The sequence below is a fragment of the Symphalangus syndactylus genome, chromosome 11 (genome assembly GCF_028878055.3).
Source record: "Symphalangus syndactylus isolate Jambi chromosome 11, NHGRI_mSymSyn1-v2.1_pri, whole genome shotgun sequence".
NCBI classification, from domain to species: Eukaryota; Metazoa; Chordata; class Mammalia; order Primates; family Hylobatidae; genus Symphalangus; species Symphalangus syndactylus.
In genome coordinates, this window is record NC_072433.2 from 123,018,140 (window position 1) to 123,081,393 (window position 63,254).

Below are 63,254 nucleotides of genomic sequence, written 5' to 3' on the forward strand. Positions count from 1 at the left end.
AGGTCCCTGGGGTCCTCTCCTGCTCTCCAACATGCCTCACGCTACTCCCCCACTGCTAGTGAGTTCTAGCACCTTCCCACCTGGGCGTTCCCTCTGCCTGCAGCCTTCTTCCCCAGCTCTTTTCAAGACTTACTGTTCAGCTCCTGGCTTAAATATGATATCCTCAGAGTCCTTTTCTGGCCATTCTATAGGAAACAAGCACCTCTTCTTTTCCTCATCACCACATTCTGCTTATTTTCTTTATCATTTTCATAAGTATCTATGTGGGGTCATTTTAAGGAGTTTGCTTCCTTTAAAAAAAAAATATGGACAATTCGGTCAAGATTCTGTGTTCTTTGCTCTCTGCTCTATTCCCGGAATCTAATTCAGTATCTGGAACACAGTAAGGACATAATGTGCGTTTGAAGAGAGGGGGGAGGAGAGAGAGAACATACTCACAATTTCCAAGAATCATTGCTTTCTGTCACGTACATCCATTCAGTTTATTAGAGCAGAAATGTGTTTTGGAAGTTGAGAATTAACAGAAAATAATGTAAGATCAGTTGGAATGGAGGAGGAAGACAAGGTATAGGGAAGCCTTTTTTTATTTCCATGGGGCACTGGTATGAAAGTTGTTGAACTACACAGATGAAATAATTTTGCTGGCAAACATGGTTGTGTTTCTAAATTGTTTTATCCAAGTGTCCGTTACACACTCCCCTACCTCATCACTGCCTTACCTATGAGGAAGGAATGAAGAGGGTTAAATGGTATCTGTCTACACAGTGCACTGGCCCCTTCACAGCGCACCATTCAATGGTGTACGTGTCTTCACTAACCATATCATGCTGTTTTTAAATGACCACCGGTCTGAGAGGAAGAAAGAATTCTTTACCAAAATGTCATAAATACATTCTGAGTACCATTAAAGAGCACTATAAAACTATCCCTCCTAGACAGATCCTAAACTCTAATACATCTAATAAAGGCATGTTAAATCACTTTGTCTCGATAAAGTAATACTTATTTGGTTCCTCCCTGGCCCAAGTCGGGGGTAAAGTCGGTTAGGAGCCCTTCCGGAGCTCAAACTGCCCTTCCCGGAGTCAGAAACTGCTGCACGGCCTCCTTGACTCCTCCTTCCTTCTCCCCTGTGACCCATTCTCTCCTCTTTCCTCCAGCTGCTTATTCCTATGCTATCCCATTTGCTGACTCCTCCTCTTCTTTTTAGGGGGTGGGTGGGCGGGGAATGGAGTCTCACTCTGTTGCTCAGGCTGGAGTGCAGTGGCGCAATCTTGGCTCACTGCAACCTCCACTTCCCCAGTTCAAGCTATTCTCCTGCTTCATTCTCCCAAGTGGCTGGGACTACAGGCATGCGCCACCATGCCTGGCTAATTTTTGTATTTTTAGTAGAGATGGGTTTTCGCCATTTTGGCCAGGTTGGTCTTGAACTACTGATCTCAAGTGATCCACCCACCTCAGCCTCCCAAAGTGCTGGGATTACAGGTGTGAAGCACTGCGTCCAGCCCTCCTTTTGTTTGCTGTTGTTGTTGTTGGTGGTGGTGTTGTTCTTGTTTTTAGACAGAGTCTTGCTCTGTTGCCCAGGCTGGAGTGCAGTGGCGCAATCTCGGCTCACTACAAGCTCCGCCTCCCGGGTTCACACCATTCTCCTGCTTCAGCCTCCCGAGTAGCTGGGACTACAGGCACCTGCCACCACGCCCAGCTAATTTTTTGTATTTTCAGTAGAGACGGGGTTTCATTGTGTTAGCCAGGATGGTCTCCATCTCCTGACCTTGTGATCCTCCCGCCTCGGCCTCCCAAAGTGCTGGGATTACAGGTGTGAGCCACCGCACCCGGCCCCTCCTTTTCTATTTAATCTTAAATGTTAGCGTTTTCCAGGGTTCACTCCCACATCCCCCCACTTCTTGAAATAAGTAACATGGGGAATATAACACCTGCAAATAATACGATCCAGATACTCTAAGCCATTTTCTCAAGCTTTCTCATTTATCTCGCCGAAACGAATGAAGAGCCAGCCCCTACTATTGCCTCTTTCCAAGAGGAGGAAACCGAGACACAGACAAGCTCAATAATGTACCCACCATGGGTCTTGCAGCTAGACAGGGACAGAGCCAGCCTCAGAACCTAGGTAACAGAGGACCACAGAGCTCACCTCAGAACCAATACTCTATGCCAGTGATTCTTAGCTGGGGGCAATTTTGCTTTCCAAGGGACAGTTGGAAATAGCTGGAAGCATGTTGGTTGTCATGAAACTGGGGTGTACTACTGGCATGTAGTGTGTAGAGGTCAGGGATGCTGCTGACATCATGCAATGCACAGGACAAAGGGATTTCCCAGCCCAGAACGGCAATCCCTGATCTCTTCCATGTTGATAACCTCTTGCTAGGTGAGCTTATCCATGCCCACAGCTTTAAGTTCTATCTATACACTGAAAACACCAGAATTATATTGCTAGCCCTGACTTCTTTTGCCTCTATAACTTTCCTGCAAATGGATCTACAACTTAGCCTCTCCGTTAGATAGCACAGTTAATATATCCAAAACTGAACTGAAACTTTCCCCCACCACTCAGTCTTCTCAAGGTGCCTGGTCTTAGCAAATGATACCACCATCCAGCCTACTGCAAAACTTGGAAACCTGGGAGACTTCTCGGCAACTCCTCTCCATTTCTATCCAACACGAGTGCTATAGATTCTGCTTCCTAAGTATCTCTGGAGTCCATCCATCTCTCTCCACCTTAACCAATATCACCCTCCTAGTCCGAATTTTTCTTCAGCGATTTCCAGCTCGGGCGATGGCTTTCACCTCCTTGGCTCTCTATCATCTCCTCATACCAACCATGGTAGCCCACACGTATTTTGATTCCTCAGAAGACACTACTTAAAATTGGCCATGATAACTTAGTTTTCTAAAAAACTCACAAAGTTCAAAAGATTGTGTATGTATTTTACCCAGCTGTAACATCCTTCTTTAGGGGGATTTCCCGGTTTGACCATTGGCAGAGCACTGACCCACTCCAAGAAAGGATTCTAGCCTAGTTTATCTGTTAGTGTCCCAACAGCAAACAGATGGCACATTCGAGTCAGGATGGTTAGAGAAACTATGTGACAAAGGTGTGGGTGGGTGTGGGGCAGAAGGTAGTGAAAAAACCTGCAGCTCATAGCAGCAAAGCTCCAAGCCAGAAGGAACAGGGCAAAGGGAATCATTTCCAGAACCGAGGGGGAAAACAGCCCTGTAGAATTGGCCACTTTGAAAAAAATGGTGACTGTAGTTAAAGGTCAATGACAGTCTAGGGTGACCTTGCAGCAAGGGAGACAGGAAATAGATAACCTGATGTTTAAAGGAGGGTGATGACTGCCAAGGGGGTGTGGGAGGGGTTGTGGGGTGCTGTTAATTTCTATTTATTGATTTGGAAAGCCAGCTGCACATGTGTTCACTATAAAAATTCATTCACTAGTACATGTACGCTATACATCAATTTTAAAAATTAAAAATAAGTAGCCTCACTGCTCTCCCTTCACTCCTTCCCCTTTCCCTACCATCCCCTATGAGGGCTTCCTATTGTCCGAACCAGTTGGTGGTGGCCAGAGTCCTACCTATGTATTTCCTTATGACAACATCATCCTACGTGGGGGTAGAGAGCTACATGGCACAGGGTGGAGAGTGGACCCAGAGTATATAAAGCCCACCTATAATATAAAGGGTATGAGACAAATGCCCCAGCTACCATCAGGCTGCTTGGAGAAAGTGGCAGAGAACTTAGCTTTCTGTCTCCACCCTGCAGAGTCAGCAATCAGAAAGTTTCCCCAGTATTTCTCACTCACTTAGTACATCCTCCTGTAAATCCATACTTTCCAGATCAAGAAACCAGGAATTTATCAAGAGCATCAGGAAACTCCCAAAGAGAAGGAGCCAGATCCTGAATTCCAGAGCTGGAACTTGACAATGCATTCAACATCCCCATCATCCCTAAAAGCTGGGGAGGAGTTTGTGTCTAGGCCACTCCTTCTCCTTCCTTCTTCATCCTTTGGGTAAGTGTTGAGCCACCACAGGAACAGAAGACATGTTTACCAAGCATCAGCCACACTGCTAAGAACTTTGCAAATGTTATCTCACTTAATGTCACAACCCCCGTATACAATGTCTCACTTTTTAGACAAAGAGTTTGAGGGCTGGGGCATTTAAGTAACCTCCTGAAGACACATAGTGAATTGACACATACTCTATGCAAGATCTGGGCTATTCTTAGCTCCAGGGCCAGGAAGCTAAGCTCTTACAAACAAATGCATTAGCAGGGCATATGAGGTCCTCGACAACCTGGTGCCACCTTTCCTTTACCAAGCAGTGGAGGTCAGCTTTGGGGCATTTCATTGTCTCTGGATAAGCTCACATCTGCAAAGCTACTAGATATGAGAAACTCACACCTGGGTTCTATGGAGGTGTTGATCTTGAGACATTCATTTGTGCATTCTCACATAACTTCAACACAGGAAAGTCTAGGTTAGTGATAGCAGCATGGACTTAAAAATGAGGCTGACCTCTCAGTCCTGCTACCTACTTGCTGTGTGACCTTAGTGATCCTTCCTAACCTCACCAGCCTTCTTTTTCTTGACTTTAAAATAAAGATGGTAATTATATCTACCTTGCATAATTCTTGTGAATGTGTGTGTGTGCACTTTTTCTTAGTCTTAAGAATGTGCTTAACACACAGTAATCCCATAGTAAGTTAAAATTAAAAAAGACCTGGGATATATATTGAGCACTTGCTACGTACCAGGTCCTATGCCAAGGTTGGGATTGCATGAGTGAAAAAACTAGATATTATCCTGGATCTGGAGACCTTACAGTTAAGGCCTTTCCTGATTGTGAGCCAAACATCTTCACAATTAAACTATTCCAATAGGGAAGATTTTCCCACTTGAGTCCCACCAGCGTTACACCATTTATTTCCTGAGAACAGTAGCACTAGGTCCACTTCTTTACCTTAATTCTTGCATGAATTCCTCTTGCCCATTCTTCTTGATAATCTTCATTTTTGTGTTTATCCCTCTAGGACTGAATGCCTGGCCAGAGATGACATGCAGGATATGAAAAAATAAAAAAAAAAAAATCAATCGTTCAATACATTGTTGCTTTGAGTGTCCTCAAAGGGAGTTACTCTATCTCCATCAATTCATTGGACCACATTAAAGCCCTAAATCAAAATACTAATGAATACTTGCCATTGTCACAGATTTTATCACGCTAAAGAGCTATTTTATAAGTTGTCTACTATACTAAAATTCTGCAGGCTGCAAGAGCGCCTGGTTTCAGATGACTGAAATTATTTCACTTAGATAAATCTAGTATAGGATGCTCCAAAGAGTAACTGATTTATGGCTTAATGGCTTTTCAAACACTGTAGGTTCTAAGACAAATTATCTGCAGGGAATGATATGGTGGGGTTGAGTACGGAGGAAAGTTACACTGAGGATTCTTAGGGCTTGTTCTTGTTGCCTGAAATTATATGATTGCTAAGTACTTAAATATCACCGAAGAGATCCTTGAATTTTTGACACTTGATTGAAGAATGTATCCAGTATTCATACTTCCCTGCATGTAACTTAAATGTAACGGCATTGCTTGCTTTCAGTGCAAAGTCAAAATGTCTTGAAATAATGAAATTAATGGAACAGCATGGCAGAGTAGGAGTAGATATAAATTGAAGTCAGGAGACCAGGCTTCAATCTCCCATCACTTCCACTTACTGTCCAAGTATACAGAAGTCACTTTGCTCCTTGGCAACCTGACCTGTAAAATGAGGTAGCCGGACTGGATTAGAAATCACCAATTGGCCTCCCCCTGGCAGAATCTGGCTTGCAGATGTGTTTTCTTTGGTCTATACAGTATTAAAAACAAAAAACCTGGCTGGGTGCGGTGGCTTACGCTTGTAATCCCAGCACTTTGGGACGCCGAGGCGGGCGGATCACAAGGTCAGGAGATCGAGACCATCCTGGTTAACACCGCAAAACCCCATGTCTACTAAAAATAAAAAAAAAAATTACCTGGGTGTGGTAGCGGGTGCCTGTAGTCCCAGATACTCGGGAGGCTGAGGCAGGAGAATGGCGTGAACCTGGGAGGCGGAGCTTGCAGTGAGCCGAGATGACGTCACTGCACTACAGCCTGGGCAACAGTGCGAGATTCCAACTCAAAAAATAAATAAATAAATAAAAATAAAAAGTAAAAACCCAACACGGCCAAGATTTTTAAATCAAGAGATTGCCAGTCAAATTCCAGATTTTTAGCTTTTCCTGAAAAAATTGGAAAGTTTAGCCACATACAGCTGCACCCCCTAAGGACACAACAGTTAGAGCTGTGTAGCCGCTATCCAGAAGGGCCCCTAACAACCTCATTTGCCACAATTTCTATACTCCTCAGATTGGTCCCTGATGTTGAGGCAGAAGTTATTTTTCATTTGTATTTACATTACTCTGTTATTCTCCTGTAGTAGAAAACCATTGAATTTTCCAACTAGTGATAGAACAAAGAACATATGTACAGGAGCAGAGAGACAAGGGGAATTCAATAAAAGTGGCAAACAGAACATGTTCTTGTGGAACTGAGGACAATTTCTAAGTCTGTCTTATGCAAACAGAGCACATCCTTGTCGACACAATGCAACCAGCTAGTCCTATTCATTGATGTTGCCACCTAGAATGTAGGTTTTAGAGTTTACATCTCCCAGATGAGACTATCTCAAGGGTCCCTTCCAGTTAAGTTGTAAAAACCTCATCTGCTAAAAATGTGTGTTCTGGCATTAGAAAAGCCATTCATTCATTTTTAGCACCAAGGGGGATTATGGCTTCTGGTGACTCGATATCTACCTAGGAAATCCAAAGGGCTGGGCCTTCCACTATAAAAGTCCTTTGAGTTTTAAGTCCGCCATCAGCTCATACACTTGGTGGGAATCAGCATGGTTCCAGCTCTTATTTGGCAGAATCCTAAGACAACATCAAATCGACAAGAGAGGCAGAGGGAAAAGAAATAATAGGAAACCTAAGATCTCATCCCAGTTCTTCCACTTTCTAGCTCGGACTTTCAGCAGGCCATTTATTCTCTCTGAGTCTTAGATTCTTAATCTGTTGGATGGACACAGTACCTACTAAGTATGGAAGCTGTCCATTTCAAAATGAAACAATGAATGTAGATGCTGTCTGAAGGTCATAAAACCATGCATTTGTACATGACAACTTTAAAAGGGTATAGCATTATTTTTCCTGAATCTCATCTGTTATTCCACAATTGCCTTTTCAAAAAAAAATTTTAATTGACAAATTAGACTCATATTAACTTGGTACAAAAGTAATAGCAGTTTTTGCCATTAAAAGTAACAGCAAAACTGTAATAACTTTTGCACCAATTAATATATATAACTTTATGGTATACAGGTTTTGATATATGTATACATTATGGGATGGATAAATCAAGCTATTTAATATATACATTTCCTCACATATTTTTATGGTGAGATCACTCCAAATCTACTCTCTCAGCAATTTTCAAGTATACAATACATTGTTACCAAATATAGTCATCATATTGCCTTCAACAAAAAGTAATGAGGAAAAGACTAAGGTTTCCAAACACAGAATTTGTTGTCTCTCTCTTTCCTTTTTTTCTCTCCCTTATTCTCTCTCTTTCCTTTTTAACAATAATTCACACACTAAGCAAATTGATGTCTTTGGCAAAGAGGACCTTACTACATTCAATGAAAAAGTATATGCAACCCTGCCTATGTTTGGAACACACACAAGTCCACTCATTCATACACTGTATCCTTGGCTAAAAACTACCTATGCTCTTTAGCAGGGGCAAAATAGAATTGCAGGGTGGTGGGTGGCATACTGATAAATTGGATATAGAAACACATCTCATATCTATATGCGTAGATCAACATCCGTCATCCACAGAAGGAATTCTTTTTTTTTTTGTTTTTTGAGACAGAGTCTTTGTCTGTTGTCCAGGCTGGAGAGCAGTGGTGTGATCTCGGCTCACTGCAGCCTATGCCTCCCAGGTTCTAGCGATTCTCCTTCTTCAGCCTCCCAAGTAGCTGTAGCTGGGATTACAGGCATGCATCACCACGCCCAGCTAATTTTTGTATTTTTAGTAGAGACAGGGTTTCACCATTTTGCCAGGCTGGTTTCAAACTCCTGACCTCAAATGATCATTTCACCTCGGCCTCCTAAATTGCTAGGATTACAGGCATAAGCCATCGTGCCTGGCTGAGAGAAGGAATCCTTAATCTGGAGTCCGTGGATCCAATAAATTCCTGCAGTGAAACAAGTTTGTGAGGATTTCTGAAATGCCTTGGAAAAAATGCACATTTTTGCATGTCAATGCGTGTGCATTTTTTTGAAATGATGATGGATAGCTTCAGTCAAATCCTCAAAAGGCCATGACACACCCACACACGGGTTAAGAGCTACTGAGATGCACAGTGTGTCAGTTAGGCAAACCAAATGTTTACGTGTTCTTGATGGGGCATAATTACAATCACTGTATTTTTGTAAAATCCAAACATTGAGATATAGGTTTGACCATACAGCTGGACACTACGACAGGATATTGAAATGAGGATTGTTCTAGAAGATCTAAGACATCCAGTCCTCTTAGAAATAGGTAATCAGGATGCAATGGGGAGCTGAAAAAATGTGGTTTGCCAAGGATTATTACAAACAAGTTAGAACAAAAAGGTACCCTGAAGACCATAGCATCACAGGCAAAATCAGGACTAGAATCACGATCTTTAAAAAATATATATTATTATTTAAAAATTTCTGTGGGTACCTAGTAGGTGTATATTTTTATGGGGTACATGAGGTATTTTGATTCAGGAACACAATATGAAATAAGCACATCATGGAGAATGGGGCATCCACCCCCTCAAGCATTATCCGTTGAGTTACAATCTAATGACATTCTTTAAGTTATTTTAAAATACACAATTATTACTGACCTCGTTGTGCTATCAGATAGTAGGTCTTACTCATTCTTTCAAATTTTTTTTGTACCCATTAACAACCCCCAGCCCCTGCCAAACCCCTACTACCTTCCCAAAATCAGGGTCTTTCAGTATGCTTTGCCAAGGTATTTCCATAACTCCACCCCCTGGGAACGGCCCCTCCCCTGACAAAACACCTCCCTCCACCTATGGCCTCCTGCCTCTCGCTCTTCTCCTAGGCCAGGATCATGTTTCCATAGTGATTATATATCCTGGGTTGGATTTTGTTTGTTTGTTTGAGACAGAGTCTCGCTCTGTCACCCAGACTGGAGTGCAGCGGCTCGATGTTGGCTTAATGCAACCTGCACCTCCCAGGTTCAAGTGATTATTCTGCCTCAGCCTCTCAAGTAGCTGGGATTACAGGCGTGCATCACCACATCTGGCAAATTTTTCTATTTTTAGTAGCAATGGGGTTTTGCCATGTTGGCCAGGCTGGGCTCGAACTCCTGGCCTCAAGTGAACTTCCCGCCTGGGCCTTCCAAAGTGCTGGGATTACAGCTGTGAGCCACCGTGCCTGGCCTTGGGTTGTTTTTTTGTTTTGAATTTTGTTCGTGGGTCTTTTTAATTTAAATTTATTTATTTATTGCATCATCTATGATTTTAAAGATTCTTTTGATGTTAGGCCTTGATTCAAGCCTCCCAACCCAAAGTTTGGTCCATCAGTATGTCTGTATCATGTATCAAAACAGAAATAAAACGTAAAAAAGGAAATGAAAACCTCTCCGACTATAAGTTCTTGTTTGTCAGTCAAAAGCTTATGAAAGCTTCTTCAGCCCATTATTAGTAAACAAAACTAAAACGTTGCTACTTGAAGCATGGATGCAGAACCAGTAGCATTGTCATCACCTGGAAACTGACCGGAAATGCAAAGTCACAGTGCTTTGCTCAGGCTCAGAGAATGAGAATCTGCTCTGAACAGGACACGAGGAGACTCCGATGCACTTTAGCATGAAAAGCTCTCTATTAAAGGCACGAACCTGCCTCATGGTTAGAGTGCCCCCACTGGCCAAGGTTGTCATTGCAGCCATCTTAACCCAATCATAGAAACCAGAAAAGAATTTTTAAAAATGTGCAAAGGGTGAGCTTGCCATATAGATCATAGGGATGTCCATTTTTACCATTTGTAAAGAGTCTAAAATTGTTCTTTTCCAGTATATCTTTTTTTGTTCGTTTGTTTGTTTCTTTTGAGACGGAGTCTCACTCTATTGCCTGGCTGGAGTGCAAGGGCATGTTTTCAACTCACTGCAACCTCCGCCTCCTGGGTTCAAGCGATTCTCCTGCCTCAGCCTCCTGAGCAACTGGGATTACATGCACCCACCACCATGCCCAGGTAATTTTTGTATTTTTAGTAGAGACAGAGTTTCACCATGTTGGCCAGGATGGTCTCGATCTCTTGACCTCATGATCTGCCCACCTCAGCCCCCCAAAGTGCTGGGATTACAGGCATGAGCCACCACACCCAGCCTCTCTGGTATATCTAATGAAGCTTTATGGAAGAACAAAAAGGCTACTGTTCTAAACATCCAAAACTTGGCTTTTCATTGCAGCCTGGCTGTTTACCTTCAGATCACTTTATTTCTCTAAGGCTCACTTGCCTCTGATACAAAACAGAATATTACTTGTCTTAGTTCTTTCAAGCTGCTATAATGAAATACCTTCGACTGGGTAATTAACAAATGACAGAAATTTATCACTCACAATTCTGGAGGCTGGGAAGTCCGAGAGCAAGACATGAGTGGATTCAGCATCAGGTGAGAGACTGTTCCTCATAGACATCACATTCTACATGTCTGCACATGGTAGAGGGTGAAACTTCCCAGCTCCCCTGGGCCTCTTTTATAAGGGCACTAATCCCATTCATGAGAGCTTCAGCCTCATGACCTAACCACCTCATGAAGGCCCAAGAGGTGTCTTCATTGGTATCGCATTGGGGATTAGGTTTCAGCATAGGAGTTTTGGGGAAATACCAACATTCAGACCATAATGTAACTTCGCTGCCCACGGGGCAGTGTTTCTGTGGCTATTAGACAGAAGGAAGCACAGTGTCATGGTAAAGAAAATGGCCTCTGGAATTAAGCAGACCCAATTACAAAGTCCACATCTAGCACGTCTTAGCTGAGTAACCTCAGGTAAGCAGCTTCCCACTCGGTAACAATAGTACCTCTCCCATAAGGTTGTTGTGAATATTAAATGTTATAACATTTTAAGAAGCAAATGGCACTCTGTAGGCACTTAATAAGCAATCAATAAGCACTATCACCTCTGTGAAAGGATGCTATAAGTTGAAGAAATCTACAGATTTGGGAGTTTATTCCCATTGGTGGATAAGCATGACAGGCTATTAGCCCCAGATGAGAATTAACGACGTCGCCCACAGCTCACTAAGGAATTTCCCAGACCTCTGTCCTAGTTGCCCTAAAACACACACAAAGGTACCTGGAACTTGTTTACTTTTAGGCTAATTCAAGGCATTGCCATTATGCTCATGTAGCAAAGCCAAGGAGTCGGAGCTGTTTGTAAAAACCCATGAACTGGTGTTTAATTGTGAATGTTTGCGTTCATTTTATGCTTATAAACATTAACTGCTAGTATTGCTGTCATTTTATGTATACTTTCACAGAGAACTATCTTATGATAGATTTTTTTTTTTTTTTTTTTTTTTTGAGATGGAGTCTAGCTCCGTTATCCAGCCTGGAGTGCAGTGGTGATATCTTGGCTCACTGAAACCTCCACCTCCCAGGTTCAAGCGATTCTCTTGCCTCAGCCTCCTGAGTAGCTGGGATTACAGGTCTGCACCACCACGCCCAAATAATTTTTGTACTTTTAGTAGAGACGAGGTTTCACCACGTTGGCCAGGCTGGTCTCGAAATCCTGACCTCAAGTGATCCGCCCGCCTTGGCCTCCCAAAGCACTGGGATTACAGGCTTGAGCCACCGCGCTTCTTACGACAGAGTCTAACAAACACAATAGGTAGAGGGGCAAAGTATTAACAGATAGAATTTCTTCATGATTTTACAAAACTCAATTTGTGCAAATTGAAAGTGGTGTACCGTTCTGCGAAACCTCTTTGTTTTCAATGCTTTAAGTGTAGAATCACATTTGCTCCACAGAGTAACCTCATGGATTAAATACCAGTAACATCCCCATCTTACACAAAGGAAAACTGAGGCCTGAGGAGATAAGGAGATTTTCCCACGGTCACACGACTGAGAGCAGGTGAAGTGAGAATTCTGGCAGGTAAGATTCCAAAGCTGTTGCTCTTTCTTCTCATGAGGCAGTCTCAGTCTATTGTTTGTTTTCAGCCAAGGTCCAGTTCACTGAATATCTGAGAGAAAAGAGTGTGAGAACCACCAGGGAGATGAGCCTGTTGCATAGCAACCCTGTGTGCTTGAGCCTGGTGCAGGGAGATAGGCTCCTTAAGTTTTTAAAGCACTGCCACTAAAAATAGCCCAAGAGATGACAGATAAACGTGAGGTCTCACCCAGGAAGAAAAAATCATCTTGCACAACTGACTATCTTTACTGTGTTGTCCTTGGGGAAAACAAAATTATGGGTTGCTGGATGTCTGCAACTTTTCTCAGTAGACACATTACTACTTCATCCTACTTATAGGTGAGGGTGGCACCATTCATATGGTCCTCATGAAATATCTACCTCTATATTTTTTCCACTCCATTGCTGGAATTGAATTCAGATCGAAGCAAACGCTCTCTACTTGATTGCAAAACATGGCCTTCAGCTTCCCTGTGTTTATCTCCCAGAAATTAATCACCTTGGTTAGAATCACCTTATGTGCAAACATTTATAATGGCTACATTTGTCACTCCAGGAGAGACCATGCCAATTACAGTGGCACCATCTATAAATCTCGTGCCTTCCAAAGAATATTAGATATTTAATTAGATCTGAAATCTCTCTTCACCTAGTACCTTAAGGGTCTCCAGGTTCTCTTCTGTGGCTGGTAATTAAAGGAAGAACTTATCCTTGAGTCCCCTGTACCTCTCTGAGAATCAGAAAGGGCCCAGAGTAATTACAAACCCTGAATATAGGCTTAGCTTGAGCAAGCACAAAAGGCAACAAAAAGAAATATAAATACGGCCATTTGTCCACAAAGAACTTCCAAACTACTCGGCCATTTATTTATTCAAATATTCTATAAATACTTATTAAGGTAGAATAATAGTCCCCCAAGATGTCTGTCTCCTAACCCCCAGAACTTGTGCAAGTTTAATTACATGGCAAAGAGGAATTCAGGTTGTAGATGGCATTAAGAACGCTAATCCACTGGTTTTAAACTAGGAAGATTATCCTGGATTATCTAGGTGGGCCCAGTGTAATCACAAGGCTCTCAAAAGTGGAGGTTGGAGGCAGAAGAGTCCAAGGGATATAGGACTCCGAAAGAAAGGCACAGAGAGAGGCAGACAGGAGGCCACCAGCCAAGGAGCAAGAGCAGCCTCCAAAATAGCAAAAGAGCAAGGGAACAGATTCCCCTTCCTAGAACGTTCAGAGCCTCCAGCCCTGCCAACACCTTGATTCCAGACCAGTGAAGCCTCTTTTGGGCTTCTGACCTCCTGAACTGTAAGATAAAAAATTGGCATTGTTTTAAGCCACAAAGTTTGTGGCCATTTGTTGCTGCAGCAATGAGAAACTAGTGTCAGCACCTGCTTAGTGCTTAACGAACAGCTTCAGGCTCAGTACTGGGAACACAACGGTGAAAAAGACAGTCACTCTCCCTGCACTCCTGCAGCTTACACTCTAGGGATACAGACAAGAGAAGGAAACCAATAATCAGAGGCTGTAACAAGGCAATGAATGTAAACAAAAGAGTGATCAACAGAGACTAACAGAATGTCATTTATTTAAGTGGGGAGGATGGCAGGTATCTCTACAAGGGTGACATCTCAGCCTAAAGGAAGAGAAGGGGTTTGGGGAAAAGAATTCTAGATGGAGGGGACTGCATATGCAAAGGCCCAGAGGTGGGAAAGAGCTTGGCAAATGCCAGGTACAGAGGGCAAACCAATGTGGTTGGAGCATGGCAGGCCACAAGTGGAAAAGCATGAGATGACGTTGATGAGCAAGGAAAGTGCTGGTCATGCTGAGCCGCAAAGGCCTAGAGACCAGTTGGATTATCCGCTAACAGTTCTGGGTGTGGAGGATTTGTAGTAAATATTGACACAATGCAATTCAAATTTAAGAAGATCTCTTATGCTGCTGTGTGAGGGGATGGACTGAAATAGAGGGAAGCAGAAACATCTATAAACAAGCTTTTGCATTACTGCATATGGAGATGACAATGCCTTAGACTTGGCTGGTAGCAACAGAGATGGTCAGGTTCAAGACATTTTCAAAACAGAACGTACAGCCTTGCTGACAGGCTGCATGTGAAAAGTAAAGGGTAAGCATAGCACCTCTTTGTGGTTTATGTTGGTCTTCATTGCGACTGTCTTGCTTTTCTTAAGCAAGAGGGGGTAAGAGACAGGATTCTATCTTTATATTGTACACCAGTCAACTCTTGCATATGTATTCATTCATTCAGCAAGTATGGTTGAGTAAAGACTAGAAACAGGCACTGTTTTAGCTACTGGGGATATAGTATAAGCCCTCCACCCACGGTGTTTGTATTCTAGTGGGTTAGACAATGAACAAATAAATATAACATGTATAATGAAATTTCAGGTAGTCATAGGCTATGAAGAAAAATAAAGCAGAGAATTGCTGCTTTACATAGGATAGAAATCCTAGCTAGTTTATGGAAACCATGGGTTCATTATCTAGCCTATTATCAATAAGAACTGCAAACAAGAGTTGTCATGAGCCTCAAAGTAGCTCCTTCCCTCTTTTTCTATCAAAAAGGGTTCCATGGAGAATCTTTAATTGGGCCATGGAGCTTTACTTTATGTTTAATAAGAGGTGAGGAGTAGAGAGAAGAGTAAGAATAAAGGGCTGGAGGTGAGAGAGAGGGAAGTGATGAGAAAGACATTGCCTGGCTTCAGTTAGCACCGACTTTTCCAACCTGCTTGTTGTGACTGGGTCATGGCACTGTTACTCAGTGACACCTCGGTGCTCATTTTCCTTTATTTCCACAAGAGAAAGGAAGAAGCTTGAAGCACATCCCATCAGGCTAACAAATTTACAATCACACCTGAACTGCATGATTTGTATATAATATTCAATTTCAGAATTCACTTACAAGTAAACTTTCCTTTTTATTCAGGTATTACTAAATTGGTAAAACCAGAAAAACAGTGTTCTCCAACCTGGAGACTTACCAGCCAAAAACCATAAAAATAATCAGGTAGGCAAAGTCTTTGACGTGTCTGTGTTAAAAATAGAAGACTAGCAAAATACTGAGCACATTCTAAACACAAAAATATAGTAAACTTTGGGCTTTTTGATGGGGCAGTGGCTGACAAGGCATTCAGTTCAGGCCTTGCACATCATAGGTGTACATAATGACGTGATAAAATAGGTTGCTATAATTGAGCAATAAATTTGTAAAATAAGTGTGTGACTGTGCAACTATCGTATACAAAATTGTTCTGTTTGTTACAGCAATGACTGGAGTATACTTCTTGGAGTAAAAAATGCTTATCTATTTGTAGAGCAGGAAAAAGATAAAATAATTAACAAATATTTATGAAGCAACTTTAATTAAGTGTAGAACACTACGCAACATGAGGAAAAGACAAGATATACATCCCAATAAAACTTTTGCTTCTTGAAGGGTTTTCATACTGAAGAGTGAGAGAAAAGCCAGAAGTAAAAAACGAAAATGATGATGATGATGATAAGGAGAAGAAAGAGGGGAAGGAGAATATCTAACATTTGTAAATATTCGCCATTCTTACTTTAGAATTCATCTAAATTGCTTGATATTTATTGTCACGTTTAATCCATACAACACCCCTATAAGATAATCACTGTTTTATTCACATTTTACAGATGAGGAAACTAAGGAACAGAGAGGTTAAGCAGCTTGCCCAAAGTCACACAGCCTACAAATGGCGGAGCTGGGATTCAAACCCCTGAAGCCCATGCTGGAAAATCCTGTTCCATGCTGCCTCCCTGCTAATCAAGGAACGAGGGAGCACTTGGTCCACAGAGAGAACATCAGTGAGAGTAAATTTCCTCCTTCTCCTTGTATTCATACTAAATCCATGAAAAATGAGCAAGTAGTCACATTACAAAGACTGCTACTCTGTGGCTGAAAGATAAAAAGGTAATTCTTTATAAGTTATATTTAATATCATTCACCATCATGTAAAGAGATAATAATTTTAATGACATATTTCCAGCCTCCACTGGTAAAACAAGAACCAACTCCAATTCATCAAAAATGCAAATTTTAACTACCAAATTTCAAATAATTTTTGAAAAAAAACAGTCTGGAGAAGAGTTTATGACATAACATGCTTAGTGATTAAAGCAGGACACAAAACTGTATTATAGAATACTCCAATTTTTCATAAGAAAAAAACCTTTTGAAGTGTACAAGCTGAAATATGTTTCTTAAAGTTACAGAAAAATATGAATACCATAGTCACTTCTGTGTGATGGTATTTAGGATTGTTTTAACTCTCTCTTCTAATTATCCTCAGTTTTCTAAGTCTTCTAGAAAGATTTACAGTACTTCTTTAATTTGAAAAGTTTAATCTCAAAATCTACACACCTATGTATATACATCTACACATATGCTATTGAAAATCAAATAGAAATTATATTAATGTTATTTATAGATTTCTAAATTTATAGAAATCCGTATGACATATTGACTAAGAAATAGCAACAATATTTATTTTTGATTAAGCCCAATCTATAACTTTATTAATGAGATCAAAGGCTATTTTCCTAGTTCCAGGAGAGTGTGAAATAGGCTTTTCTCCCTGAGATAAATGACCTTTACCTGGAATCAAAGACTCAAACAAAATGAGGAAAAGCATAAACATGCCTTAAAAATGTCTCATTTCTCTGGAAATCCAGTGAGGAAGCAAAGACAGAGATCCTTGCAAAAAGGGGAAATAAGAGCTATAATTTCTTACCCCTCTAGCTAGAGGTGGATACATGCTATGGGGAAGAGCGTTGAGTTTTGTAGCTATTGCTCCAACTTCCAAACACCTGCAAAAACAGATTGCTCTCTCCTCTGCTTGGAGGAGGGCAGGAACTTCTGTTTTTGACCCAGCAGGCTTAACAGCCACAACTTGGACAGGTGCATGTGCTGTTACTTCTACCATTCCTAGAAAGTCCACTTTGGGGACCTCTTTCTCATTAGGCTGGTTGTGTGCAGTTCAGACTCTTTCAGGAGTGGCTTAACAAGCAGAGAAAAGGAAATCCAATCACAGGGAAGATAAAGATGTTGAAGGTTTGGCTTCCCAAGCACATCAGAAATTGCCTAATATGCCATGACTGGAACATTGCAAGCAAAAATGACTTTTTATTCATTTTAAGAGTCATAGGTAGATGCTCTGTGACCATAGGCATTCTGTGATAGTGCCCAAATGTGCCACCTTGTATATACACCTGTGTAATCTTCTCCCATTTGTGAGAGAAACCAGTGAATACAATGGGTTACTATGATGAATATGATTTAGATAATGAGATCTTGGACCTCAAATTGGAGTTATAATGGCATGAGACCCTTGGAAGGGAGTTAATTGTTGGGGGCCAGAAGACAGACTGTGACACGTAAGGTTTTAAGACGTCTGCCCCCTCTCCACATGTCAGCGTATGTCCCCTCCCCTTGAGTGTGGGACATGGACATCTCGCTTATGATTAGCTTACCAACTGGTTAACTTTGAGTTCATCAAAAGGGCGATTATCCCAGGTATGTCTGACCTAATCAGACTTCACAAGAAGGTGAAGCATCAGAGATGTGATCTTGCTGGCCTGAAGAAAACAAACTGCTATGCGGTGAGAGGGAGGCTTCCAAGAGCTGAGAATAACCCTGTTGACAGCTCCTGGAAAAATGGGGGCCTTCGATCCTAAGAAACTAAATTCCTCCAGCACCTGGAATGAGCTTGGAAAAGCACCCTAAGCTCCAGATGAGAACGGCAATGTTGCCAACACCTTGACTAGAGCCTTGTAGGTCTCTGAGTAGTGTTCCAACTAAGCCATGCCCAAACTCCTGACCTTCAGAAACTACGAGATAGTAACAAGTGTCACGGCCAGGAGCAGTGGCTCTTGCCTGTAATCCCACCACCTCCAGAGGCTGAGGTGGGAGGATCACCTGAGGTTAGGAGTTCGAGACCAGTCTGGCCAACATGGCGAAACCCCATCTCTACTAAAAATGCAAACATTAGCCAGGCGTGGTGGTGCATGCCTATAGTCCCAGCTACTCAGGAGGCTGAGGCAGGAGAATCACTTAAACCCAGGAGGCGGAGGTTGCAGTGAGCCAATATTCCCCTACTATACTCTAGCCTGGGCAACAGAGTGAGACTCTGTCTCAAACAAAACAAAACAAAGCAAAACAAACAAAAAAAATTACAAATGTTATTTTAAGCCACTAAGCTTGTGGTCACTTTTTATGCAGCAAAAGAAAATGAACAGATACTTTTAACATTTCAAACACAACATTGATACCTGGGATTCCACTGCTGTGTAACCATCAAGTCACATCTTTCAGTTCTATATTGCTGGCTCCCTTGACATTAAGGATCTTTTAGTGACAATAAGTAAATAGGAAGTGTTTCTCCCAAGTGGGATTTCCTCTAGAAGTCCTACCTTTCCCAAGAAAACGATTATCCCAGAGACTCTTTGCAAAATGATAATGATCAATGTTGTCTATGGTTCCGAACAAAGACACTCCTAAATCTAACCTAACACATGAAATTTATTTTGTTGCCAGCTTATTGCTAAGAGGCACTCAAATGTATAGCCCAGATTGTAAATATAATACAAAGTAATTGTCTGGTTTTTCAAAAAATTTATTTTATTTATTTACTTACTTATTTATATGATACAGAGTCTTGCTCTATCTTGCTCTATCGCCCAGGCTAGAGTGCAGTGGTGTGATCTCACTGCAACCTCCATCTCCCAGATTCAAGCGATTCTCTTGCCTCAGCCTCCCTTGTAGCCGGGACCACAAGCTTGTGCCACCGTACCAAGCTAATTTTGATATTTTTAGTAGAGACGGGGTTTCACCATATTGGCCAGACTGATCTCGAACTCCTGACCTCAAGTGATCCACCCACCTCGGCCTACCAAAGTGTTGGGATTACAGGCATGAGCCACCGTGCCTGGGCCAAAAAATTTAAATTAGCCAGTTTTAACTCTTGGTAGAAGCAGAATATCTTGGGCAAACTTAAGAGGGCTTCAGCCACGTCTGACATTAAAAATTATTGAAAAAACCTGATGAGATTCAAAGCATAATTAACTATTCAGGCATTCTCACAGAGTCATAAAGGGGCTAGAATCACACATGACACAGGCAGAGGGAACAGTTGGACTCTGATTAGATGAGCTAACTGGATAACTCCCTTAGCCAGAGGGATCAGGCAGATCACCCCTGGCTGCATCCGAGTGGAGCAGAATGCATTACAGCCTCACGATTCATTGCCTGTCATACACTTAAAGAGAATTCTGTGTTTCAAGAAAAATGAGAGGGAGCATTTGTGGAAGTAAAGATGATTTATATTTTTCCACCAAGTAAGTTTGAGATGTTGGTAAATAAAAATATTTTACACTCATCTGTATCCATTCACTTGTGCTGATGTTTGTCATAGGGTCAATGGCAAGGGATGCTCTGCTTCAATGTCTAGAGGACAACAGGGAATAGTGCAGACTGCGGTGAACTAAAGGGGCAGCCCGCAGCCATCTCCAGCTTACTGGGGCCACATTCTAGTCTCAACACTTACTCTGCAAAAGAATTACCTGGGAATCCTAAAATTAAGGTTCTCAAATTTCAAAACCAAAGATGCTATTTACTTCTTCTGGAAACTGCATTTTACTAAATCCCTTACATCAGCACTATTCAGTAAAAATGTAAATGTAACATGCCATACAATTGCAGGCCATATATGTGACTTTAAATTTTCTCGTAGCCGCATGTAGAAGAAAAAAAAAAACAGAAGAAATCTTAATATATTTAGTTTCATCTCATGTATTATTTTAACAAGTAATTAATTATTAACAATTTCTGTCTTCAAAATTTGGTATGCATTTTATATTTAAAGCATGCCTGAATTCATACTAGCCATATTTCTAGCACACAGTTTTTATTATTGCATGAGATTTCTCTTTCTTGTTCAGTTTTGTGAAAGTTGTGTTTGCCTTGACTTCCATTGCTTAAGTTTAAACAGCTCAAAGCCCAGCAGTGTATTCTCATTTGCTCAAACTTTTCTCTCCAGGCTTGGAACAGGAGATCTAAGTCCCAATCCCAACTCTGTCTATTAAACTTTGCGAACTTGGACACGTTGCCATTTCATTGTCAATGTCCCCATTTCCCCATCGGAAGTTGAGTTACTTGTACTAGATGTCTGGAGATCATTCTTTACTCCCCTGATGCTAATAAATTGTCTGACTTTTTGTTTCAAGAAAAGAGTATTTTTTTTTCCTTTTATTGTCTTGTGATGCTTCTGAGAGAGGTGAACTTGAAGCATGGAGGACTTACTCAGCATTTCCCATTCCCTAGCCCTTTGCCCACCCAACTATCTTTGAAAATTCCTAGCCTCTGAATTTTCAGGGAGGTTGATTTGAGTAATAAACTCCCATCTTCCACATGGCTAACCCTGCATTAATTAAACTCTTTCTCTGCTGCAATACCTCTGTCTCAGTGGATTGGTTTTATCTGTGCAGTGGGCAAGAAGAACTTCTGGGCAATCACAAGAAGGCAGCCATTTCAAATAAAAGGGAAAAAAAGTTTTCATAGGTTAAGTGCTTTTCCCAAAGTCATGCAAGTTTTGTGGCTTCCAAAACCAAGATTGGAGCCCACATTTATCAGTACTCTTAGCAGAGACCATCATCATAACCTCTTGTAACAGACACTTGGTTCTCATGGGTGATGGAAAGCATGGTCTCAGCTCTGGAAGGATTTCTGAAATGGGAAGAGGAAGTGGTTTTTCTCAGCAATCCATTAGTGAGATACATTCTTCAAGGATGTAGGAAGTTGTTGGAATAACTTAAAGAAGGAGCTCATTGCCATTATTTCCTTTGGCCTTTATAAAGGGCTCGCCAAGGTATTACTGGTTCTGGAGAATGTCTGGGTTAAAGGGCTTTTGTTCTAATACATCTGATGGTACAGCTTAAGCGCAAAAGGAAAGCAAAATGGCGCTGCTTCAGAATTTAAGCAATAAGCCAGAGTAGAAACAAACAGGGAAGCACCAAGCTCTTATGTGTTCAGGTAACATCACTAGGTGCCATTTCCCTCCTGAAAAAAATCTCGAGAAGCTTCCCAAACATGCAACATGAGAAAAGTTATTAAAACATTTCTTCTAAGATGACTTTTTAATTGCAAAATGATAACATCCCGGCATCTCTACCTCACTGAGTTTAGGGAAATATTTAGAAAGTGTTTATGTGCCCTAAGAGAAAGGCTGGTACCTAATTCCAAATTATTACCACTTCTGCAGGTCATGCTGACAAGATTATCTCTCAGCGGGCTGACAATCAGAAACCTGCTTCTAGTCGGTTGGTTTTCCACAGCTCGTAACCTTTTTCTCTTTTTCCTGGATGGAATGGAAATTAGCATTGTACGCCTACTCCTTTCACTTTCATGGGCCATTTATCATATCAAAGCCCATTGGTCTAGGTACCAGCCTCACCAACTTAGGTAAACAGAGTTCTAGGAGGAACTGACAGATGTTAGCAAGACAAGTAATCACAGAACAACAAAGTTGCATTGCCACAGCTGTTACATAAACAGTTTTCAAAAACATGGCAACTAGGAGGCAATTTAAGGAGAGAATCTTCAGGGGATGCTTACAATGCTGGTAATGCTTAGACTGCAATGGAGGCTTAAATCTCCAATTTCGTAATATGACTGAAAAGGCCCTGCATGATGTGGCCCTTCCCACATCTCTATGCCTCAATACCTCCCCACTGCCTGCAGCCACCTGATGTCCCTTTGGGTACTCCAATGCTCTGAGCTCCTTTGCACCTTGGGGCTTCACGTGTACTTCCCTCCTTCATTTAACAGAACTCCATTTAAATTCTACTTTCTTAGAATCTACTCATTCTCAATTACCCCTTCCTTTAAACTGTTAGAGGTTTCTGTATTTTCTCCCCTTCTTGATACCTATTGAAATTTATTTCACTTTACTTTTATTTATTTATTTTTTTTGACTCAGGGTCTTGCTCTGTCACCCAGGCTTGAGTGCAGTGGCACGATCACAACTTACTATAGCCTCAAACTCTGTGACTCCGCTGAGACTTTTGCCTCAGCCTCCCGAGTAGCTGGGACTACAGGATAATTTTTTTGTATTTTTTTGTGAAGAGAGGGGTCTCGGCCAGGTGCTGTGGCTTATGCCTGTAATCCCAGCACTTTGGGAGGCCGAGGCGGGTGGATCATGTGGTCAGGAGTTCAAGACCAGCCTGGCCTAGATGGTGAAACCCCATCTCTACTAAAAATGCAAAAATTAGCTGGGTGTGTGGCGTGTGCCTGTAATCCCAGCTACCCAGGAGGCTGAGGCAGACAATTGCTTGAACCCGGGAGGCGGAGGTTGCCGTAAGCCGAGATCTGCGCCACTGCATTCCAGCCTGGACGACAGAGTGAGACTCCGACTTGAAGAAAAAAAAACAAAGAGAGGGGGATGGGACTCACTATGCTGCCCAGGCTGGCCCCAAACTCCTGGGCTCAAGTGATTCTCCCACCTTGGTCACCTCGTGCTGGGATTACAGGCATGAGCTACCATGCCCAACCCCTGCTAAAATGTAAAGTTATATAGTTATTTCCTTGATTATCAGTTTATTTGTCTCTATCATTAGAACATAAGCCACGTGGTTGTAGAGATCAGGTCTGCTTGATCATTCTATCCCCAGTGTCCCGAACGTTGTTTGCACTATTACTTTTTGAATGAATATGAATATACAGACTTGTCCATTTTATGGATGATTCCAATTATTTCTTCCCACACCTCTCGAGTCCCTTCACATAGGTATCGCCACCCCATTTTACAAAAAAGGAAATGGATTGGTGGTGATACAATTTGCCCAAGATCATGTAGCCGATACATGTGGGGTGAATTGCAAATTCAAGTAGAACACGAAAACCTGTGGTTTTCCTATGTAGCATTTTCTAAATACTTGTTTGGCCTATAATATCAGCACTTTGGGAGGCCGAGTTGGGAGAATCAGTTGAGGACAGGAGTTCAAGGGCAGCCTGGGCAACATAGTAAGACCTCGTTTCTACAAAAAATTTTAAAAAGTGAGCGGGATGTGGTGGTGCACATCCGTAGTCCCAGCTACTAGGGAGGCTGAGGTGGGAGAATCACCTGAGCCCAGGATTTTGAGGCTGCAGCAAGCTATGGTCATGTCACTGCACTCCAGCCTAGATGACAGTGAGACTCCATCTCTACGCAAATGAATACATATATACATAAATATATACAAACTTGTTTGGTGTTAGAACCAGAGCTAAATACATTTCTTGCATTACTTTACTTAATCCTCAAAACAACCCATTGAGATAGGTAGTATAGCTACTGTCTTCATTTTCCAGATGAGGAAATTGCAACTCAGAGAGGTTAAGTGATCTGCCTAGGGTCACACAGCTAGAAAGGGGAAGAACTCCTTGAATCCAAACATCACGCTATTCTACGTTGCCCCATTCTCATGTGTCGCACTACCATGAGCTGCTGTTGTCATATTCTCCAATTTGGTCTTCAGGTTTCTCTCTGGAGAGTGGCCATAAGCCAAGGTAGCCACTTTCTAGGAGAGCCCTCAACAGGAAGAGAGTTAGGTTCAGGTGTGTCGGGCAGGTGAGACACAATGAGAAGGTGAAACCATGATGCATGAAACAAGAAATGTATTATTTACAGATCCAGAGAGGTTGGAGATGCCAACAGGAGGCTACAGGAAGTCTGGAGGCTGCAAAGAGCTCAACCAATGGGCAGAGAGCAAGAGAGGGAGGGCCTGGGGGAGCAGGCCTTTATTAACGTCCAAGGGCATGATCCCTTAGACTTTCCCAGGGGCCTATGGATTGGCTAGTTAAAGGAAAACATGTTTGAGAAGGGGGAAATTTATTTACATGAATCTGGTGTTGACCATTGTATTTTATCACGATCAGCAACCATTGTGTGTTGGGCTTGGAGTCAGTGGGATGAGGAACAAGCGCGCTACATTGCAAACAGCGACAGGAGGAGGGGAAGTTTTAACCAGGCCAAAGGTGATGGGGTGCAACTGGGTTTCAAACCACCAATGTTAGGCCTAACAGTGGACGCTGAGACAGCAAGTGTGTGACACAAATTTACGACAGTCACACACTGTGCTTGGGTCTGAGGATGGTTAAAGAAAAAATTATTCTCATACGTGTTGAAATGGTTAGATTTTGTTAAGGTCTATCGCAACAGGTGTCAAGACTATCATAATCATCTTAGGAGAGATTGGGCTCAACTTAGAATATAGCACAGACATCTGAGGATTGATCACCACTGAGCAAACTGAGGGGGGTCAATCGAAAGAAAATTACTAAGAGGAGACATAGAAAATAGGGAGATTCTTACTAGAGACAGGTCAAGGACATACATACCAAAAGTTGTGGAGGAGGAACTTGATCAGGTATGGAGGGTGATCAGATATCAAGGGAACGGAGGTTCTTGCTAAACTGAGATAGCAACATTCAAGCTAAAACTGGAACAGGCAGGCCAAAGACAGCACTTTCGTTTTATCCAAAGTCAAAGCCTAGTGAAGAAAAGGAGCCTTACTAAAGTTTACCCAAGGAGAGTCTTTGTCAGGTACTAGAGTGAAGGAGGTAGTCAGTTTCTTGAGCCCAGAGTTAGATAAAGTGACAGTCTAACAGCCTACGATGTCTTCGCAGCTTATTGTGGGCTATGACCCTCTTTTGGGTTTTATTTTCTTGGATCAATGTTTGAGCAGGATGACAGAAGGTGGAGGCGGTGGTAGTGGAGAGGGGAAGGGGTGGGAAGAGATGTGGCAACCTGTGTGGCAAGTGAGTTTCAAGACCTGCTAAGCATAATTCATTCACCTGAGAGAGAGCATGAGGCAGCCAGCCCAGGGCTGCGTTTTGGTCTCAGCTCCCCACCTGCCTGGGTATCTGGCCTTTTCTCCTGAACTGTCCTATCCTGGGTGTGTCTTCTAACCTTGCTGTGCCACTGAGATTCACAGTGCCTTCGTTTTGCCTCTCTCTGGTGAAGAATCAGCCTTCAAGAGTGGGGAAACTGGGAAAACAAGTTACTGCAAGACTTTCCTCAGTCTTGCATTTTGTGTGTGTTCCTGAAAACCCCACTTCCCAGGCTAATAGGTACAGTGAGAATACACACAATGCACACACACACTTGCGGGTTCATTCACTCAGACAACATCTCCTGAGCATCTTACTGTGTGCTAAGCCCTATCAAGATATAGAGATGGATGAAACACTTACGCGCAAGCTCAGACATCTGTACAGTCACAGTGTGTGTTTGGGCATGTAGATAAGAACTCATAATGGAAGCTTAGACTTGAAAAGCTTCATGGGAGAGAGAATATAGTCATGACTATCATTTTAGAAACACTATATGTCCAACATTGTTCCAGAATTTCATACACATTAACAATCTGCAACAAACCTATAAGGCAGATCCTACAATTAAGCTCCTTTACAAGGAGGCTTAGGGAGATAACCTTGTCAAAGACACAAAGCAATGCAGTAGTGAAGCTGGGACTGAAACTCAGAGCTGGTACACACCACATTGTACAACACACTGTGGAGGTATCATAGCCCCTCCTGCAGTATCGTGCAAATTGGTAACTTACAATGGACATTCAGAGCTGGGAAGTTTACTTCCACTTGGGGATCAAAGGAGCATGAAAACCTATTCAATATGATCACAAAACAGAAAGGGACTGTGGCAGATCTTGGTAGACACTATGGAAGCTGAACCACTACTAGTAGCAGCTGGGTTCTCAAAAGCTCATATTGTGCTGGAAACCACTTCTCTTTCTTGCAATGTGATGTTTCTCAGACCTCACTGTGAACACAGCTCATCTGGGAATCGTGGTAAAACTCAGGCTCCAATTCAGCAGGTCTGGGTGGGACCTGGGACTCTGCATGCCTACCAAGCTTCCAGCTCGTGCCAACGCTGTTAATCCATAGAATATGCTTGGACAAGCAAACTCTGGGGCAGCAGTTCTCAAAGTGAGGTTTTCAGAACCAGGTAGCAGCAGCATCACCCAGAAGCTTGCTAGAAATGCAAATTCCAAGGCCCTACCCCAGAACAAATGAATCAGGAACTCTAGGGTGGAGCCCAGGAATCTGCGCTTTCACAAACTCTTCAGGTGATGCTGACGCACACTGAAGTATGAGAACCACTGCTCTAGACAGCAGTGTATTCTCCTTCTCTGCTCTCCTTCATTTATAATGTTTTTGTTTCTGTTAGATACTCTGATTCACTTCTAAATAATGGAGGAAGTCCTGATAGACTTGCCACCTGCTTAGGAGACCAATGGAGAACTCTTCCTAAAAAAGCCTCTCTAAACTTCTCAAAGATGGCAGACTGTGCGTAGTTAAGTGGTAAAACCCCCGGCCAGACTCCAGACTCTTCTTCATCCAGATTCACCTTTAGTCTGTGCTATATACGATAGTTAATATTTGACATACATGTATGTCTATACACACATTTGCGTACGTAGGCTTTGTACCACTTCATAGATTTGTTGTAAGGCACACACGTAACTACAAGGAATATTTCCAAGATCCAAATGTAACAGCAACAACATAATAGAAATAAAAACGCTGAACACATAATACTTCAGAGAAATACCTCATTCTTTGATTAACATGATCTCGGTGTTTGTTAGCTGGAAGGTTCTAATTTCTCAATAATAGTGCATTCAAGGCTATTAGCATAATTTTATGATCCCTAACTATAATTCAATGAAAATTGAGATATCTGTTTCCAATGTATCAAATTTGCCTCTAGTGGATACTGGAAATCCATTGACTGAAGTGCTGTACCAGTTAAGCTAGAATGGGGTAAGCAGTAAATAAATAAACACAAATTTTCAGTGGCTTATTTTGATTACATGCCACGCTCACATTACAGGTCCAACATGGTATGTGTGTATATAATAGCAAGAGTAGGGGAATGGGTGGAGGGGAGCCCTCCTCCAATCACCCAAGACCCAGGCTCACAGAGCTCTAGCATCCTGGGACACAGTTCCCTCAATGTGTAGCTCCAAGGATACTGTTGCAAGGCAGAAACAGGATACTCCCGCAGTGATTTTTTCACTCTCTTAGCCATAAGGGGCACACATCACTTTCTCTCACATGTCATTAGCCAGAACAAGTCTCATGACTCTGCCTAGTTGTGAGGGAAGAGGAGTCTCCTATTTGTCCAAGAAGAAAAGGAGAACTAAAAATCGATGAGCAACAGTATTATCTTCACACTCAGCTGAAACATGTGACACTTGAATGCCTATAACCATAATAAGGTAAAAAGATGAGCAACAATCAGCTCAGAAAGATCTCTGTAAATCAGCATGTGTGACATTGCCATTCATGGAGTATTTATTACGTACCAAGAACTCACTATCCTGTTTCATGTACATCATTTCAACCGGTGCTAAAACAGCCCTAACGGGGTGGCCCCATTATCTAACCTACCAGTTTAAAACTGCAGGCAAGATCTGAGGCCGGATTTGCATCCAGTTTCAACTGGCTCTGTAGTACTCGGACTTAACCCACATGCGATACCCCTCAGTAACGATGCCGTCTCCTCCCCTTCAAAACTCTGATTACTCATTGCCTTTCTGTGGACTTCGTAGTTATTAAAATCCTATTCTACCAGGGATGAACCACAATCTCTGCAGGTGCTTTTCCAGTGTACTGGACTGGGTCCAGGACTGCAACTATTGTGGACTTTGTAAGGTCAGTTCCCAAAAAACATCATCAGTAAAACACACAGAGGATGCCCTACCCCTGAGAAGTAAGGGCAGGTTTAAGACTTTAGATGCTGATCTACTCTCACTTTCTCTTCTATCCTACAGAGAGGGGTAAGAACTCTGGTCCTCCCCAGCAGCTAAAGGGGCCCATCATCTGTGGGCACACTACAAGGAAAATACAAGGTAGAAACATTTAACAGGACACAGACACGGACTGAAAAAGAGAGAACTGTTCTTGTTCTCTTCCCTTGGCTACCTGGAAATTCAAAGATAAATTTAAATGCTTTGAACATCTTAGCACCTTATCCTTGGCTTCTGGTAAAATTACCACGCCCCCCCCTCCAACCCAATCACCACTTGCACAGTTCACATTCCCCATTTAGCTTCTGCGTTAACATCAGTTCAATCACCTTAAACCATTTTTTTAATATACAAGATATACAGGCACAACTTATTTCATTGCACTGCAGTTTATTATGCTTTGCAGATACTGGGTCTTTTAAAAATTGATGGTTTGTGGCAACCCCACATCAAGCAAGTCTATCAGTGTCATTTTTCCAATAGCATGTGTGATCTTTCTGCTACTATCATAGTGGGTGTACAACTTGTGATATTATGCATGATATCCTAGAGATCTTTCTGCTACTATCACAGTGGGTGTATACCCTGTGGTATTATGCGTGATATCCTTGAGATTTTCCTGCTGATACCACAGTGCGTGTACCCCATGTGTGTACACCCTGCGATGTTATGTAGGACATCCTTGCTATCGTTTTGCTAATATCAATCACAGTCGCTTTACACCCTGTGTGTACACCTTGTAATGTTATGCAGGATAACCTTGCGATCTTGCCGCTAGTATCAATCCATCACAGTGGCTGTACACCCTGTGTGTACACCCTGTGATGTTACTCACGATGTTCTCTCGATCGTCCCGCTAATATCAATCAATCACAGTGGCTGTACATTCTGTGTGTACACCCTGTGATGTTACGCCTGATACCCTCACAATCTTTTTACTGATATCAATCAATCACAGTGGCTGCACACCCTGTATGTACACCCTGCGTGTATATTCTGTGATATTATGCATGATATGTATGCATAGTATCCTTGCGATCTTTTTGCTAATATCACAGCAAGTGTACATCTGCGATATTATCCATGGCATCCTGGCGACCTTTCTGCTAATATTACAGCGGGTGTACACCCTGTGTGCACCCGCTGTGATATTATTCACGACTTCATCGCGACCTTTCTGCTAATATCACAGTGGGTGTATAGCCCGTGTGCGCACCCTGCAATACTATGCATGATATTCTCGCGATCTTTCTGCTAATATCACAGTGAATGTACACCCTGCAATATTATGCATGATATCCTCGCGATTTTTTGCTAATATCACAGTGTCTGTTACACCCTGCGATACTATGCATGATATCCTCGCGATCTTTCTGCTAATATCACAGCGGCTGTACAGCCTGTGATATTATGCATGACATCCTCGCTATCTTTCTGCTAGTATCATAGGGAATGCACACCCTGTGTTCACATCCTGCGATATTATGCATGACATTTTCCCTACCTTTCTACTAATATCACGGTAGGTGTACAGCCTGTTTGCACACCCTGTGATATTATTCATGACATCCTCGCGACCTTTCTGCTAATATCACAGTGAGTGTACACCCTGTGTGCACACCTTGCGATGTTATGCATGACATTCTCGGGACCTTTCCACTAATATCACAGCGGGTGTACACCCCCGGTGCACAACTTGCGATACTCTGCATGATATCCTCGCGATCTCTCTGCTACTATCACAGTGAGTGTTCACCCTGTGATATTATGCATGATATCCTGGCGATCTTTCTGTTAATATCATAGTGGGTGTACACCATGTGTGTATATTCTGTGATATTATGCATAATATTTTCGCGATCTTTCCGATAATATCAATCACAGTGGGTGTACATCCTGTGTTTACACCCTGTGATATTATGCATGATATTCTCGCTATCTTTCTGCTAGTATCACTGTGGGTTTACACCCTGTGTGGACACCCTGTGATATTATGCATGATATTCTCATGATCTTTCCGCTAATATCCATCACAGTGGGTGTACACCCTGGGTGTACACCATATGATATTATGCGTGTACACTCTGTGATATTACACATGATATCCTCGCGATCTTTCTGCTAATATCACAGTGGGTGTACAGCCTGATATTATGCATAATATTTTCGAGATATTTCTCAAAATACTGTGACTGTGCTACTGTCACAGCAGGTGTACACCCTGGGTGTACATTCTGTGAGATTATGAATAATATCCTCAAGATATTTTTGCTACTTTCACAGTGGTTGTACACTCTTGGTGTACACCTTGTAAATTTATGCATAATATGTTCGAGATATTTCTGCTACTGTCACAGTTGGTGTACAGCCTGAGTGTACACCTTGAGAGATTATGCATAATATCCTGGAGATATTTCTGCTACTGTCACAGTGGGTGTACACTCTGGGTGTACACCCTGTGATATTGTACATAATATCCTTGAGACATTATTGCTTGTATCACATAGTGGGTGTACACTCGGTGATATCATGCCCAATATCTTGAGGGATAACTGTTAATATCACAGTGTGGGTACACCTTGTTTGTACTCCCCTCTGATATCATGCCTAATATCTTCTTCGAGAGATTACTGCTAATATTACAGGGGGTGTATCCCCCGTGTGTACCTTTCCTGAGATATTATGCCTAAAATCTTCGTAGAGAAATCGCTGCTAATAGCACAGGGGTGGTACACCCTGTATGTCCACCCTGTGATATTATGTTTAATATCTTCTTCGAGAGGTTACTCCTAATATCACAGTGGATGTACTCACTGTGTGTACACCCTGTGATATTATTCAAAATATTTTCGATATTACCGCTAATATCGTAGTGGATGTACACCCTGTGTGTACACACTGTGAAAATATTCATAATATCTTCTATATTGCCACTAATGTTGCAGTGGGTGTACACCCTGTGTGTATACTCTGTGATATTATTCATAATATATTCAATATTACCGCTAATATCAGAGTTGGTGTACACCCTGTGATATTATTCATTATACCTTCAATATTACTGCCAACATCACAGCGAGTGTACACCCTGTGACATTATTAATATCTTTGATATTACTGCTAATATTACATTGGGTGTATACCCTGTGATGTTATTTATATCGCTTATATTACTGGTAATATCACAGTACTGCTAATATCACTGTTGGTGTACATCCTGTGATGTTATTCCTAATATTTTCAGTTTTACTACTGATATCCCAATGGTGTACACCCTGGCTGTACTTCCACTGTGATATTATTTATAATATCTTCGATATGATGGCTAATGTCACAGTGGGTGTACACCCTGTGATATTATTCATAACAATATGGAATCTATGTGTAAACATTGGATATTATAAACATCACAGCGATATTTCATTAATATCAGTGTGTAAACATTGTGTTAACACAGTATATTATAAATATGAGAGCGATATTTCATTAATATCATGGTTTGTAATCACTGAGTGTAAACATTGGATATTGTATTAGAGTGATATTTCATTAATATCACAGTGTGTAAACAGCGTGTGCAAACACTGGATATTATAAATATCAGGCGATATTTTATAAATATCACAGTGTGTAAACACTGGACATTTTAAATATGAGAGCGATATTTCATTACTATTACAGTGTGTAACCACTTGATGTTATAAATATCAGAGTCATATTTCATTATTATCAACGTGTTTGAACACTGTGTGTAAACACTGATATTACAAATATCAGAGCGACATTTATTTAATATCACAGTGTGTAAACACTGAATATTATAAATATCAGCGCAATATTTCATTAATATCAATAGTGTGTAAACACCAAATATTATAAATATCACAGCGATATTTCATTAATGTCATAGTGTGTAAACACTGTGCCTAATCACTGGATATTATAAATATCAGAGCGATATTTCATTAATATTTTAGTGTATAAGCACTGGATGTTATAATTATCAGAGCGATATTTCATTAACATCACGGTGTGTAAATACTGGATATTATAAATATGGCGATATTTTATTACTATCGCAGTGTGTAAACACTGGATATTATAAATATCAGATCCATATTTCATTACTATCACAGTGTGTGAATACTGGATATTATACACCTCAGAGCAATATTTCATTAATATCACAATGTGTAAACACTGGATATTATAAATATCAGGGCCATATTTCATTAATATCACAGTGTGTAAACAATGGATATTATAAATATCAGAGTGATATTTCACTCACTGGATATTATAAAGATCATCAGAGAGATATTTCGTTAATATCACTGTGTGTAAACCCTGGATATTATTAATATTATCAGAGCAATATTTCATTAATATCACAGTGTGTAAGCACTGGATATTGTAAATATCATCATCACAGTGACATTTCATTAATATCACAGTGTGTAAACACTGCATATTACAAGCATCATCAGAGCGATATTTTGTTAATATCACAGTGTGTCAATACTAGATATTACAAGTATTATCAGAGCGAAATTTTATGAACATTACAGTGTGTAAACACTGGATATTACAATTATTATAACCAGAGTGATATTTCATTAATGTAACCGTGTGTAAACCCTGGTTATTACACGTATCCTTCTCAGAGCAATATTCATTAATATCACAGTTTGTAAACTTTGGATACTATAAATATCAGAGCGAAATTTCCCTAAAATCACAGCGTGTACACCCTGGATACTATAAATATCAATGCAAAATTTCCCTAGTATCACAGTGTGTAAATCCTGGATACCCTAAATATGAGACGGAAAATTCCCTGGTATCACAGTGTGTAAACCCTGGATTCTATAAATATGAGAGCTAAGTTTCCCTAGTATCATAGTGTGTAAACCCTGGATACTATAAATATCAGGACAAAACTTTCCTATTATCACAGCGTGTAAACTCTGGATACTATAAATATCAGAGCGAAATTTTCCTAGTATCACAGTGTGTAAACTCTTTGTGTAAACACTGCATATTATATATATCAGACTGATATTTCACTAGTGTCATAGCGTGTAAACACTTTGTGTAAACACTGGCTATTATAAATATCAGAATGATATTTCACTAGTATTACAGTGTGTAACCAGTGGAGATTATAATTATCAGGGTGATATTTTTCACTAGTATCACAGTGTGTAACCACCGGATATTATAAATATCAGAGCGATATTTGACTAGCATCACAGTGTGTAACCACCTAGATACTATAAATATCAGAGCGATGTTTCATTAATATCACAGTGTGTAAGCCCTGTGTGTAAACACTGGATATTATAAATATCACAGCGATATTTCACTGATATCACAGTGCGTAACCACTGAGTATTGTAAATATCACAGTGATATTTCACCAATATCACAATGTGTAACTAGTGGATATTGGAAATATCACAGCGATGTTTTGCCAGTATCACAGTGCGTAACCACTGGAAATTGTAAATATCACAGTGATATTTTGCCGATATCGCGCTGTGTAACCAGTGTGTAAACACAGGATATTGTAAATATCAGAGCAATATTTTGCTGGTATCACAGTGTGTAAACTGGATACTGTAAATATCACAGCAATATTTCACTGATATCACAGTGTGTAAACACTGGATATTGTAAATATCACAGCGATATTTCATTGATGTCACAGTGTGTAAGCACTGTGTGTAAACACTGGATATTATGAATTCACAGGCATATTTCATTAATATGGTGTGTAAACACTGGATATTATGAATATCACAGCGATATTTCATTAATATCACGGTGTGTAAACACTGTGAGTAAACACTGGATATTATGAAAATCACAGCGATATTTCATTAATGTCACAGTGTGTAAGCACTGGATATTATGAAAATCACAGCGATATTTCATTAATGTCACACTGTGTAAGCACGGTGTGCAAACACTGGATATTATGAATATCATAGCGATACTTTAATAACATCACAGTGTGAAAGCACTGTGTGCAAACACTGGATATTATGAATATCATAGCGATATTTTAATAATATCACAGCGTGAAAGCACTGTGTGCTAACACTGGATATTATGAATATCATAGCGATATTTTAATAATATCACAGTGTGAAAGCACTGTGTGGAAACACTGGATATTATGAATGTCACAGCGATATTTCGTTAATGTCACAGTGTGTAAGCACTGTGTGTAAATACTGGATATTATGAATATCACAGTGATATTTCATGAATTTCACAGTGGATATTATAAAAATCACAGCGATATTTAACATCACAGTGTGTAAACACTTTGTGTAAACATTGGATATCATAAATATCACAGCGATGTTTCATCAGTATCACAGTTTGTAAACCTTGGATATTATAAATATCACAGTGATATTTCATTTATATCACGATGTGTAAACACTGCATATTATAAATATCACAGCGATGTTTGCTTAATATCATGGGGTGTAAACTCTGTATATTACAAATATCACACCCATATTTTATTAATATCACGGTGTGTAAACACTGGATATTATAAATATCACATTGATATTTCATTGAAGTCATGGTGTGTAAAGACTGGATGTTATAAATATCTGTGATATTTCATTGATGTCATGGTGCATAAACACTTGATATTACAAATATCACAGAGATATTTCATTGACATCACAGTGTGTAAACACTGGATATTATAAATATCACAGAGATATTTTATTAATATCATGGTGTGTTAACATTGCATATTACAAATATCACAGCCATATTTTATTAATATCACGGTGTGTAAACACTGGATATTATAAATATCACATCGATATTTCATTGAGGTCACGGTGTGTAAATACTGGATGTTGTAAATATCACAGCGATATTTCATTAATATCACAAACTGCCCCACTGACCCAGGGCCAGCCACAATATGACTTTCATGGGCCCTAGCTACTTTGTTTTTGTGCACCCCTTCTTCCATAAAACAATTTAAAAATGAATATTTTATGACTGCATTCATAAAATGACTGTCATCCAAGCTGGATTCATTATTACATATTGCTTTTATTACATTCCTTTTCTTCTTCTAATTTAAAAAGTAATCACAATTAAAACATTTTCACAGGTCCCTAAAATTACTGTGTGCCTCCTGTGCCTCCAAGGGAGAAGTCAGCCCTACACTGACCCCTGGATTCTCAGCTCGCACCAGGCTCCCTCACACACACTTTTCTCCAGCCCCTTTCTGCTGTCTTTGCACAAACTTTGCCCTCTTCCTTGAACACTCTCCCTTGCCTTTTTCCTAATTTATCTCCACTATCCCGCACAGTGCATCAGAATCCCCTTACAGCACAGATCACTGGGCCTCACACCTGGCTTCTTCTTCAGCAGTTGTGGCATGGGCCCCAAAGTCCACGTTTTCTTTTCTTTTTCTTTTCTTTTCGTCTTTTCTTTTTTCTTTTCTTTTCTTTTTTCTTTTCTTTCTTTCCTTTCTTTCTTTCTTTGTTTTTTTTTGTTGTTTTTTGTTTTTTGTTTTTTTGAGACAGAGTTTCGCTTTTCTTGCCCAGGCTGGAGTGCAATGGCGCGATCTCGGCCCACTGCAAACTCCGCCTCCCAGGTTCAAGCGATTCTCCTGCCTCAGCCTCCTAGTAGCTGGGATTACAGGGGCCCGCCACTGGCTAATTTTTGTATTTTTAGTAGAGACGGGGTTTCACCATGTTGGCCAGGCTGGTCTCAAACTCCTGACCTCAGGTGATCCACCCGACTCGGCCTCCCAAAGGGCTGGGATTACAGGTGTGAGCCACCGTGCCTGGCCCAGAGTCCACATTTTTAACAGGACCAAAGTGATCCTGATGCTGCTGGTCTGAGGACCACACTTTGAGAACTGCTGCTTTCAGGATGAGCTGCACTTCTATTTCCTCTACCAAGCCTTTTCTGTCTCCTAATTGGGTCACATTTCTCCTTCACACGCTCTAGAAAGACCAAAGGCCGCTGCTTCATCTGTGTGATTTTTTTTTGTTTTTTTTGCATTAAAAACTTTTTATCATCTTCTTCTTATTTTTGAGACGGTCTACCTCTGTCAGGCTGGAGTGCAGTGGCGCTATCATGGCTCACTGCAGCTTCGACCTCCTGGGCTCAAGCAATTCTCCCACCTCAGCCTCTTGAGTAGCTAGGACCACAGGTGTGTGCCACCACGACTGGCTAACTTTTTAATTTTATTTTGTAGAGATGGGGTTTCGCCATGTTGCCCAGGCTGGGCTCGAACTCCTGGATTCAAGTGATCCTCCCCTCTTGGCATCCCAAAGTGTTACGATTACAAGCATACGCCACTGCATCCAGCCCTGTGTGATTAAGTTATGTTTCTACCATTTGACTGTGAGCTCCACCTGTCTTTTCGCTAGCTGTGGGATCTGCATCCAGTGCATACAGGTGGTCGGTAAACAGGTGCTGACAGCAGTTCCAAAAAGTTGAATGAATCACCTTAACCTTCCAGCAACAGTGGACGCGAGTGTAAAATCTTATCACCTCACCAGCACTGTCTTTTCTTTTCTTTTCTTTTCTTTTCTTTTCTTTTCTTTTCTTTTCTTTTCTTTTTAACCCTTCCAGCTCTAAATTCCACAACTCCTCCTATGTGGCTTGCTTCCATAGAAGCCCAAGGAGCCGGGCAGAAACTGCTTTGCGCAACCAGGGAGACCCGGCCCTAAGCCCCGCCCCGCGCCTCTCCCACCTCTAGTCCCGCCTCTGGCTATAAGCCTCGCCCCGCCCCGATCCCTGCCTCCGACCCCAGATCTGGCACCGCCCCGCCCCCTGTCTCCGCCCCAGACCCCACCCCGCCTCCTGTTCTAAGCCCCTCCCCTCTCTCTGGCTTTAGGCCGCTCCCAAGCCCAGAGCTGCTCTGCGCAAGCGCGACTGAACGAGCCGCTCCAACGAGTCCGACCGGAAACAAGCATTCCCCAGGGCAATGTCACGACCTGGTCTTCCGCAGGAGCCAGTCAGGTAAAGGCTTTCCGGGCCCTGGCACCCCGAGCTTGGTCAGGCCCGGCCTTGATCGCAGCGGAGGCCACCGGGGCCTTTTGGCCCGGACTGATTTTGCAGCTCCCGCCAGTCCACCTGCGAGCGCCGGATGGGAGCACTCGCCTCCAACAACCCGCAGGGTCCCCGAACCTTTGCACTGCTCTGGCCAGGAACAGAGCCGGCTTAAGCCACTATGGTTTACATACACGCTGCTCCCCTTCCCAGCCAGCTTGGCTGTTCTGCAATCCGCGTCTCCAGAGTTGGACCCCATGACCCCCGACGGTGGCACAGCCCCGCAGCAGGCAGCCCCGGATTCAAGTCCCCCGGTGGCTACTTTCAGTTGTGACCTTGGGTCTGTCAGTTTCGTAAGCTCTCTGAGCCTGGAGGTGACCCTGTGATCACTTGCCGGGCTGTTGTGAGGATAAAATGAGAAACGTGCAAAATGAGACCATGCTCAGAACGGGGTGGCTGCTACTGCTGTTGATATCTTGGTGATTATTCCAGCGGCCAGTCTCTAAAGTGGACAGATAATGTTTTTGCAGCCTTTTACTTTGGCTGGTTTCTCTGGTCAGTTCTGCGGTTTCTGGGTGGTTAAAAGCCACCAGCCCACAGTTTCCTTTTCTGGAGGCAGGCCTGCATGCATCAGATGCACTGTGCAATCCCTGTGCCAGCATTCACTGATTCTTTCCAGGCTATTTGGTCGTTAAAATACACTGCTGTTACCCAACCACATCTGGTGAGCACCCGGCCATCTAGAAAGAGGCAAAAAATAGCAAATACCTCCTGCAAACAACTGCTTATCTAATGATGGGGTGATTTATGACAGTGGTTACCATTCACTGAGCACCAGCTGTGTGCCAGCCACAGTACATGAACTGCATCATTTAATCTTCATAAATATCCTCAAGCCTGACACAAATGAAGATGAAACTCAGAGAAGTCATTCGTATACACTTTTGTTTTGTTTTTTTTGAGACAGTCTCACTCTGCCGCCCAGGCTACAGTGCAGTAGGCAATCTCAGCTCACTGCAGACTCTGCCTCCTGGGTTCAAGTGATTCTCCTGCCTCAGCCTCCTGAGTAGCTGGGATTACAGGCATGTGCCACGATGCCTGGCTAATTTTTGTATGTTTAGTAGAGGCGGGGTTTTACCATGTTGGCCAGGCTGGTCTCGAACTCCTCACTTCAAGTGATTCACCTGCCTCAGCCTCCCCAAGTGCTGGGATTATAGGCATGAACCACTGTACCAGGCCTCCTATACACATTTGAAGCCAATTCTGGTTATCTTAAACATCTAATTCTGCCCACTATGCAAAACTGCCTTCCCACAGAAAAAGTAAAATCAACTGTTCCTTTTCTAGGGCTGCCATAACAAAGTACCACACACTGGGTGGTTTAAAACAATAGAAATGGTCTCTCATGGCTTTGAAGGCTGGAAGTCCAAAATCAAGCTATCAGCAGGGCCACACTCCCTTAGAAGGCTCTGGGGGTGACCTTTCCTTGCCTATTCCAGTTTCTGGTGGTTTCTGGCATTCCTTGGCTCACAACAGCATCACTTCAACCTCTGCTGCCATCTTCACATGGTCTTCTTCCCTGTGTGCATCTCTCCATGATTTTTCTTCTTCTATTTTATTTTATTTATTTTATTTTTGAGTCGGTTCTCACTCTGTCACCCAGGCTGGAGTGCAGTGGTGCAATCATGGCTCACTGCAGCCTTGAACTCTGGGGCTCAAGTGATCCTCCCACTTCCGCCTTCCAAGTAGCTGGGAATACAGTTGCATGCCCCATGCTTAAGCTAATTTATGTTTTATTTTTTTTTCTTTTGTAGAGACAGGGTCTTGCTATGTTGACCAGGCTGGTTTCAAACTCCTGAGCCAAGCAATTCTCCCTCCTCAACCTCCCAGTGTTGGGATTACAGGCGTGAGCCACTGCACTCGGCTCATTTCTGCTTCTTATCAGGACAACAGTCGTTGGATTTAGAGCTCACTTTAATTACATCTAAAAAGATCCTATTTCTGAATAAAGTCACACTCTGAAGTTTGGGGTAAACATGAATTTCAGGGGTGAGGGGATACTGTTCAACCCACTATATAAACTAGCAGCAAAACACACCTGTCAAAAGGACCAAAACAAGTCCACATAGGAAGGGCACCATTTGTGGTTTTAAATCCAAATACTTGCATATTATTGGGAAATTGTTCTCAAAATGTGTTCCCCTGTCCACAGCGTCAGTAACGCTGTCATGTGAGAGTTTGATACAAATGCTAATTCTCAGGCCCTCCACCAGAGTTACTGAGTCACAGTCTGGGACTGAACCTAGCAGTCTGTGTGACAGTCAGCCCTCCAGGTGATTCTGTTGCTGCTAAACTTTGGGAACCACTATTATAAGCAGTTGAAGACATAAGAGTTTGAGAACATAAGGGCCAGCTTAACAGAAGGTAGTCTTCTAACCTTCTAACCTTAACAATGACTTTTTCATCAAACCTGTCTTCTCTGAATATAATTATGGGTTTCAAAATTCAACTACTGCATTATTGAAAAACATTTTACCATACTTTATGTTTCAAAGAGAACCTGTGTACTAAACTGTGTGCTTAGAAGGTTTTTTGTCATTTTCATCTTGCGAACAACCATGCAATTTAGATGCTATCATTTCTGTCGTGTTATTGAAAAATACACAGAGATTCAGAAATGGCAAACTCCTAAATACACAACAAAGCAGAAACAGAGGCAGGACTATAAGCTTTTTACCATAACTCTGCTTACTAAAATGTCTGTCTGGTTTGTTTTTATTTCAGAAACAGTTTGCTAGATGATGCTAAGGCCCGCTTAAGAAAGTATGATATTGGAGGCAAATATTCTCATTTGCCGTATAACAAATACTCCGTCCTTTTGCCATTGGTGGCTAAAGAGGGAAAACTCCATTTGTTGTTTACCGTCCGGTCAGAGAAGGTAGGTGGACAAAAAATTTCCTGCCCTTAAACCTCAGGACATCAGAAAACCTCACGAGATTTTGTCACTTGCACACACTTTGATGCCACAGTTCTCAAAAGGGCTTTCAAAATTGTGATGTCAGAGGCATACAACCACAAGCCACAGGATAACATGGTGTTTCTTGGAGAAAGTTTAACAAGAAGATGAAGGAATTTAGCTAACAAGCAGTTTAAAACGCTTTCAGACTAGGGTTACCTAACCTTGGTGCTATTGGCATTCGGGGCTGAATAATTCTTTGGTGTGGAGGCTCTCCTGTATAATGTGGTGTGTTTACCATCATCCTTGGCCTCTACCCACCAGATGCCAGTAGCACACACAAACACAACCTCACCCACACCTTTGTCCCTTTGTCCAGTATGCCAGTAGCACACACACCACAAATGTCTTCAGAATTGCCTACTGTCCTGGCAGGATTGGGGGTGCCAAATTGCCCCCACCAAGGGCCACTGTTTTAGACTATCCCATCCCTAGTATAATGTGAAAATACTAGAGCATAGAAGTTAACGTCCTAGGCCCTAAAGCTAGCTGTCCATGTTGAATCCAGGCTCTGTCCTTGCCAGCTGTGACTTTGGCCTCGTTACTTACCCTCTCTGTACTTCAGTCTTTTCACTGGTAAAATGAGGACAGAATATTAGTAACTGCTTCATACAGCTGCTATGAGCACTTCACAGGGTAACAAATGTAAAGCACCTACATAACCCTGGTATTTGGCAAGCAAGAATTCAGTAAGTTTTGGCTGTCATCATTAGTGTCAAGTGACCTGTCAGACATGACCTGAAGTTTTAAGATAAATGATGTCACTTTAAAGAAATATGGGCTGGAAATGGAGTTTCTGGCTCACCTCTTGTATTGGTCCATTCTTGCATTGCTGTAATGAAATACCTGAGGCTGGGCGTGGTGGCTCACGCCTGTAATCCCAGCACTTTGAGAGGCTGAGGTGGGAGGATCATGAGGTCAGGAGTTCGAGACCAGCCTGACCAACATGGTGAAACCCCATCTCCACTAAAAATACAAAAGAATTAGCCAGGCGTGGTGGTACGCACCTGTAATCCCAGCTACTCAGGAGGCTGAGGCAGGAGAAACACTTGAAACCAGGAGGCGGAGGTTGCAGTGAGCCGAGATTGTGCCACTGCACTCCAGCCTGAGCGACAGCGAGACAATGTCTCAAAAAAAAAGAAAGAAAGAAAGAAAGAAAGAAAGAAAGAAAGAAAGAAAGAAAGAAAGAAAGAAAGAAAGAAAGAAAGAAAGAAAAAGAAATATGTGAGACTGGGTAATTTATAAAGAAAAGAGGTTCCACTGGCCCATGGTTCTGCAGGCTGTACAGGAAGCATGACATAGGCATCTGCTCAGTTTCTGGAAAGGCCAGGGAGTTTACCATCATGGCAGATAGCAGAGGGGGAGCAGGAGCAAGGGAGAGAGCAGGGAAATGCCCCACGCTTTTAAATGGCTCCGGATTTCATGAGAACTCACTCACTATCATAGGGACAGTGCCAAGATCATGGTGCTAAACCATGCATGAGAAATCTGCCCCCATGATCCAGTCACCTCCCACTAGGCCCCACCTCCAACACTGGGGACTCCAATTCAACATGAGATTTGGGCAAGGACGAATATCGAAACTCTATCACCCCCGCACTCGTGAGCGCAGTCACTTTCCCTTGCTGTGGGGAACTTCCAAGGAAAAGCTGGTGAAGCAGTCATTTTAAGGTTATCCAAGTACAAAAAGAAAATAAGCCATATTAACAGGCTTTTTAAGCAGAATAATGAATGGTATTTTGTTTAAAAAAAAAATGCCGAGGAATCAGCTGGAGTTTTGTGGACGTGGCAGTAGACTTGTGTGCATTGTGTTCCGTCTAAGCCAGGCAGAAATGCCGTGAACTCAGGACATGATAGAAATCCAGGTTCCAAGGGGAAATACTTAAATGGAAACCAGGGGACCAGTGTCTGTTCCCACCTCTGCCAATAAGCACAGGGGAAGCACTTACATATATTTTTTAAAATTATCAGATATGGCCGTGTGCGGTGGCTCACGCCTGTAATCCCAGCACTTTGGGAGGCTGAGGTGGGTGGATCACCTGAGGTCAGGAGTTCAAGACCAGTCTGGCCAACATGGCGAAACCCTGTCTCTACTAAAAATACAAAAAATTAGCCAGGCGTGGTGGTGGGCGCCGGTAATCCCAGCTACTAGGGAGGCTGAGGCAGGGAGAATCACTTGAACCTGGGAGGTGGAGGTTGCATTGAGCCGAGATTGTGCCACTGCGCTCCAGCCTGGGCAACAGAGCAAGACTCCATCTCAATAATGAATAAATTAAAAAATAAATAAATAAATAAATAAATAAAAGAGAGTTGTCGAACAAGCAATAATATAGGAAATCCAGACAATGCTACATACTCAACCAAGGGGGTCTCTAGTTGCTTTTGTTTCAGCCAGAGCCACTTTTGTCTGTTGATTATTAAGGTCACTTTTTTAAAACTATTTAAATTTAATTCAATCTGACTGTCAACACTATCTGGCTGTAGGGGTGAGAAATTCCCTCTGGAGCTGGACTGGAGTTCTGTCCCTCACACAAGCAGGGGGCTGGTAGGAGATTTCCCCCCAGTGGATGGGGAAGGCGGGGCAAGAAGTGGGTTAACCCTTCTCAAATGTGGGATCTCCCACTAGCTCTGGAACCTTGAACAAGTTTATTTTTCTTTTTTTTTTTTTTTTGGAGAAGGAATCTCACTCTGTAGCCCAGGCTGGAGTGCAGTGGCATGATCTCAGCTCACTGCAACCTCCGCCTCTTGGGTTCAAGCAATTCTCCTGCCTCAGCTTCCCAATTAGCTGGGATTACAGATGGGCACCACCACACCTGGCTTATTTTTGTATTTTTGGTAGAGATGGAGTTTCACCACGTTGGTTGTGATGTTGAACTCCTGACCTCAGGGGATCTGCCCACCTCGGCCTCCCAAAGTGCTGGGATGACAAGTGTGAGCCACCACGCCCAGCCTGCAAAGTTCTTAAATCTCTTAATCGCCTCAGTTTTCTCATCCCTAATATGGGCTGAAAACAGCGCCTCATGTGCAGGGTTGTTCTGAGCCTGAAAGAGATCTGTAAAACGCCCAGCACGGCTGCTGGCATGCCATAGTGCTGCATGCTGTTGGATGCTACCTATGTTTTCGTTATCTCTTTGTCCGGGTCCACCTTGGATAAGGGACTCCTCTCAGAACCCTAGATCCCTGGTGCCAGCAAAGAGCCGGCAAACCCCTTGCTCCATTGCACACCTAGGCACAGCCCTTCAGGCCTTCAAAGCCACCCACTTTATAGTTTTCAGGAATTAGCTGCTGTGCATCACTGGTCCTGCCCTTCTCCCCCACACCCTTGGCCTCGCATCCCTGCCCTTTCCCCTCTTCTACCCTCCTCCACCCTCGTCCCTGCACCCCATTCTCTGGGACTGGAAGTAGGCAAGAGAAAATTCAAGAACAAAGCAAAGATTGAAGTCTTAGGAAATTACGCTGCAGCTTTACTTGGCCTCTGAGTAGCATTTCAGAAGGTTTTATTGAATAAAAAATGTATACTATTTATCAAAAAAATAACTGACAGCTTTTGTGCTTAGAGCCCTTTGCAGTGCTAATAGTTTTTGATTAGTCAGTTTTAGAAATGTGCCTATTTTCTTCAAAACAGCATAATATTTTCTTTTTTAAAAACAAAATTAGATAAACTTGTAGAGATTTATCCTGTACAATATAATGTTTTGAAGTATATATTCACTGTGGAATGACTAAATCTGGCTAATTAATGTACTACCTCACATAGTAACATATTACTTCACATAGTAACATATTACTATACATATTACCTCACATAGTAACATATCACCATATACATCATATAGTAACATGTCATCATACATATTTCCTTCAAAATAGCGTATTTTCTTTAACAAAAAAAATTTAGGCTGGGCATGGTGGCTCACGCCTGTAATCCCAGCATTTTGAGAGGCCAAGGTGTGGGGATCACCTGAGGCCAGGAGTTCGAGACCAGCCTGGTCAACATGGTGAAGCCCTGTCTCTACGAAAAATGCAAAATTAGCTGGGTGTGGTTGTGCACACCTGTAGTCCCAGCTACTCGGGAGGCTGAGGCAGGAGAATCACTTGAACCTAGGAGGCTGAGGTTGCAGTGAACCGAGATTATGCCACTGCACTCCAGCCTGGGCGACGGAGCGAGACTCTATCTCAATATATAAATAAATAAAATTTAAATCGACAGATAAAATTGTAGAGATTTATCCTGTACAACATGATGTTTTGAAGTATATATTCACTGTGGAATGACTAAATCTAGCTGATCAAGGTACTACCTCACGTAGTAACATATTACTATGCATATTACCTCACATAGTAACATACCACCAGACATATTACCTTACATAGTAACATATCACCACACACATTACCTCACATAGTAACATATTAACACTCATATGGTAACATATCACCACACATAACATACTATCTCTCATAGTCATCATCTTTGTGATGAGAACACTTTATATCCACTCAGCAATTTTCAAGAATACAGTATGTTAACTACAGTCACCATAATATACAATACATCTCTTGAATTTATTCCTTCTGACTGGCTGAAACTTATCTTTTGACCAACATCTCCCCATCCTCACCCCAAGCCACCTCAGCACCTGGTAACCACCATTCTACTCTCTAGTTCTATGAGACCGACTTTTTAATACTCCACATATGAATGAGATCATGTGGCATTTGTCTTTCTGTGACTGGCTTATTTTACATAACATAATTTCCTCCAGGTTCATCCATGTTGTCACAAATGACTGGATTTCCTTCTTTTTTATGACTGAATAATATTCTTCTCTGTACGTACATTTTCTTCATTCACTTGTTGATGGACACTCAGGTTGATTCCATGTCTTGGCCATTGTGAACAATGCTGCAATGAACATGGGTGTGCAGATACCTCTTTGATATACTGATTTCATTTCCTTTGGATATATAAGCAGTAGTGGGATTGCTGGATCATATGGCCATTCTGTTTTTAATTTTTTGAGAAACCTCCATACTGTTTTCCACAATGATTGTGCTAACTTACATTCCACCAACAGTGTGTGATAGTTCCCTTTTTTCCATATCCTCAACAACACTTACCTTTTGTTTTTCAGATAATGGCCATTCTAAAAGGTGTGAGGTAATGTCTCTCTGTGGTTTTAATTTGAATTTTCCTGGTGATAGTGATGTTAAGCGTTTTTTTCATATACCTTTTGAGAAATGTCTATTTAGGTCCTTTGTCCATTTTTTAATTGGTTTTTTTGTTTGTTTTTTGTTTTTTTTGGACTGAGTCTCGCTCTGTAGCCCAGGCTGGAGTGCAGTGGTGCAATCTTGGCTCACTGCAAGCTCTGCCTCCCAGGTTCATGCCATTCCCCTGCCTCAGCCTCCCGAGTAGCTGGGACTCCAGGCGCCCACCATTACACCCGGCTAATTTTTTTGTATTTTTAGTAGAGATGGGGTTTCACCATGTTAGCCAGGATGGTCTCGATCTCCTGACTTTGTGATCCGCCCGCCTCGGCCTCCAAAAGTGCTGAGATTACAGGCGTGAGCCACCACGCCTGGCCTTAATTGGTTTTTTTTAATTATTGATATTGAGTTGAGTTCTTTATATATTTTGGATACTAGCCCCTTTTTAGATGTATGGTTTGCAAATATTTTCTCCCATTCCACAGATTGTCTTTTCACTCTGTTGAGTGTTTCCTTAGCTGTGCAAAAGCTTTTTAGTTGATGTCACCTCATGTTTTTATTTTCGCTTTCCTTGCCTGTGCTTTTGGGGTCATATTTTTAAAATCATTGCCCAGACCGAGGATAACATTTTCTTGAGAGTAATGTTCTCACTAATCCAAAATGGTCATTTCCAATTCCTATTACCTATTAACTGGAATAGGTGTACAAGGCAAATTGAAAAAAACTGGTATGCTGTGAGATATTTTTGAAAGCTTTCAAAACACAGTCATGTGCTGCAAAAGTGTTTTTCCATCAATGATGGACCATATACACAATGGTGGCCCCATTAGATTATTACGGAGCTGAAAATTCCTATCACCAACTGACATTGTAGCAGTCATAATGTCATAGCACAATACATTACTCACATGTTTGTGGTGATGCTAGTGTAAACAAACCTACTGTGTTGCCAGTGGTCTAAAAGTGTAGCACATACAGTTATGCACAATATATAATACTTGATAATGATAATAAATGACATTTCTGGTTTATGTAATTTACTACGCTATTCTTTTAAATAATTATTTTAGAGTATTCTTCTTCTACTTATTTTTTAAAAAATAACTATAAAGCAGCCTCACTAAGGTCCCTCAGGAGGTATTCCAAAAAACACAGGCATTGTTGTTGTAGGAGATGAGAGCTCCATATATGTTATTGTGGCCCCTGAAAACCTTCCAGTGGGACAAGAGGTAGAGGTAGAAGACAGTGATATTGATGATTCTGTGTGTTGTATCTTAGTTTTTAGCCAGAAAGTTTAAAAAGAAAAAAAAATCCTTAAAAATAGAAAAAAGCTTCTACAATAAGATTATAATGAAAATGAAAATATTTTGTATAGCTGTGTAATGTGTTTGTGTTTTAAGCTAAGTGTTATTACAAAAGAGTCAAAAAATTAAAAAATAAAAAGTTTAGAAAGTAAGAAGTAATAGTAAGCTATGGTCAATTTATTATTTAAAAAAGAAGAAGGCCGGGGGGGTGGTGGGTCATACCTGTAATCCCAGCACTTTGGGAGGCCAAGGTGGAGGGAACCATCTGAGGTCAGGAGTTCGAGACCAGCCTGGCCAACATGGCAAAACCTCGTCTCTACTAAAAATACAAAAATTAGCCAGGCATGCTGGCGGGTGTCATAATTCCAGTTACTTGGGAGGCTGAGGCAGGAGAATCACTTGAACTCAGGAGGCAGAGGCTGCAGGGAGCTGAGATCCCATCACTGCACTCCAGCCTGGTCAACAGAGTGAGAACACGTCTCAAAAAAAGAAAAAGAAAGAAAAGAAAAATATTTTTATAAACCTACTATAGCCTAAGTGTCTAGTGTTTATGAAGTCTAGAGCACTGTTTAATGTCCTAGGCCTTCACATTCACTCACCACCCACTCACTCACTGACTCACACAAAGCAGCTTTCAGTCCTGCAAGCTCCATTTATGGTAAATGCCCCATACTGTTGAGCCATTTTTGATCTTTTATACCATATTTTTACTGTACCTTTTCCGTGTTTAGATGCACCAATACTTACCATTATGTTACTATTGCCTGCAATATCCAGGACATTAAAATGGTATACAGGTTGTAGCCCAGAAGCACTAGCTACACCAAATAGCCTAGGTTTGTAGTAGTCTATATCATCCAGGTTTGTGCAAGTGCACCCCGTGTTGTTTACACAATGATGAAATCGCCTAATGCATTTTTCAGAATGTGTCCCTGTTGTTGAGCAACACATGACTGTACATTTGAAACAGACATCACATCAGGTCTGTGTTTCTGTCAAGCCTGATGACTGCTTGGAGGTGCCTCTGTCCCTGGCTGCCTTGGAGTTGAACATTCTAACAATAAAGCACTTTTTCAGAGTTGCTGTAACATTAGGTGTATTTCTTATGCATTTGGTGAGACATATTTGCAGTGGGTGGTGGGTGTTCAAGACAGTAGAAATGTGTCCATCAGCCTTCTTTTCACCTGTTCTCACCACTGTAATTGATGTGAAGATGTCTAAGGATTTAGCTATGGCAGCAATTTCTGCAGTGTTCCTGATTTATCAGCACAGAAGGACTTAGAAAAATTTTTTTAAGGCTTGCCCAAATGAGGCTGTACACTATAAAATGTCAAAAAGTTTATCATAGCATTGTCTTAGTCCTCTCAAGCTGCTATAACAAAACACCTTAGACTGGGTGGCTTATAAACAACAGATATTAATTCTCACAGTTCTGGAGGCTGGAAAGTCCAAGATCAAGCTGCCAGAAGATTTGGTGTCTGGTGAGGGTCCTGTTTCAGTTCATAGATAGTCATCCTTTCAGTGTCCTTACAGGAAAAGGGGCAAAGGGTCTGTTTCGGGCGTCTTTTATAAGGGCATTCATCTCACTGATGAGGGCTCTGCCCCCATTACCTAATCACCTCCCAAAGGTCCCACCTCCTAATACCATCACCTTAGGGGTGAGGATTTCAACATATGGATTCTTGGGAGAATAAACAATCGGGCCATTGCAGGCATCTAGTTTCTCCTTACATAGATACATTGGCCTAGGTGCTAAAAATGGCAACATGATCTCTTGATTGAGCTTCTCAATGTCCAGGACTGACCTTACGAGTTCTCATTAGTAAATATTTAACGTGGCCAAGCACCATTCCCGTGTATCCGCTCCATCCTCATGGAACAATCTTCACAGCTCTCTGAGGAACACACTGCCATTACCCCATTGCACACAGTTGGAAAGAGGCAGACCCAGGACTCTTGCTGAGCCTGAGGGCTCCTTGACAATTCAGGAGAGAAAAGATAATGGGTACTAGGCACAAGTGGGCATAAAAGAAATTGAGGTCACTTTGCTGAGATATTTGGCCCTGCAGAAGAGAGAACAGTGGAGGGTTTGTGCCTCTCCACTTCTGCCCAAGATATGAGAGAAATAATTTTAAAGACAGAGATAAGAAAGGGGGTAATTTTAGGATGCTATAAATAAAGACACTGTCAGTTCTCCTAAAGGCAGGAAGGAATGGAATCAAGGAAAGGGGCAATGCGGGGAAAGAGGAGACCTCTATTCCTTTACCAACACACACAAAGATACACATAGATGCCAACACAATGCTAATAGCTCCAGGGCCCATATTTTCTGTGTCTTACTAAACTTTTGATAAATGTATGTTGTACTGATTAAAAACACAGGCTCTTAAATTAAACATTGGTTTATATTCCAGCTCAGTAAGTGAACTTGGTCAGGTTATTTAACCTCTGTGAGCCTAAGTTCCCTTGTCTGAAAGTGGAAATAATCATAGTATAAGAGTAGCTTATGGCCGGGTGCGGTGGCTCACGCCTGTAATGCCAGCACTTTGGGAGGCTGAGGAGGGCAGATCATGAGGTCAGGAGATCGAGACCAGTCTGGCTAACATGGTGAAACCCCGTCTCTACTAAAAATACAAAAAATTAGCCAGGCATGATGGTGGGTGCCTGTAGTCCCAGCTACTCGGGAGGCCGAGGCAGGAGAATGGTGTGAACCCAGGAGGCAAAGCTTGCGGTGAGCCGAGTTCACACAACTGCACTCCAGCCTGGGACACAGAGCGAGACTCCATCTCAAAAAAGAAAAGAAAAGAGTAGCTTACCTGCCCATCAATGCATGAGTGGATAAACAAACTGTGATCTATACATACAATAGAATACTATTCAGCCATAAAAAAGGAAGTACCAATACATGATGGAACATGAAGAACCTCAAAAACACATGTGAAGGGAAAAATGCCAGACACAAAAGTCGATACTAGGTAAATCCACAGAGACAGAAAGCAGGGACAGAGGGAGAAGAGAATGAGAATAAACTGTTGTATGGGGTTTCCTTCTGGGATGATGAAAATATTCTGGAATGAGATAGTAGGGATGATTGTACAACGCAGTAAATGTATTAAATGTCTCTGCTTTTTTTCACTTTAAAATGGTTACTATTATGTGAATTTCACCTTGTTCAAAAATTAGTAGCTTATAGGACTGTTCTGAGGACCCAGTGGGAAAAATCTTTATGAAACAACATGCCCAGAATATGATAAGCAGCCAATAAAGGACTCAACAAAATTATCTGTTGATAATATTGCCCCTTATATTATTCTTTCAGCTTTTTTCCCCTAGCAATGTCAATCATTTGTGTGTGTGTGATATGGTTTGGATCCTGTCCCCACCCAAATCTCATATTCAGTTGTAATCCCCAGTATTGGACGTGGGGCCTAGTGGGAGGTGATTTGATCATGTGGGCGGATTTCCCCCTTGGTACTGTCATCACAATAGTGAGTGAGTTCTCATGAGATATGGCTGTTTAAAGTGTGTAGCACCTCCGCTCCCTCTCTCTTCCTCCCGCTCCAGCCATGTGAAGTGCTTGCTCCTCCTTTACCTTCCGCCATGATTGTATGTTTCCTGAGGTCTCCCCAGAAGCAGAGCAGATGCCAGCATCATGCTCCCTGTACAGCCTGCGGGACTATGAGCCAACTAAACCTCTTTTCTTTATAAATTACCGAGTCTCAGTTATTTATTTATAGCAGTGCAAGAACAGACTAATACAGTATGTGGTATCTTTTGGGGACAAATAGAATAAAAGCTAGCAGTGAGAAAAATTTTCAAGGTTTATTTCTTAAAAAGGATTCAAGAAAACACATTTTTGGGCAATAGGGGTCTTGATACCACCACCTGGGTAGGAATGGTCTCTGGTACAAAATAGAAGTTCAGTAAGTATTTGTTGAATGCATAAATAGTTCCAAAATTAGAATCCCACATTGTAGCACTGTTCTTTCTATATCCAGCTAAGAAGGGCCCCTGGAGAAGTTTGCTTCCCTGGAGGTAAGCGTGACCCTACAGACAAGGATGATGCAGCCACGGCTCTCCGGGAAGCCCAGGAGGAAGTGGGGCTCCATCCTCATCAAGTGGAAGTTGTCTGCTGCCTGATGCCATGTCTTATTGATGTAAGGGTTTCCTCAGACACTCATGAGCACCGTCCCCACCCCCAGGTGGATCTACTGTTCTCAGGATTCCACATTTTCCAAACATAACCCCAAAGAGTACTGTACATAAAGTCAAGAGAACAGGTTCTCCTACAGACATTGCCCCTCATGAGCCAAGTGGCTGTGGGCAACCCCTTTTGCCTCTCCGGACCCCTCTTTCCCCAACCAGAAATAAAAGGGTTGAACTCCCATCAGTGGATTTCAAACTGGGTGCCATAGAACCCTAGAGAGATGCTTCAGAATTATTAACATTCAGTTCACATTTATTTTTCTCCAGTATACATTGGTTTTGAGAGTTCAGTTGAAAAAATAACAGACACTCCAATGTGCTAGATACCAAATTTTAGCCCCTTGGAGACCACCAATGCATTGCTTCTGCCGTAAAGATATTCATTTTTCTACATACTAGAGAATAAAGCCTCTCTGTAACACATTAATTGAATAGAACCATGAAATCAGTAGGCAAGCTATTTAAAAACTATTACTATTCATAACTGCATTTGTTTTGGATCAGGATTTCCTTGATAGTATAATATATATCAAAACATATTTAAAATATTTTTAAAAATGAATTTTGGAGCTGATATAACCAGATCTTATTTTCTTTTTTATTTTATTTTTTATAGAGATGGGGGTCTCGCTATGTTGATGAGGCTGGTCTCGAGCTCCTGGCCTCAAGCGATCCTCCCACCTCAGCCTCCCAAAGTGCTGGGATTACAGGTGTGAACCACTGTGCTCAGCTTTAGATCTTACTTTCTATCGGTTCACCACAACAACCTCATTGTTGTACTAACTGACTTTAGAAGGGGTAAATATTGTATTAATAAGTATGATCTTGGATAACAGCATGATTTTACCATATAAAGGTTTTAATAAAATCTTTAATTTTAATTTCAGAATAGCTGTAGACTGATGGAAAAGTCGTGAAGATAGTACAGAGAGTTCTTATGTACCACAGACCTAGTTTCCCCATGGTTGACATCTTACATCACTGCATACATTTGTCACAACAAAGAAACCAATGTCAGCATATTACTGTTAACTGAACTCCATGCTCTGTTTGCTTTTTACTACTTTTTCTACTAATGTCCTCCTTTCTGTCCTGGATCTCATCTAAGATACCGTATTGTATTTTGTGGTCATGTCTCCTTAGTCCTCTGGTCTGTGATAGTTTCTCAGACTTTCTTCTTCTCATGACCCTGACAGTTTTGAGATGTAGTGGTTAGGTATTTTGTAGAATGTTCCCCAATTTTGGTTTGTCTGACATTTTTCTCATTGTTAAGCTGGGGTCATAATTTGGGAACACCACAGAGGTGAAGTGCTCTCATCACACAATATCAGAGGTAGGTATAAACTTTTAATGTGTTTTTGTTTGTTTGTTTGTTTTTGAGACGGAGTCTCGCTCTGTCGCCCAGGCTGGAGTGCAGTGGTGCAAACTCGGCTCACTGCAAGCTCCGCCTCGTGGGTTCACGCCATTCTCCTGCCTCAGCCTCCCGAGTAGCTGGAACTACAGGCGCCCGTCACCACACCCGGCTAATTTTTTGTATTTTTAGTAGAGACAGGGTTTCACCGTGTTAGTCAGGATGGTCTCGATCTCCTGACCTCGTGATCCGCCTGCCTTGGCCTCCCAAAGAGCTGGGATTATAGATGTGAGCCACCACACCCGGCCTTAATGTTTTATATATTGGGCTTTCGGGTAAGTTTTTATTTCAAAAGAAAACAGTCCCACTGTTTCCTAACAGTCAGAAAACCAGTGAGTTAGATCATCCTTTATGTTCCACTTGACTGAAGTCTTGGTGGGACAGTGTTTTGAACATCAGAGATGCTGAGACAATGTCTGTCTTAATTGGGTCCTTTTTAAAAATAGAAAGGTCAGCACCCAAGGGTGGCTTTGTTTGCAAGAAGCTAGTGGCCACTCAAATGTTTTCTAAGTATGTGTGTATGAAAGCGAGATAGAGACATGGGATTACACACGAAATGGGTCAATTACTTTTCCATTTGGTTTTCTAATGCGAACTCTTTTCAGTTGATTTCTGCAAATCCACCAGCATTTGGAGGATTTACTTTAGAAATCAATTAACTAATTTAGCTATACTGATTAAAGTTTCCAAAATGAGACTAACTCCATTCCCAAGGTCCCCAGGTGCTACTGAGTTTTGCGTGTGGGTGGATAGAACTCAGCAGCATTAACAGGAAAGTGTGTCTCCGGGAGATTCCTGGGGGCCAGATCCTCCTGGAAAAGGAGATTTCTAAAATGGCATGATTGAGAGATTAAACAAAGGCTTTAAAGAAAGGTCTGCTGTGTTTGGAAGCGCAAGAGAGGGTTGCTTTGTTTTTTTTTTTTTTTTTTTTTTTTTTTTTTTGAGACGGAGTCTCGCTCTTTCACCCACGCCGGACTGCAGTAGCGCGCTCTCCGCTCACTGCAAGCTTCGCCTCCCGGGTTCACGCCATTCTCCTGCCTCAGCCTCTCCGAGTAGCTGGGACTACAGGCGCCCGCCACCACGGCCGGCTAATTTTTTGTATTTTTAGTAGAGACGGGGTTTCACCGTGGTCTCGATCTGCTGACCTCGTGATCCGCCCGCCTCGGCCTCCCAAAGTGCTGGGATTACAAGCGTGAGCCACCGCGCCCGGCCTGTTTTTTGGCCCCTGCTAATTTTTAAAATGTATCACAAAAATGCCATTTACTGAAAATTATAAACATAATCTAATCTATGTGGCTGTTAACCTGGAGTGATTTTTCAACCCTGGGGAATTTGGTAATGTCTGGAGATCATAGCTGGGAGGGGGAGGGTGCTATTGGCTTTTCTCAAGGGATCTCGAGTCCCAGTGATCTCGGCTCACTGCAACCTCCACCTCCCAAGTTCAAGCAATTCTCCTGCCTCAGCCTCCAGAGTAGCTACCTATGTATGTATGCATCTATGTATGTACCCGCTACATAAACCTTCCAGGCAGGCTGTGACACCACAACCCCCACCCCAGTTTTCCCTTTTATCAGACGTTTATGTACTTCTTTTTGCAAAGGCCTCTGAAATATACCCAGGAGTATGAGCAACACGTTTGTGGTCAAATCCAGTTTCTGCCAAGCATCAACAGGATGTGCCCTTGGGCAAGTTTCTTCACATCTCTAATTGTAGTTGTTAAGGCTTCTTCGAGATCAGATTGTTGTAAGGAATCAGAGTGTTGGGAACTAGACTAGGTGCCCATAAGTTGTGGTCACTAATGGTAGCAGCAACCACGAATATTTACTGAGCATACATTGTTGGGGCTCTGTCCAGGCCCCTTCATATTCCTCTTACAACCCCAGGGCTTCTGATAACTCACTTACCAGCTAGGGGGCCTGATCTAGACCCTAAGAGAGAGTTTTAGGATCTCACAGGGTAAGTCCATAAAGTGAAAGCAAGTTTATTAGAGAAGTAAAGAAAAAAAAAAAGAATGGCTATTCCGTAACAGAGCAACAGCATGTGCTGCTGGCTGGCCATTTTTATGGTTATTTCTTGATAATATGCTAAACAAGGGGTGGGTTATTCATGAGTTTTCCAGGAAAGAGATGGGCAATTCCGAGAGGTGAGGGTTCCTTCCCTTTTTAGACCATATAGAGTAACTTCCTGACATTGCCATGGCATTTGTAATCTGTCATGGCACTGGTGGGAGTATCTTTTAACATTCTGATGCATTCTAATTATCGTATAATGAGCAGTGAGGATGACCAGAGGTTACTTTCATTGCCATCTTGGTTTTGGTGGGTTTTGACGGCCTTCTTTACTGCAAGGTCTTTATGACTTGTATCTCAGTCTCATCTGGTGACTAAGCATGCCCTGACCTGGGAATGCAGCCCAGTAGGTCCAAGCCTTATCTTACCCCGCCCCTATTCAAGATGGAGTTGCTCTGGTTCAAAGGCCTCTGACAACACTTGGCAGCTTTCTTCTGAATACTGGTACCCTTGATACTGGAGCCGCCTTGCCTTGTGTCCTGCACAGAGAGCTGGGAGTGCCTGTGAATTTATTTCTGGCAAGGCAGTCCTTAAGCAGTGACTGACTGGGGCTGGGAAGCATGAAATCCCAACTCCCTTGTCTCCATGTGGGACAAACTGCATATTAATTTACCCTCCAGAACACCCCATGGTGCCCTTGCCAGCCTTCTTCCCTTATGAGTCTTGTTCCTCTCCTCCGCTTACCTGTTTCCCCTGGGAGCACTTTCTTAAAAAATCACTTGCATCTGAATCCGTATCTCAGAGTCCACCTGAAAAACTCCATATTCAGGAGACTAAGCATTTCCCCAATGCCAGGCGTGGTGTTAGGTGCTGGTAGAATGTTGCCTCTGCCCTCGGGTAACTTAATGACCCCAGATTTCCTGCCCAAGGACATATGAAGTCTATGTTCCTCTTGTCTCCTCCTGCTAAATGTTGACTTTCACCATTATTTTGGTTAATGGTCTGAGTTGTCTCTGTTCCCAAATGTGCTTTCCTGTCTTTGGCTGTCCCTCACAACATTCTGCAGGCCGGATAGGTCCCAGCCTCACCATGTGTCCACCTCTCTGGCTTTTTCCACCCCCTTTCTCTTGGGATGTTCCAGGAATTCCAATTCTTCTCACTTTCTAATACAAAGTCAGGCAGCTCTTACCAGTTCCCACATCCTCAGCCCCAGGCCTCCCTCTCAGGGTTTCCAATATAACAAAACAGTCTTTCATGTGACAGCACTCAGGTTCATTTGCTTTTTTATTTTTATTTATTTATTTTTATTTTTGAGACCAGGCCTTGCTCTGTCACCCAGGCTGGAGTGCAGTGGCATGATCTCGGCTCACTGCAATCTCCACCTCCTGAGTTCAAGCAATTCTCCTGCCTCAGCCTCCTGAGTAGCTGGGATTACAGGCACGCACCACCACACCCAGCTAATTTGTATATTTTTAGTAGAAACGGGATTTCATCTTGTTGGCTAGGCTGGTCTCAAACTCCTGACCTCAGGTGGTCCGCCCACCTCGATCTCCCAAAGTGCTGGGATTACAGGCGTGAGCCACCGCACCCGGCCACTCATGTTCATTTGCAAGCAGTTGTGGTTGTAAATAGAAATCCCTCTTCCATGTAATATAAACGTGTGTTATATAAAGTAGTTCACATATAGTTATATATGACACATAATTATATATATGTGTGTATGTACTATGAATTTTATCCATAAATGGGAATATATCATAACTAGTATTAAATCACTTTTCTGTTCAAAAGTGTATCACATTTTCTTTACTGAGAAGGAAAGATGTCTATCCCATTCTTTTTAAAGGCTACGTAGTAACCTATTTTATGGATATAACCCCAATTTATATAACTTAAATGCCTATAAATTGAAGAGTGATAACTTTAGAATTTTGGGCCGTCGTTGAAACTAATGCTTCAGGTTTATACTTGTGTCTTTTCTTACTGGTAGGAATTTATCATACAGATACACAAATGCAATTCCCAGGTCAAAGGGAACATGTTTTTATGATACTGCCAAATTGCCATTCCAAAAGATTGTACCACTTTATGTTCATGCAAGAAATCATTTTCAGAGTCATCTCAGAGATGTCACCTCAGGCAGAGCAGGATGACTCCCATTTTAGGGAGAACATAAATTTACTTCCAGAGTAATTTCCCCTTCTCCCAGGTTCAGTGTATTTTCTTAGCTCACCTAGAAGTGGCATGATTTTAGTATTTGAAACAATATCACTTCACTTCTTAATTTGTCTGTTTTGTTTTCTGATTTTAGACAGATACATTGATAACTCCATTTGTGGGTTTAATAGACCACAACTTCCAGGCCCAGCCGAATCCTGCTGAAGTTAAGGATGTATTCCTGGTGCCTCTGGCCTATTTCCTGCATCCGCAGGTCCATGACCAGCATTATGTCACACGTCTCGGTCACCGTTTTATTAATCATATCTTTGAGTACACAAACCCTGAAGATGGTGTCACTTACCAGATCAAAGGAATGACAGCAAACCTTGCAGTGTTGGTGGCCTTTATCATTTTGGAAAAAAAACCCACCTTTGAGGTTCAATTTAATCTTAATGATGTATTATCATCCTCTGAAGAGTTATTCCTGAAGGTTCATAAAAAAGCTACAAGCAAGTTATGATTTACGAGACCAAGAGACAAAGAACTATCCACGAGGATTCTGTGTGTGCTTATTCATAGAACAACAATAATGCCAGCTGTTGGAATTTGACAGGTGTGAATATTTTTTCTGCAGTATGTAGTTAGAATCCTTGCCTCTTTTCCAGTTGCCTTCTATTGTCTGAAAAAGTAAAAGCCATTCAAAAATGAAAAATATGTTCATAGTGTTGCATATTTTCGCCCACAATATGTTAATAATATTTTTCTTACACATATAAGAAAGAATATCTGGCACATAGTAGGCCCTTAATAAAGATTTTTTGAATAGATAACTGTGTGGCATTTACCTTATTTGCAGAAGGCAATATATGTACACATATATAATATACACACACATACATACACACACACACACACACATATATTTATAATATATATATAATTTTTTTTTTTTTTTTTGGAGACAGACTCTTGCTCTGTCACCCAGGCTGGAGTGCAGTGGCACAATCTTGGCTCAGCTCACTGCAAACTCCACCTCCTGGGTTCAAGCGATTCTCCTGCCTCAGCCTCCCAAGTAACTGGGATTACAGGCGCCTGCCACTACACCTGGCTAATTTTTGTATTTTTAGTAGAGATGGGTTTTTGCCATGTTGGCCAGGCTGGTCTCGAACTCCTGACCTCAGGTGATCCACTTGCCTTGGACTCCCAAAGTTCTGGGATTACAGGCATGAGCCACCACACCCAGCTGGTAATGTATATTTTTTTAATCTGTTGTTACATGTAACAGAAACTTCTGGTCATCCATGAAAACCTGTCTTCCCTGTCTTCTATGGCAGTAGAGTTTAAGCTGGGTCCACAGCACTCCAGGTAGAAACAGTATTACTCTGGATCCCTTGCCACCGAAGTTGACCCTGGGACTTACTTTGGGCCAGTGGGTTACGGGTGAAAGTTGACTTTCCAGGTCATCTCCAATTTAAGACATAAGCCAGTCTCCTTGGAGTCCCTTTGGTTCTTTTTTCCATGAGCTGCAACATGGACTTGTCTGCAACCCAGCCTTGACCATACAAATGAGGACATTTCCTGGGGGAATGGCAGAACCAAAAGATGTCAGAGCTTGAATCGATGAATGACTCTGTGGAGCAAAGTAACCTTCTAACCTAGGCTCTTCACTTGGTACTGTTACATCAGAAAAGAATAAAATTCTGTATCATCTCTCTGCCACTGTAGTTTGGAGTCACTTTTCTATAGCAGAGCTAACCAATATGCTCCAGCACCTGAAAATAGCTAGACTATTCACCTGAACTTGAAGTGTTGCAAGCAGTTAGAAATGGGGATGATCTGACACTTTATTTTATTTTTTTATTTTTTTGAGACAGAGCCTCGCTCCTTCACCCAGGCTGGAGTGTAGTGGTGTGATCTCAGCTCACCGCAACCTTCGCCTCCAGGGTTCAAGCGATTCTCCTGCCTCAGCCTCCCAAGTAGCTGGGATTACAGGCGCCCATCACCACGCCCAGCTATTTTTTTTGTATTTTTAGTAGAGATGGGGTTTCACTATGTTGGTCAGGCTGGTCTCGAACTCTTGACCTCAGGTAATCTACCCATTTTGGCCTCCCAAAATGCTAGGATTACAGGCATGAGCCACCGAGTCTGGCCAATCTGACACCTTACATGTGGGTTCTGGGGAACACATAGGATGCCCTCCCTGGGTGGGAGGTGGGGTTCAGCAATCATCCAAAACAGCTGAAACTGAGGAATATGAGAGGCTTATATGCCTACCAATTGGGAGGGATAATGATGTATGTTTAAAGATGATGAGGGTAGAAAAACAGTGATTTAAAGCATAAGCCCCAAATCAAAAGACAAAAAGACAGACATTCTGTAATGCACCCTTGAGATCTACTTCTTATGTGGGCATCTGCATATATCATGCTTTAGAGTTAGAATGGATTTTTTTGTTTAATTATATTAATCATCCTTCATGAGGCCAGAGAGGCAAGTGAGTCAAGCAACGTAACCACAATTCTGTGATGGCAATTTCACATCTTACTGTTGTTAATAGCTCTTTAGAGAGCCAAACCATGTTTAATAAGACTTTGTTATAGTTGAAAATGTGACGCCCACACCAAACCTATCAATCAGCCATGCGACTGTCCATTGCTGTTGAGTTTTTCTTTTCTGAGAGTTGGCAAAGGCAAATACCTGATTGGCTGCTTTATACCCATATATGTTTAAACGGCAGAGATCTGGCTCCAACCATGAAAGCAGATGTTGGGTACACTACCCCACTAACATTCTGTAACCAGCCCTGCATGAACAGGCCTGAACTATTTCCGAAAAATTACAGAAGCATTTGCAAATGTGTATTTAAAATCTGACAGCAGTGTAATGGCCGGGTAGATGGTAGACCTCTCTGACAGTGCAGAAAGCCTCCCCTCCCTTCCAAACTGTTTATGTGAACTCTCCCAGACCTGCCTGGTCCAGCTGAAGTCAATCTGAGCACACTCATGGCCACACAATTTATGGGGCTGGATGCTTAGCAAAGGAGGTATTGCCCCCTTCCTTCTTAGTGGTGTATTTCATAGTCTCTATGTTCAGAGTCCTAGTTAAATATATCTGGCTCGAATAAAGTAAGTTACTGGCAAGGTATAGATCTCAGGGAATCTCTGAAGCCACTGAATAAATCAGCTTCAAGAAGGACGGGGGGCGCAGTGGCTCATGCCTGTAATCCCACCATTCGGGGAGGCTGAGGCGGGTGGATCACTTGAAGTCAGGAGCTCAAGACCAGCCTGGCCAGAATGGTGAAATCCATCTCTACCAAAAATACAAAATTAGCCAGGTGTGGTTGCGCACACCTGTAATCTCAGCTATTTGGGAGGCTGAGCCAGAATTGCTTGAACCTAGGAGGCAGAGGTTGCAGTGAGCCGAGATTGTGCCACTGTACTCCAGTCTACTCGACAGAGTGAGACTGTGTCAAAGAAAAAAAAAAAGGCAGTAAGGAACAAACACAGCTAACTACCTCAAAGCCAGAAGGATGTGAACCTTCTCTTTTGTATCCTGTCATTATTGCCACAAGAAACATCTTGAACTGATTGACACAGACATAGAAAAACAACAGACACTCAGTGCCTCCGTCCCCAATTCTATCTGGCCTAACATGGGTCACCTGGAACGTTTCCAGGAACCCAAAAATATGTTCAAAGGCAAGGGGTAAGTGGGGGCTAGATGGACGTCCCAAAACATCTAATCTCTCCAGTCCCTCGATTTTATAAATTCTCTAGATTCTGCCATCCAGACAGCTCAACTCTGTCTTCTTTGCAACCTGCAATCTTGGTAAAGAAGTGGTTAAGATGGCCAAGTGCAGTGGCTCACATCTGTAATCCCAGCACTTTGGGAGGCCGAAGTCAGTGGATCACGAGATCAAGAGATCGAGACCATCCTGGCCAACATGGTGAAATCCCATCTCTACTAAAAATACAAAATCTAGCCAGACGTGGTGGCACACAACTGTAGTCCCAGCTACTTGCGACGGTGAGGCAGGAGAAATACTTAAACCTGGGAGGCAGAGGTTGCAGTGAGTCAAGATCACGCCACTGCACTCCAGCCTGGTGATAGAGCGAGACTCAGTCTCAAAAAAAAATAAAAATAAAAATAAAAAATATTGGGAGGCCGAGGAGGGCGGATCACGAGGTCAGGAGATCGAGGCCACGGTGAAACCCCGTCTCTACTAAAAATACAAAAAAATTAGCCGGGCGTGGTGGCGGGCGCCTGTAGTCCCAGCTACTCGGAGAGGCTGAGGCAGGAGAATGGCGTGAACCTGGGAGGTGGAGCTTGCAGTGAGCCGAGATTGCGCCACTGCACTCCAGCCTGGGTGACAGAGCGAGACTCGGTCTCAAAAAAAATAAATAAATAAATAAAAATAAAAAATAAAAAATAAAAAAAAGAAGTGGTTAAGAGTGCTGAGTCTGGATGCCTAGCTTTGAATCTCAGCTCCAGTGTCAGCCTATTCTGTGACCTTGGGCAAGTTATTCTTTCTCTGTAGATCTCAGTTTCCTCTTCTGTAATGTAGGAGAAATAAATTCTGTTTTAGGGCTGTCAGGGATTAAATGAGTTAACACATGTGACCTCTTTACTTAAAGCATACCAAGGTGCTCAGAACAGTGCATGGGAAATAAGTGCCCAGTCACCTGTTGGCTACTAATTATGGTACTATTGTAACATTATATCATAACAATAACAATAATCATTATTTCTCTAGTTCAGAGTTAGACTAGCATTTATCTATTATGTACCCAGTCTTTCATTTTATTGCATTAACCCTCACGTCAACTCTTTGTAGTGAGTACATGCTATTATTATTCTTATTTTTTGACAGGAAACCTTGAAGATCGGAGATGCTAAATATTTGCTCACTGTCACACAGTTCATAAACGGCAAAGCCAACACCCAAACCCACAGGCCTGAGTTTCATAGCCCATACTGTTTCTGCTATAACCATATACTTGAAGATTAGGCAAGAATAGAAGGTTAAATTTACGTCTCCCTTGAGTCACCACATGTGAAAGGGAAAACAATTCCAAGTTAATAAACTAGAGTGAGTACAGCATTTATTTTTGCCTTCTTCATGTCCTCCAGCTTATTCAGCTGTGCAATGAGTAATTAGCCAGGATGATTTTAATTAAAATGGAACATACCAATGAATAAATGAAAGTGCTGGCATACTTGCTAATTTAACAACTTGTTCATGGTGCCAGATTTCCAGTAAAGGACTGAGAAGGGAAAACGTTCCTCCACCTCTTAGACAAGATGATTAGATATTATTCAAACTGTTTATTCTTGTTAACAGTCGCTTTCTTATTTGAGAATAGCATGAAGTTTTGTTAAAATTGCTAGAGTGATCATCTCCCAGTCCAGTTGTCACAGATGTGAGATACTTGGTGTGGTTCCTAATGGGACTTGTGTGTATACTCAATTAAGATTTTTTAAATTATTTATTTATTTATTTATTTGAGATGGAGTTTGCTCTGTTGCCCATGCTGGACTGCAGTGGCTTGACGCTGGCACACTCCAAATTCCACCTCCTGGGTTCAAGCAATTCTTCTGTCTCAGCCTCCTGAGTAGCTGGGATTACAGGTGCATGCCATGATGCCTGGCTAATTTTTGTATTTTTAGTAGAGACGGGGTTTCACCATGCTGGCCAGGCTGTCCTCAAACTCCTGACCTCAAGTGATCCCCCCATCTCGGCCTCCCAAAGTACTGGGATTACAGGAGTGAGCCACTGCACCCTGCTTCAGTTAAGAATTTTTCATTGCCCTCCCATCCCCACTCAGCCACCTCGCTGGGCCATGCCACATTGAACACAACTCAGAATTTATGAGCCAATTTCTCCACGCACACTTCTTCAACTACCCCTTACTTTATATTAATAGCATGGACACGACTTCATTGCATTCCTTTGCATATCTGTATAATACATGTGTATCTCCGTGTTTATTCCAGCCCTAACCCTGGAAGGGACAGATCCATCTACCATAAGACCCCTCAGTTGAGTTCCCCTATCCTCAAATGAATGGACCAAGGATCAATGGCCAACCCATAGGTGGCCCCTAATTCAGTGGCCTATGACTTGTACGATCTGCTTAAATACCGGATCTAAAGTCCATTCGATTTTCCAAAGACTTTGAGCAATGCCAGAAGATAACATAGGCTTGGGAAATATTTTGGCCTATGTACATACTGATCAGTGAGCCCAAGAAGTCAGAGTTTAAAGGTTAGTTGGCCAATAATTGGTAGAAATATGTCTTTGCTCTAAACAGTAGTTGTCATGTCAGGGATTCCATCAGATACAACCAGAAGAAGAAGAAATATTTTCTGAAGCAATTTATCCTTCTTTAAGGTCTCACACTCAAGTCCATAAATTTTTATTTTATAGGTGTAGACTTGGTTTAATATTTCCTCGACTATAACTTCCCTCATTTTTCATTTTAAATCTTCAAGCCCTTACTCTCTACTTCATCATGGATGTCAATGACATCTCTGTGTCAATTGTTTTCTCTTTTCATTTATCACCCATGTGAAACTTGAAGTTTTCCTTCCGATTATTTTCTTCTACTCAGTTTCTTCACGTGTTTCTTCACTCTAGTCTCACTTCATCTTCTTCCATCAGCCTTCAGTTTCAGCTATATTTCACGGATCCCAAACCGCATTCTGAAAATTTGCCTACATTATTTTTTCTAACTATAAA

General features: G+C 42.0%; 1 protein-coding gene across 4 annotated transcripts; it reads left to right on the forward strand.

Moving 5' to 3' along the window:
* The first annotated feature begins 37,018 nt into the window (after window positions 1–37,018).
* NUDT7 (nudix hydrolase 7) lies at window positions 37,019–57,340 on the forward strand. 4 transcript variants are annotated; one of them, XM_055299639.2, is made up of 5 exons: window positions 37,019–37,171; window positions 39,986–40,139; window positions 50,728–50,886; window positions 51,552–51,645; window positions 56,667–57,340. In XM_055299639.2, the coding sequence occupies exons 1-5, from the start codon at window positions 37,137–37,139 to the stop codon at window positions 56,735–56,737; spliced, it is 513 nt and encodes a 170-aa protein (XP_055155614.1). In that variant the 5' UTR covers window positions 37,019–37,136; the 3' UTR covers window positions 56,738–57,340. The 4 variants fall into 4 exon arrangements, with proteins under 4 accessions (XP_055155614.1, XP_055155612.1, XP_055155611.1 ...); XM_055299637.2 differs by lacking the exons at window positions 50,728–50,886; window positions 51,552–51,645 and adding an exon at window positions 50,294–50,411 and having other exon boundaries at window positions 37,020–37,171; window positions 56,671–57,340; XM_055299636.2 differs by lacking the exon at window positions 51,552–51,645 and having other exon boundaries at window positions 37,024–37,171.
* The last annotated feature ends 5,914 nt before the right edge of the window (window positions 57,341–63,254 follow it).

Coding starts and splice junctions, on each gene's coding strand:
- NUDT7 (XM_055299636.2), top strand. CDS start 37,137: ATGTCACGACCTGGTCTTCCGCAGGAGCCAGTCAG. Junction 40,140..50,727: donor TTACCGTCCGGTCAGAGAAG/GTAGGTGGACAA, acceptor TTCTATATCCAG/CTAAGAAGGGCCCCTGGAGA. Junction 50,887..56,666: donor TGATGCCATGTCTTATTGAT/GTAAGGGTTTCC, acceptor TTCTGATTTTAG/ACAGATACATTGATAACTCC.